This window comes from Delphinapterus leucas, chromosome 11, assembly GCF_059928025.1.
Source record: "Delphinapterus leucas isolate spDelLeu-1000000601 "Yukka" chromosome 11, BTC_Dleu_Yukka2, whole genome shotgun sequence".
Taxonomy (NCBI): domain Eukaryota; kingdom Metazoa; phylum Chordata; class Mammalia; order Artiodactyla; family Monodontidae; genus Delphinapterus; species Delphinapterus leucas.
In genome coordinates this window covers 52,282,235-52,349,070 of record NC_143139.1, presented here as the reverse complement: position 1 = coordinate 52,349,070, position 66,836 = coordinate 52,282,235, and the positions used below count along the sequence as shown (strand labels likewise).

The window sequence follows — 66,836 nt, the reverse complement described above, 5'->3', positions numbered from 1 at the left end:
TGCCACATCATCAGGTTTCAGAGTACACATCCTAACAACACTTGGTAATTAGTTATCTACATCATGTAGCCTTTCATAGTGGTCATAGTTCCTCTTGTTCTTGTACTGAATTTATTTCATTGTTCTTAACTTTTTAAGATTTTAATCTGATGTCTTGATAATGAAAGCAATAACAAGTCTGTATATGAAAATATCCAGCATATTTAGGTCTAAAGGTACTAGTAATTTTTCAGATCAAATGGCCTCAGGGCTTATTCTGAGCATTAGTCTCTCATCACATCATCTTTCTTGAATTTTTGCCTTTTTTTCCTCTATGATGATGCTTGGTATTTTCTTCCTATATTCGTGATTGCTTCTTCTGTTTTCCTAACTGACTCTTCCTCTGGCCTGTACTATGCACCCACAGGCTGAATTCTTGGATCTTTTTATTCCAGATGTTGGAGATTTCATATAATCTCATTTTCATCTATTATCTCTATGTGGACTACACTCATATATATATATTATTTTGCATGTGTCTTTTTAAAAATTTTTTTTTATTTTTTATACAGCAGGTTCTTATTAGTTATCCATTTTATACATATTAGTGTATATATGTCAATTCCAATCTCCCAATTCATCACACCACCACCCCCGCTGCTTTCCCCCTTTGGTGTCCATATGTTTGTTCTCTACATCTGTGTCTCAATTTCTGCCCTGAAAACCGCACACTAATATTTGTGTCTTCAGCCCTAGCCCACCCTGCAGACTCCCTTCTCACTCCTGTCTCCAGTCTTTATTTATTTCATTTAAGTTTTTTGCTTTCATCTCAAATCAACATGCCCCAAACTGACCATTTTCTGAAAAATCAACTCCTTGTTTCTGGTGACATGGCCAAGGGAACTCTTAGTAATTTTCATTAATTGATTGATATATTCAAAAGAATTTCTGAGCAACTGCTGTGTCAGACATTGTGCTAGGTGCTATATTCGATAAGTCACAAAATTTTTTCTTCTGTAATGTCTCTCATAAGTGTCTGAGTCTTTTCCAATATGTCTTTACTAGTTATTTCATGTTTGTGTTTTTTTTGGTTGTTGTTGTTGTTGTTTTGCGGTGTGTGGGCCCCTCACTGTTGTGGCCTCTCCCGTTGCGAAGCACAGGCTCCGGACGCACAGGCTCAGCGGCCATGGCTCACGGGCCCAGCCGTTCCGCGGCATGTGGGATCTTCCCAGACCGGGGCACGAACCCGTGTCCCCTGAATCGGCACGCAGACTCTCAACCACTGCGCCACCAGGGAGGCCAATGTTTGTGTTTTTTGAGTATGTCTTGCCTGGTGAACCCATACTTATCCACTGAGACCAGTTGAGAAGTCACCACCTCTGTGTTGTAAATTGACTTGTGTAATACCAAAATATGTGCTTAAATCCTAACCCTTGGTACCTCTAAATGTGACCATAATTGGAAACAAATTCTTTGCAGGTGCAATCAAATTAAGATGGGGTCATACTGGATGAGGGTGGGCCTTAATCCAGTGACTGGTGTCCTTATAAGAAGAGGGAGATTTAGACATAGAGACACAGAAGGTAGAAGGCCTAGTGCCACTGGAGAGACATAGAACAGATTCTAAGAGCTTCTAGAAGGAACTGACCCCGCTGACACCTGGATTTCTGACTTGTGGCCTCCAGAGCTGTGAGAAAAGAAACATCTATTGTTTTAAACCCCAGTTTGTGGTAATTTGTTACAGCAGCCCTAGCAAACTAAAACACTCTGTGAGGCTGTTTATAACCTCCGCAAAGTTAATCATTCCTTTTTTGGTTCTATAACACTCAGTACTTATTTCCATCATCACTTTTTGTTGTTGTTTTTATTTCCCCGTGGGCTTGTTGAGGGTTGGAGTGTAGTGGGACCGCCCTAGTCATCTTTGGGTACCTTGCATACTGCTTGGCACAGGGTAATTACTCAACAACTGTCTAACAAATGAAAAAAGTGATGATTTTGCCTCTAGCCAACAATAATTACAGCTATCATTTACTGAGCACTTTCTCTGTACTGGGCGCTGTGTCAGTACTTTACATACTGTGTTCCAACTACGATATGCTGATACCAACTGAGTGTATTACAGGTGAATCGAATTCTAATACTCACTGCTGGAGTTAGCATGGACCCCACAAGTTAAGGTCAAAGGCTTTCATTTCTGACACTAACTACCCAGAGTTAATACAGGTCCTTCAAGTTAAGCGCTCAGTCCCCCATGACTAACTCCACTTCAGATGCCAGCTGCAAGTCTTAGGTATCCCAAATCTACCTGTATTTCTGCCTATTTGACTACACATTTGAGAGTTCCCGGAATCCAGCCCCCACCAATTTGATAATTCACTAGAACAACTCACAGAACTCAGGAAAACACTATACTTATGATGACCATTTTATTATGAAGGACGCAAATGAATAGCAAGATGAAGAGGTAAACAGCACAACAAGGTCTAGAAGGGTCCTGAGCTTCCTCGTCCCCTCCAGGTGTACCATCCTCCCAGGACACGGATGCTTTCCTCAACCAACAAGCGCCCAGAGCCTCACTGTTTCAGAGATTTTATCTAGGATTTTGTTACATAAGCATGATCGATTAAATCATCGACCACTTGATTGAGTTCCAGATCTAGGAGGGTGTGGCTGAAAGTTCCAACCCTCTCATCACAAGCTTGGTCTTTCTGGCTTGGCCAGTCCCTTCCTTGTAACTATCTCAAGGCGCACCTAAGTCACCTCATGAATTAGCATAAATTCAGATACGGAGGAAAGGGGTTCTTTGTGAATAACAAAAGATACTCTGATCACTCCAGAAATTCCAAGGTTTTTTGAAGCTCTGTGCCAGGAACCGAGAACAAAAACAAAATACATTTTTTATTATACCACACATATGTATTCACATGAGGGCTCCTTGAAGTAGGTATCTGTGCCATCTGCATCTTACAGACGAGGAAATTGAGGCTTAACCTCAAAACTGTGTTGCCTCTCTAGCCTAGCTTTCTCCCAATCCATTTTATTTCCAAATTAAGCTACATTAAACAGAGATTTCATCACATTACTTCCTTAGTGACTCTCTGTTACATAATAAAGGCCTACTATTCAAGTTTCTCTAAAGTCTGTTTCATGGTGGTTGTGTCCATTTCTACCTCTGGCCATGCTTAATGCCTGCTTTTCCTCCCTCCTTCTAACATTCTCCCCATTCCTTAATAACTCTCAAATCCTACCTATTTAGATTCAGTGAGGGTGAGATAGTAGAGCACCTGCTATCACAGAGTTAAGTGCTTTACACATGTTGTCTCCAATGTTACATATGTTACTACTCCAGCAAACCCATAGTTTAGATGTTCTGATTCTTAGTTTACAGTAGAAAAAAATCCAGGCCTGGAGATATAAGCTTGGGTGCTTGAAAGTTAGTGAGTGATTGAGCTAGGATTCAGACTCAAATTTATTTAGCTCTAAAAGCCCATGCTCTTTTTCGGTAATTCATGAGATTTGTAAACCTCTACTGCTCTGGTCCCTAAACTTGAGCTGTAGATAAAACTCTAAAGATAAAAAAAAATTTTAAGATAGTAGCAGCTTAAGTCTCTACTTCCTTCAATGTTGAATGCAGATTATTATCTAAAAGCCAAAAAAAAAAAGGTTTTCAAGTCAATCTAGGAATAGGATAGAATTATTATAGTCTGGGAATAATCTAGAAGAGATTTTAGCCTGTAGTTGGTAGAACAAACATATTAAATGAAAAGGAGGGGAGAAAGAAGAAGAGACAGTAAGAAAGAAGAGGAAAGATGCAGGAAGAGGAGAGATGCAGATAGGTCTTTAAAACCACTGAAATTTGTTTAGATTAGTGACTTTATTTACAGAGCACTCTGTATGAAATTTCAGCTTTAAAGGAATAGAGGAGGGAATTCCCTGGTGATAACAGTGGTTAGAGCTCTGTGCTCTCACTGCTGAAGGCTGGTGTTCAATCCCTGGTCGGGGAACTAGATCTCACAAGCCGTGTGGCCAAAAAAAAAACAAAAACAAAAACAAAACAAAAAAAAAACGCAACGACAACAAATAAACTTGTTCTTGAAAATATAAGCTTAAAAAAAATAGAGGATACTGAGTTATTGGATTCCATATCTGCAATTAAGTGCTTTATTGTCATAAGGTAACTTTCTTATCTAAACTGAGAGGGAGCAAATAACTTTTGTCACTTTTAAAAACACAATTTAAAAATTTTAGTACAATACACAAAACAGTACACAAACCCTCAGTATAAACAGCTTGCTACATTATCACAAGTAAACATATGTAATCAGCCATCCCAGAAGTCCTTCTAAGTGCCTTCTCCCAGTTCTCATCCCTTCTTACTCCCCAAAGATAATTTCCTGATGTCTAAGACCACAGGTTAATTTTGCTTGCTTTTAAAAAATTAATTAATTAATTAATTAATGTTTGGCTGCATTGGGTCTTTGTTGCTGCGTGCGGGCTTCTCACTGTGGTGGCTTCTCTTGTTGCGGAGCACAGGCTCTAGGCGTGCGGGCTCAGCAGTTGTGGCTCGTGGGCTCTAGAGCTCAGGCTCACTAGTTGTGGTGCACAGGCCTAGTTGCTCCATGGCATGTGGGATCTTCCCAGACCAGGGCTCGAACCCGTGTCCCCTGCATTGACAGGTGGATTCTTAACCACTGCACCACCAGGGAAGTCCCCTTTTGCTTGCTTTTTAACTTTACACAGAATCTCATAGTGCATATTCTTTGGTTTCTTTTGCTTAACATAAGGTTTGTGAAGTTCATTCATGTTGTATATAGTAGTAATTTGTTCATTTTCATTGTAGAAACTATGCAAGTATATAAATATACCACAATTTTTTAATCCATTTTACCAACAGTGGTCAGTTAGGTTGTTTCTAGTTTTTGGCTATTATGAATAAGGCTGCTATGTGTATTCTTGGTCATCTTTTACAAATATATGCATGCATTTCTGTTGAGCATATACTCCATGTAGGAGTGGAATTGCTGAGTCATAGGCCTTGTTGTGTATGTTCAGCTTTGGTGGATATTGGCAAACAATTTTCCAAAGGGCTTTCTCCATATACAGTCGCACTAGCAGAGCCAGCTACACGATGTGTGGAACCCGGTGCAAAATAAACATGGGGGGCCCCTTGTTTAAAAGGCAGGGAGAAGTCCCATTAAATGTACTAAAACAGAAGGCTTTTTTGTTTCTTTTGCAGTCTCTTGACTTGCCACGATTTTTTTTTTCTTATAAATTTATTTATTTATTTTTGGCTGTGTTGGGTCTTTGTTGCTGCATGAGGGCTTCTCACTGCGGTGGCTTCTCTTGCTGCGGTGCACGGCCTCTAGGCGCGCGGGCTCAGTAGTTGTGGCACACAGGCTTAGTTGCTCCGTGGCATGTGGGATCTTCCCTGACCGGGGATCGAACCCATGTCCCCTGCATTGGCAGGTGGATTCTCAACCACTGTGCCACCAGGGAAGCCTGCCGTGATTTTTTAACTTGCTATTTAATGTCATTTTAAGTAAAGAAAAAAATATCATTTAAAGTTATTAGCACAGATTTTACCATTGATCTTTATATTGTGCAATGCCAGTTTTAAATGCAAACTCATGTGTGGAATCATCAAAATTACATAATTTGTATTTCATAACTTGTGCATGCTTATGTATTTCATTCTTACTTCAACTGTGGAAAAGCTGCATGAAATTAACTCAAAATGTTTTTATTTCATTTCCTGATATGTGCACAATCTACCAACACTCTCTACCTTCAGCTTCCGGATAAGGATGGACTAAAGGGAAAACAAACTATAGTTGTGCTATCTCTCTTTCCTTCTATATCTTCGTTTATAGTGTAAGTGGTTGGCTAATGCTGGGAAGTAACACAAATTTTAAAAGTTATGATAGGATTCCTTGGTCATTCATGTTTCTTAGAACACGATTCTTTCTGCAAAGTAAGTTCTGGTTGGTAAGGAAAGCTTGGCCTCTTTCAGCTGCCTGCACCCTCCCTCCCTTTCTCTTTACTAAGCTGCAGATGTAACGCATTTATCTTGTACTGTTTTGTTTTGCTTTTGCTTTTTTTTTTTTTTGGCCATGCCGTGAGGCTTGTGGGGTCTTAGTTCCCCTACCAGGGATTGAACCGGGACCTCGGCAGTGAGTGCACAGAGTCCTAACCACTGGACCGCCAGGGAATTTCATCTTGTACTGGTTTCAATCTAGCCTAACTCCCATGCATTACAGGTCTAATAGAATTCTGCACTAATGGGGCTGCCTGAATGCTAAATGCAAATGGTTGGCATGGAAGAGTGTACACACTTATATATTGTGTGTAACTCTTCTGCTCATGCTCCATTGTGCTTTCACTTATAAAACACAAGTTCAAAGGAAAAATTATGAAGAATTGCAAAATGGCGACAGTTGAACATTAAGTCAAATGCAAGGTCCTTCTGAAAGCAGGGCCCTATGCAACTGTACAGGTTACATGCCTATGAAGCCAGCTCTAGTTTAAGAGTTCCAGTTAATCCACAACCTTTTCAACACTTGGTATTGTCAACCTCTTAACTTTAGTCATTTGGTGAATGTGTAGAGATATCTCACTGTGGCACTGATCTGCATTTCTTTGAACATTGAGGGTAAGCATCTTTTTATATGTTTATTAGTCATTTAGTGTGTGTGTGTGTGTGAGTGTGATGCCTGTTTGCCTTTTTTCTGTTGGCTGCCTGTCTCTCTTCTTTTCTTGATTTGTAACAATTGTTTTTATATTCTGGAAAGAAGCATTATGTACATTACATGGGTAGCAAATATCTTCCTCTGTTCTGTGACTTGCTTTTACTCTCTTATAGTGTATTTTGATTACTAGAAGTTCCTCATTTTAATATAGTTTAGTTTGTCAATCTTCTCCTTTGGGGTTAACTGCTAGTTTGTATCTGGTTTCAGAAATCTTTTCTTTCCTCCAAATCATATTTTCCTATATATCATCTTCTCAAAGTTTTACTGTTTTGTCTTTCACATTTATATCCACAATCCATCTGAAATTTACTTTTTGTAAATGGTAGGAGGTAGGAGATCAAACTTTGCTGATGGTGCTTTTAGTCAATAAGACAATGGGTTTGGACTTTCCTGGTGGCACAGTGGTTAAGAATCCGCCTGCCAATTCAGGGGACACGGGTTTGAGCCCTGGTCCAGGAAGAACCCACATGCTGCAGAGCAGCTAAGCTCGTCTGCCACAACTACTGAGCCTGCGCTCTAGAGCCTGTGAGCCACAATTATGGAGCCCACAAGCTACAACTACTGAAGCCTGCGTGCCTAGAACCCATGCTCCGCAACAGGAGAAGCCACCGCAATAAGCCTGTGCACTTTAACGAAAAGTAGCCCCCGCTCACCACAACTAGAGAAAAGCCGGAGCACAGCGACAAAGACCCAACACAGCCAAAAATAAAAATAAAATAAAATAAAATATATAAAATTTTAAAAAAAAGCAAAAGAGTATGACCTTAAAAAAAAAAAAAGATGGTGGGTTCCCAGGACAACTCTGGTTAATTCTATATAATAAATCCTATTATGACTTTATATTAAAATGAGTAATGTGTTTTTGAAATGCCTGTAAAATCATAAAAGGTAAGGTTTTTTTGCTTGTCTTTATGGAAATGAGGTTAGTTCTTTTTTTGTTGTTTTATTTATTTTATTTAATTAATTTATTTTTGGCTGCATTGCTGTGCATGGGCTTTCTTCTAGTTGTGGTGAGTGGGGGCTACTCTTCTCTGAGGTGCGCAGGCTTCTCATTGCAGTGGCTTCTCTTGTGGAGCACGGGCTCTAGGCACACGGGCTTCAGTAGTTGTGGCACGTGGGCTCAGTAGTTGTGGCGCATGGGCTTAGTTGCTCTGCGGCATGTGGGATCTTCCCAGAGCAGGGCTCGAACCTGTGTCCCCGGCATTGGCAGGCGGATTCTTAACCACTGCACCACCAGGGAAGCCCTGAGTTTAGTTCTTTAGACAAAAGCTTCCAATAACATCAAGTTTAAGGATTTGGTTTCAGAATAGACCATTCCACAGCTATTCCGAGTTCTACTTGCTAAGTCTTTTGAGTGCTTTGGTTTAAGTGAGGATGGCAAATGTGGGTGTATCAAAGTAAATGCGTCATAAAAATTCCAAGGGATCCTGGGATGATATTACTCTGTGTATATCTACACCTCATCTCTGTACTGAAATGACAGCAATACCATGAATATTCACTCTGATCCATCGTGTTTGCCACCATCATTTCTTTTATTAGTACAGCAACATCCCTTCTTCCCTGGCTGTGGTCATGACTCTACAATGTATTCTACATTTGGCAGACAGTGATCTGGCCTTTATTCAGCCTCATACTTTGCCATCTGTGCCCTACTCATACTGAGCTTTGCTCTCTGCTCCCCGCCGCTTTGCAGATGTTGGTCCCTTGAGAACCTACCTACATCACTCCACTCTTTCCTGGTTGGCTGCGACTTGTCTTCCAGGATTAAACATTATCTCATTAAGAAAGCCTGGTTTATAGAAAGTGCTCAGTAATTTTAGGGATTGTTATTATTAAAAATAGTGCAAATAAAATCAACTATACTTCAATAAAAATAATGTAATTAAAAGTGTCTCCCTAATGTGATTATGGACAGAGTATATGAATGAGATGGGTATTTGTTGAAAGGAAGGATGAATGGAACTTCGCTTTTATCACTTTTAGCAACTCACCAGGTCAGAAGATTGAAGAAGCTTGTGGGGGAAAATCTGAGAAAACCTTCACTTCAGATGACGCCGAGAATGTAACTCGTTTTCTCTCCCACCTTCATCTGAAGCCATCTCCTTTTTCTCAGCCTAACTGAAGTTTTGAGGCGAGATCATCGATTAGTTGGGGCTTGGCTCGGCCGCAGCCGCTCGGCTAGTTGGGGCTGGACCGCTTCCTCCGGAAGTGGCTTGGAAGCCGTTGTGCTGCTGTTGTCTCTCCTCTGAAAGGTACTTGGGTGTGCCGTTCTGACATGGCGGACCGTGACCCCCGCTACCCCTGCTCCTCCATCGAGGACGACTTCAACTATGGCAGCTGCGTGGCCTCCGCCAGCGTGCACATCCGAATGGGTACGTCGCCGGGCCCGTCTCGGCCGCCCCTAGTCGGTCCCGCCGCGCCGCCGGCCTCTGAGGCGAGCATCCTCACCGGCCGGGCTCGGGGGAGAGCGCGGGTGTCCTGGGGTTCAGAGGGCAGCCTTCCCTTCTTCTGCCAGCCCCGCCGGCTCGGAGGAAGAGCGCTCTCCCTCCGCAGGGGCTCAGCGGGAGAGGAGGTGGTTCCCCAGCTGTGCGCTCAGAAACCTGAACCCATCGTGCCTTAAACCCTGTCTTCGGTGGGGAAGGGGACAGTTGAAAACCTCAGTAGCCTGAATTTGGCATCTTTCAGTTAAGAGAAACCTGGGGTTATTTTTTCGGTTAAAATAAGTTTATTATGTTATCATCGTGACATATACGTGAATGGAGTTATCTGCTTGGATGTTTTTGGTTTAGGGGGTGTGAACTTGTTTCCAGGTTCCAATGTTCTTGTCGTTTTTGCTGGATTGTAAGAACTGTGAGGGCAGGGACCGTATCTATCTCGTTTATTGTTTTCTCTCTGCAGGACCTAAAACTCAACATAGGTGTGAGGATTATTGAGGCATTTGCTGGAAATGGAAGTTTCCTAGGTCAATCAAAATGCTATGCTAGTTATAAGTTATTATGCAATATCCCGCGGGTAGAAATTATTTTGAATTTAAAATGCTCAGCTTCATGTAAGTGGAATTCATTGTCCGCTCTAGTTCAGCCAATTGATCACAGAAACTGCAGCAGATTTTCATCCTATCCGGCAGCTGGAACTTGTTCTGGGAGAGGACTTATGAAGCGCTCATGCGCTAAGAATCTTGATCTGTATTTCTGGAAGTGAATTTTGGATCTATTTTGGCAATAGAACTCAGTTTTTTTAATAAAAATTTTTTAAAATTGTGATACATACTACATTAAAAATTTATCATCTTAACCATTTTTAAGTGTACAGTTCAGTGTGTAGTGTTAAATATATTCACATTGTTATGCAACAAATCACCAGAACTTTTTCATCTTGCAAAACTGAAACTCTGTACCCATCAAACAACTTGCCACTTTCCCCTCTCCCAAGCCCCACCACTCTACTTTTTTGTTTATGAATTTGACCACTCTAGATAACTTCATATAAGTGGAATCATCAGTATTCGTCTTTTTGTGACTAGTGTATTTCAATTAGCATATTTTCAGGGTGTGTTCATTTTATAGCATGCGTCAGAGTTTCCTTTTTAAGGCTGAATAATTTTCCATTGTATTATTTGTATATCAGGAAAATACAATTTTCCATTGTATTACTTCTATTATGGCACCCTCACCAACACTGAGATCATCAAACTTTTTAGTATCTGGCAATCTGGTAGATCAGGGGTTGGCAAACATTTTCTACAAAGGGCCAAATGGTAAATATTTTCAGATTTGTGGGTTCTGAGGACACTGTGTCACAGCTCTGCCATCGTGGTGCAAGAGCAGCCATAGAGGACACACACATGACAGTGTGACTGTGCCCAGTAACGCCTACAAGGTCAGGTGATGTGCTGGGTTTCGCCCTTAGCTGTAGTTTACTGACTCTTGTTGTGTTACTGACTCTGTAGTTTACTGACTCTTGTTATCTTGTTTTAATCTACATTTCTTTAGCTAGGTGAGTGAAGGTGAGCGTTTTTCTTTGTTTATGCAACTTTATTGGGCTCCCTACCAATATTAGGGATATAGCAGTAACCAGATAATATTTCAGTTCTCTAGAGCTGTTATTTGGGTGGAGGAGTAGGGGAGATAGACCCTAAAGAGTCAAGCAAACAAATAGACTACTAACAGTGATAAGTTCTCTGAAGAAAAGGAACAGTGATGGAGTAGACTCCAGGGTCTAGAATAGCAGCAATTTTAGTTCAGGAATGGCCAGGAAAAGAACTTGTAAAGGAGATGGCCGTTGTGTTGTACTGGAAGGAGCTAGCCAGGTGTATTCGTTGTCTATTGCTTTATTAAAAATTACCCCAAATTTTAGACGCTTAAAACAACACATAGTTATTACCTCACACAGTTTCTGAGAGTCAGGAATCTGGGAGAGGTTTAGCTAGGTGGCTGTGGCGCAGGGTGTCTCATGAGAGTCCACTCAAGGTGTGGGCTGGGACTGCAATCAGCTAAGGCTTGACTAGTCTGGAGGGTCCGCTTCCTGGAAACCTCATTCATGCAGATGTTGACAGAGGCCTTAGTTCTTTGCCACATGACATTTCCATAGGCTGCATGAGTGTCCTGGGCATGGTGGCTGGCTTCCTCGAGAGCAAGCAATCCGTGAGAGACCATCGAGGAAGCTACAGTGTCTTTTATGACCTAGTCAGGGCAGTCCCACACACCATCACATCTTCCTTATTGTATTTATTAGAAGCAAGTTCCTAAGTCCAGTCCACATTCAAGGGGAGGGTATTTAGGCTCCACCTTTTGAAGATGTGTCAAAGAACTTACAGGCATATTTATTTCCCTCTGGCTACAAATTATTTTTCTTTCTTCCACATGCAAGCTAAGACCCTCTAAAAGTCTTATCCTATTATAACATCAGCTCAAAGTTCAGAATCTTGTTATCTAAAGGTATGGATGAGGCTCTTTGGCTATGGTTCCTTAAGTATAGCTCGTATGAGTACATTTCCTCTCAGACTCTGTGGAACTAAAGAATTTTTTAATTACCTGTATCCACACACCCAACATCCGAAGGTAAGACAAGCATAATTTGGTGGTATTTTTGCCAATAAAATTCTTCATAAAACTTTGTGGGTCTCCTGTGATTCTTACTGAGGTTCACTCCATTAGATAAAAGCCACACCCAAATGTCTTAGAGTGAGTTTTGGCTGAGATGATGAATGACTTGTTTCCTCAAGCCTCTCAGAAGCCCTGTTGTTTGAATGATTTTTTCTGAGGTACAATGTTGGATATTTGTGAGGTTCGTTTTGTTTTGTTTTCTTTTTGGCCGCACCACGTGGCGTGCGGGATCTTAGTTCCCTGACCAGGGCTGGAACTCATGCCCCCTGCAGTGGAAGCGCAGAGTCTTAACCACTGGACCTCCAGGTAAGTCCCTCTGTGAGGTTCTAACAAAGGATTTTATCATCACATGCTGTGTCATCTCTTGCATTTAGTATGAGCGGCAAGAAGGCAGCAAGTGCATGCTCTGTCTGGAAATCTCCTTACTTTGATCACCACTTCATTAGGCACATCTTCTACTTTCCATGTTCCCACAGGTGCCAGTGTTGCTAAATTTTTTGCCAGTACGTAACAAGGATTCTGTTTCCTCCAGTTTCCATAAGATTTTCCTCTCTTTACGTCCTTACCCACAGCCTCTGTAAAGGCGTCATCCTTCTATAGTTTCTTCAAGGCTCTTTGAGCTTTTACCTCAAAGACCTACCCACTTCTACCCACTACCTGGTTCCAAAGCCTCTTCCATATTTTAGGTTTTTGGTACAGCAGCATTCCACTTCCAGGTACCAAAATCTGTATTAGTCTTTATTGCTGTGTAACAAATTACCACAAAATTTAGTGGCTTGAATAAATGTTTATTATCAGTTTCTAAGAGCCAGGTAGCTGAGAGATTCTAGCTCAGGATTTGTCATAGGTGTAGTCAGGATGCTGGCTGAGGCTGCAGTCATCTGAAGTCCTGACTGGTGGTGAAGGATACACTTGCAGGAAGGCACACTCACATCACTATTAGCAGAAGGCTTCAGTTTCTCACTTGCTGTTGGCAGGAGACCTCACTTTCTCATGGATCTTTCCAGAGGGCTGCTTGAGGTTTCTCACAGCATTGGCAGCTGGCTTCTCCTACAGTGTTCATTCTCAGTGGGGACAGCCTCCAGGAGGGTGAAAATTGGTTCCTGAGGTGGAGAGCAAAAAATCTCAGGTATTTCAATGGTTTGTAGCCTTCCAAAGAGTTGTGATACATAAACATATGTACAGTATATTTGTGGCATTAAAATTTTTTTTTTAATTTGGCCATGCCACGTGGCTTTGGGGATCCTAGTTCCCTGACCAGGGATTGAACCTGGGCCCTCAGCAGTGAAAGTGTGGAGTCCTCACCACTGGACCACCAGGGAAGTCCCTGTGGCATTAAAATTTTATTGGAGGGCTATTAGGATAAAAACGTTCAGAAGGCTTCTTAGATAGGCAATTAAAAAAAAAGGTTGATAAACACTGCTCTAGAGCAAGTGATCTAAGAAAGAGCAAGTAGGTAGCCATATTGCCTTAAAAATTTTTTTGTTGAGGTATAGTTGACAGGTGTTGCCTTTTATGACTTAGAAATAATACACACTGCCACTTCTGCCTTATTCTTTTTGTTAGAAGTGAGTCACTTGAAGGGAGTGTCAAAAGTTAAACCATCATTTCATGTAAAGAATGATAAGGGCATTTCAGGCAGAGGAAACAGCAAGGGCAAAGGCCCAGAAACAGGAAGGATTTGGCATGTTTGGGGAGCAGAAAGGTGGCTAGTGAGGGTAATGCATGGTGAGGAAAAGGAAGAGTAGTATATGAGATGAGTTTAGAGAGGTTCCATATCATGTAGGGCCTGTAGGCCCCATAAAATCTTCAAAGTTTTATTCTAAGTTTAAGGGAAGCCATTAAAAGTAGTTAAGCAGGGAGTCACGTGATATGGATTACTTTACAAAAAGATTGCTGACAGCTGTGGAGAATGGGTTGGGACTACAGGTGGGACCAGTGAAAGCACAGAGACCAATTAGAAGGCTGCTTTAATAGTCCAGGACTGACTGGAGAGGCTGACTGGAGAGGCTGCAGGAGACCAGACGTGGTCAACTTTGCAGGTGGAAGCTATGGTAGTTGTTGATGGATTGGGAAAAGGGAGGGGAATGAGAGATGACTCCTACATTTTTGGCTTGGGGGATGTTGGTGCTGGTTACAGATTGGGTAGAAATGAAGAGTTCCTGGTTTAGCCTGTTAAGTTTGAGTAGAAAGGGGAGAAGTAGAAGGGGAGAAATTAGGACTCAAAAAAAAAAAAAAAAAAGAAATTGAAAGATTGTTGTTTGGCTTGTTTTCTTTTCATACCAGATCTTTTATTTTTCCCTGTGAGCTGCGTATGTATATCTTTTGCCACTTTTTATGTTAGTTATTCAAAATGGGTATCAGGTGTTACTTTTTGTGAGATTTAAGTTCTCATTTTTAAAGAGTATAGAAAAGCTGTGATTTAGAGTATCTGCATAAGGATTATTTTTATGATGAATTTATTGGCTTAGCATAGGTTTCCTTTTTTTTTTTTGATTTATTTTTGGCTGCGTTGGGTCTTCGTTGCTGCGTGTGGGCTTTCTCTAGTTGCGGCGAGTGGGGGCTACTCTTCGTTGCGGCGCGCGGGCTTCTCGTTGCGGTGACTTCTCTTGTTGCGGAGCACGGGCTCTAGGTGCACGGGATTCAGTAGTTGTGGCTCGCGGGCCCTAGAGCGCAGGCTCAGTAGTTGTGGCTCCCGGGCCCTAGAGCGTGAGCTCAGTAGTTGTGGCACACGGGCTTAGTTGCTCCGCGGCATGTGGGATCTTCCCGGACCAGGGCTTGAACCCGTGTCCCCTGCATTGGCAGGCGGATTCTTAACCACTGTGCCACCAGCGAAGCCCCCTGCATAGGTTTCTTTAAAATGTTTTTCTATTACAAAAGTAATAAATATTTATTGGTGATATATTAAAAAAACACAGATTAGCAAAGAACTGAACATGGAAATCACCCTCAGTCATACTGCCCAGAGAAAACCATTATTAACACCTTCACTTGTATTCTTCCAGTCTTTTATCACATATGCACTTGTGCACACGCACATATACAAATAAACATTAAACACACTGTTTTGACTGTAGAACAGGTCCATAAAATGTTAAGGATTAACATTGACTTTCACTGCTTAACTGAGAATATATATTATGTGCAATGGGTTTGAGTTACGTAAGGTACATTGTAGGGTATCAGAAGTAAAGAATATGATCTTTTTACAGTCCAGAAAATCCCTTGGGGGAATAATGGTTTGACCTTTGGTTTAGAGTTAAATTTGCGGAAACATAGCCCAAATAACATTGTCTATGGCAGATTCTTTGCTTTTGTGAAAAAGGCAGAAACGACTTCCCAAAGCTTGCAGACATCAGGGCCTTTTTAAGAAAGTAAGTTGTAGATCGGTTGTGGAGATGAACACTATTTATCTCCTTATCTCCTTTTTGTTCAAGATTACCTCTGCCTAGGCCAAAGTAGGACTGATTCTCACTGTGATTGTGAGCCACTGGTTACAATATACGTTCATTAAAACCTGTTTAAGACAGGAAAAACTCACTATGTTTTGGAAAGGGTGCCAGAAGGAAACACTGATTAAGATTTAATTGCGGGGTCTTTAAGAATTAAATCTTTAGTATTTATGAAAATTCCCTTATTCTTATGAAATATTTATTTTATTATTCGATATTTGGCAGACATGCCGTCAAAGCACTTCATCATTCCTTGAGGAACCAGGTCTTTGGTAGGAATTTTTTTCAAAGAGAACATTTATCATATTTGCCTTGTCATGAGAGTCAAGAGACACTATCACATCTTTTGTTGGGTAAAAGTCATTCAATAGTGTTTTTCTTGCCTAAGAACAATGTTCTATAGAAGTTATGTGGCTCCATTATTGTTTCGGAATAAGACCTTTTCCCTGACTGGCAAGATTCACTTTTCATTAATTCAATATAAGTTTATTTAAAAGCATATAAAATTTAATGAGTATTTATTCTGTGCCAACTCCTTGGCTGGGTGCTAGGAGTATAAAAATTAATATTATTATCCTATTATTAGGGAGCTTTTTAGTCTTTACAGTCTAATAGTGAAAGACAATTAGACTTTTCACTATAAAATAAAGTGACTAGAAGTATATTTAGGGTCCCTTGGGAACATGAGGAGGAACATTTAATTCAGACTGGGGAACTGAGAAAGGCTGAATTTTTTTTTTTTTAACATTTATTTATTTATTTGTTTGGCTGTATCGGGTCTTAGTTGCGGCCTGCGGGATCTTTTAGTTGCGGCATGCAGGCTCTTAAATGTGGCATGCCAGATCTAGTTCCCTGACCAGGGATCGAACACAGGCCCCCTGCAGTGGGAGTGCCGAGTCTTAACCAATGGACCACTAGGGAAGTCCCGAGAAAGGGTGAATCTTGAAAGATGATTAGCAGTTTGTTAAGGAGAGGTGAGAACTGTTGTTAATGTTTTATTTCTGAAGCTGGTGGTGAGTTGGATGTTCACTGTATCATTTATGTCATCTGTAGCTCAGAAGACGTTAATAAGTATTTTTAGATCATTAGGCCTTGGAGTTGATGTTTGGAGTTGATATATGGATGTCGGTAATATTTTGAAAGTAAGAATTTCTTATATAGAAACTAGAGGTAAAGGTACTAGAAGTGAGAAATAAAAATAGGTGAGTGAAAGTAAGTTTAAATATTGTTTGCCTTTTATGGAGAAATTCATTTTGGGGAAGCATTTGTATTGCTTGGAAAATAAGATTTCTTTTTTAATTTTATATCTAACCATATGCTTTCTATTCCTGCTTTTCAGTTTCAACATAGCTTTGTTCTTTAAAATGTTCTGTTTTTAATCTTTTGCTTTGTTGTATGTTTTACAAATATGCATTTAATGTTTTCTTTTTATTTTGATGAAAACATTTGTATTCTGGCCCATTAACTTAATTTTTTTTAAGCTCATGCTTCCTGGAGGATAGTTATCACTTAAAATTTTTGAATTTTGGGGGAGGCGGTTTTTTGTTTTTAGTTTTAGTTACAGATTGCATTATTTGGATTAAGATTTAAAAAAGAATTCATATAACAAGTTAATGTTTCTAAGAAGAAATTTGATCTTGCTGTTCTCTGATAAATGCTTAAGAAAATAGTCATGTGTAACTTTTTTCTCTTTCAGGCTTTCTAAGAAAAGTCTACAGCATCCTTTCTCTGCAAGTTCTCTTAACTACAGTGACATCCACGTTTTTTTTATACTTTGATTCTATACGGACATTTGTTCATGAAAGGTAAGGTAATGACATGGTTCTGAATCATTTTCAGCCGTTGCATATCACTGAAAGGGCATAATATGAGCAAAGTTAGTTTTTTTTTTTTCTATTAACTTTTAAGGTTAGAACGTAAAAAAGGTTCATTATTAGCTCTTGTAAATAAGTTTTGATAAGGAAAATGTTCTACAATATGGTATTTACCTGTAAACCTTTTAGCTTAATTTCATAGGGTTAAGTCCTCATTTCCTGGAATAGTGTTAAGAATTTTTAACTGTGTATACAGTTTTTCTAAGTCTTAGTTTTTTGTGTGTTTATTAGACTTATGCCCTGTCCCCAAAGCCCAAGACAGTGCTTGAAAAGTAAAGGTACTTAAAAAACGTTTAACTTACCTTAGTGTTGGTTCACAATTAGGAAAATTTCACTGAAAAGTTTTCACAGGAGTTCCGTATGATTCATCCCTAATTTGTTTAAGATCTGACCTCCAAAATAATTATTTCCACGGCTAAAAGTAATATACGTTCTTTATATTAAAGGAAAGGAAAAGTAGAGAATGAATATTTTCTTAGAAGTAGATAATTTCTATTTTCCCTTTACGAAAGGGGAATCTTGAACTATTAGTTTGCTATTTGGAGTAAAGTTCTTTAATTTAAATTACAGCTATATAGTAAATACCCTTAAAAAAGTAGTTAGGTATAAAATTGGTTTATTATTTAATAGTTTTTATGTATTATATTTTAGTTTAAAAAAGCAGTATGCTAATTGCAAAAATTATTCAAGTATGTTAGAAGTTCATGAAGTAAAAAGGCTAAGTCTTCCCCATTCATTGTGGGGAAGATTCTTCTTTTTTTTTAAATTAATTTATTTTTATTTATTTATTTTTGGCTGCATTGGGTCTTTGTTGCTGCTCACGGACTTTCTCTAGTTGCGACGCATGGGGGCTACTCTTTGTTGCAGTGTGTGGGCTTCTCATTGCAGTGGCTTCTCTTGCGGAGCATGCGGGATTCAGTAATTGTGGCACGTGGGCTCAGTAGTTGTGGCTCACAGGCTCTAGAGCGCAGGCTCAGTAGTTGTGGTACATGGGCTTATTGCTCTGAGGCATGTGGGATCTTTCCGGACCAGGGCTCAAACCTGTGTCCCCTGCATTGAAAGGCAGATTCTTAACCACTGTGCCACCAGGGAAGTCCCTGTGGGGAAGATTCTTTGTCTTCCTGCTCCTCCCCATCTCACAGTCCTCAAATTTTCCCCATGGAAAAATAATTTCTTTTGACAGTTTGGTGTAGATCCTTTCAGATTTTTTTTTCCTGTACTTTCACAAATACATAGACAAATTTTATTAAATTGGATAAAACTATAGTATTTTTAAACTTGAGAATGATTTAATTTTTTGTCTTTCAGTCCTGCCTTAATTTTGGTGTGTGCCCTTGGATCTTTGGGTTTGATTTTAGCCTTGACTTTAAACAGACATAAGCATCCCCTTAACCTGTACCTGCTTTTTGGATTTGTGAGTACTTTGACAATATCTGTTCCTTTAACATTTATTCCTGAGTTTTAAATTTATTTATTTACTTGAATGCATATACATGTGTTATAGTAACAGAACAAAATTAATGAGTTTTTTTAAAAAATTCAAGGCTTTACCTTTATGATAATCTTCTATCAGATAAAATCTAACTAGAGTAAGCATATAAAACAAAGATATGTAATTAAGGGGAAAGAGAAGCTAGAGGATGAAGCTCAATATCCCTAACTCTTATTTAGGATATGAGTTTAGCTACTTCTGACATGGCTTAAACAATGACAGAATAACAATGGCTTAAACAAGATGGTTTACTTCTCTTTCATATAAAAATCTGAGTGACTGTTTAGGGAAGTTCTCAGGGGCCCATTCATCTGCTGTGGTTCAGACATTTCTAAAGTGTTGCATGGTATAAGATAGCTCACCACCATATCTACGTTCTATCCATTTATTTCAAAAAATGAAAAGAGAAAGGAGAGAGCAAGCCTTTTTGCTTTTTGAAGTTGTATGCCTCTCTGCTCACATTCTGTTGACTAGAATATAGTCTTGTGACCAGATCTAGCTGCAAGGGAGGCTAAAAAATGTAATGATTAATCTGAACAGTTGTGTGTTGAGGCAAAAATTCTGTTACTAAGGAAGAAAGAAAAAAAGAATATTCAGAGACAGTTTAAGACTCTGCCACACCAAAGTACTACTTAAATATTTTATTCTTCCTGTGTTTATTTGTGTGAGGTAGTGAGGTTTTTATAAATGTGCATGTGATTTGCAGTTTCATTTTTATTTACATTATAGTGAGTGAGAAAAATAGAATTTTCCATATTACTTTTAGAATCTTCCTGTTACAGATATGAAAAATCTAGTTGAGTTCAAGGAGTAATGGGATCACAGTTAGAATCTAAATATTCTCACAGGAGTTCCCTGGCGATCCAGTCGTTAGGATGTGGCGCTTTCACTGCTGTGGCCTGGGTTCAGTCCCTGGTCAGGGAACTAAGATCCTGCAAGTTGTGCTGCACAGCCAAAAAAAAAAGGAATTCTGAATATTCTCACTTAATACATTGAGGTCTCATTTTCATTATGGTGGGCTTATTATCTGTCCCATATACTTCACAAGGCTGCTCTGAAGCTAAAATGAGATCATGCATATGGAATCACATTGAACTCCTGGAAATTAGAACATGTACATAACATAGTATAAATTTTACATGCATCTATGTAATTTCAATTTCTTTTTCTTAGACACTGTTGGAAGCTCTGACTGTGGCCTTCGTTGGTAAGCCATAATTATGCTTCCATATGTTACAGTAACTTTTTTATGTTGGTAAATGTTTTGGATAAAAACGTGTTTGGGGCTAAAGCTTACCATCATGGAATGTCATATTAAAAAATATGGCATAGGATGAAGAATTCCTAAAATATAAGCAAAAATTAAATGTTTATGTAGTTAACTGAGTTTAGAGGAAGTGGAAAAGAATTAGGAAGACAATAGGAATAAGAACAGTAATCATTTTGTTTATCCATTTGTGAAAATAAGACAACCATAGCTAATCTTTTCCCTTATTTAAAGGGAGCTTAGAAGAATTGATAACATGTTTGGAGCCATGTACTTTCATCACATAAGCTCAGTATCTCAAATTGTCTGCATTGAACTGTACTTTATTATTATATCCTCATATTTCATCAAATGGCACTACAAGAAACAGTGTTCATTTCTGTTTTGTATTTTGTGTTAAATATATATTTAAAAGGAAGTATCTGTTATAGTTACTTGATGTACTCTATGTAATGCCTCAAGTAAAAAGTTTTGTGATTTATTAACAATAAAAATTCTGATTAACTCAGAATGATTAATCTGGCATACTAAAAAGATCAGAATTGACTGTTACTCTCAATAACAGTAAATTGTTGATCCTTATTGTTAATATATTTATCTCTTCCTATTTTGTCATTACTATTCTTAACTTTTTTATGCCAGTTTTATTGAATCTATTTTTTGGTAATTCATCTCTTCCTTTTATAAAAGAATCAGAATATAAATAAATAATAATAACAACTAAAAAAATAGGGTTGAAATTTCTCAGCATAGAAAGGAAGTATTATTAATATTTACTTATTATTAGTGTTATTATCTATTAATGTTACTATTAATGTTATTATCAAGTCCATCTCTGTCTTTTGTAAGGGATGTAGGAGAGAGATTTATTTCAGGGTTATTGGAATCCACCTAATCTTACACTGAAATTTCTAATGAGAAGCAAAAGTGATTTCATGGTTTACCTTTTCTTTGTTCATCCTCCTAACCCTGTAATGGCATAAGTAGAGAAAGTCCAATTAGTTAGCATTTAGGAATAGAAAGAACTGAATAATTAATCCCCTCAAATTAAAAATTACTTAAATGGTTTTGGGTTCAAAGTACGTAATTTCCTTTAAAGAGGTTATAATTTAGTATTCTGTTAAAATGTTAAGCAGTTGTATTACAGTAGCCATAGTCAATCCAGATGGTCATTCTAAAACTTCAGAAGGGAATTCGTTATATATTCAGTAAACCCCCAATAATGTACTCCAAGATAATGCAGATTTGGATATAAAGCAATTAGTGGTTGGTTTCTGTTCCCTATGGTGTTGGTAAACGGCAGACAGCCCCAATATTTTTCTTGCCTAGGAATTCCCAGCCAGCCACAGGACCCAGAACCATCCCTACTGATATATATATATTTTTTTTAACTTTTTATTTTATATTGGAGTATAGTTGATTAACAATGTTGTGTTAGTTTCAGGTGTACAACAAAGTGATTCAATTATACATATACATGTATCTATTCTTTTTCAAATTCTTTTCCCCATTAGGTTGTTATAGAATATCCTATTGATATTTAAGCCAGAGTTGACAGTCACCACTGTCAACTATGGTGATAAACTGCAGTGGGGACAGAAATGGGTGAGAATCATTTCACCATATCCCCCAAACTCCTAAACCAACTAGCTGTGTAATATCTCTCTAGTCATTTCTTTAACTTCATAATAACATGACCCCTTATGTTGTATATTTTGGAGCCTGTTTATTGCACTATGGGTGTGGTTTTACTGTACCAGTATTGAAGACTGAATAAGGAATCTTTCCATAATTGTTTTTATTAGCAATTAGTACAGGACAAAATAAGGCATTTCTGTTATATGACAGAAAAAAAACTTTTTTTTTACATCCTCCCATACACTAATATTTCTTTTTTTAAAAAAATTGAAGTATAGTTGATTTATAATATTTTATTAGTTTCAAGTGTACAAAGAAACCAATACTTTTTTTTTTTAACATCTTTATTGGGGTATAATTGCTTTACAATGGTGTGTTAGTTTCTGCTTTATAACAGAGTGAATCAGCTATACATATACATATATCCCCATATCTCCTCCCTCTTGCGTCTCCCTCCCACCTTCCCTATTCCACCCCTCTGGGTGGTCACAAAGCACGAGCTGATCTCCCTGTGCTATGTGGCTGCTTCCCACTAGAAAAAAACTTTTATATTGAGTATGTTTGTATGTATTTTAAATCAGTGTTTTGTAATTTTACAGTTACTTTCTATGATGTGTATATTGTTCTGCAAGCTTTTATACTGACTACTGCAGTATTTCTTGGCTTGACTGTATGTACTCTACAATCTAAGAGAGATTTCAGCAAATTTGGAGCAGGGTAAGTTATATATATCATGGTTATGATAGATAAGTATATTTAGTATTACCTAGTTTTGAGAGAAGTTCTATACTGTTAGCTTTGGATACTTTAAAAATGGAGGGTAATGAGAGGTCATCCCTTTGAGTACTAGGGCCAGGCCCTACTCTCCCAGAGCATGCTAGGAGATGGAAAGTGGCTTTGAGTCTTTTGCTTCCCCCGTATTGAAAGGGAAGTGAATGCGAAAAAATTTAAGCCTTCTAGAGAGGCTAGGCTTGCATGCTTTATAAATGGTATGAAATTTACCTAAATTATTTAGATCTTTGTCTTAGCATAACTGTTACCAAATGTTACCTCTACATCTTTGTGGCAAAAGCAAGGTAATTGTGATCCAGGAGTCTGCATGAACTTTAAAATCTTTTTGATCCATCTAAATTAACCTGTATCATTCTTCAAACTAATTAATATAGGGAATGATCCTTTTTATACTAGGATAATGGTACTGTATTGCCCTCACCTTGGTAAGAATGCATAGACTCTTTCCTAAGTTCACAATGGCCTTCTGTTGGCACATAATCACTCAAACATTTTCTGTTCTTTTTCCGGTTACAACACTAAAAATTTACAAGTGGTCTGGTTTTACAAAACTTTCTTTCCTCCCCCTTTTTTTCTGGTAATCCAGATTACCAGAAGTCTCTTGGGGGTAAAATATAGTTGGTCAGCCAACACTGACAATTGTGCAGGATGCTTATAGTTGTATTAGAATGGAGTTTGATTTAGGGAGAGGCAACATGTTTTTTTTTCTTTCCTGTCTTATATGTATGTTGGGGGGGGTGTTTTTTATATATTTGTATGTTATATATGATTTATGATGTATATGTGGTTTCTCTCTGCTTCTTCCCATCCCAATCTCCATATGTACCCCTTCCTCCCATCCACTCTACTATAGACTCTAGAACTCCTTATATATCTTCCTTATATTTTAGCCTCTTCAGAATAAATTCTTTCTTCTTCCTTATCTCAGCTGAAACTCGATTCCTCCCTGAGAACACTGTTCTCTAGCTGCTCATTCCCCCACACCCTATGTTGTTTGGGATGGGGGGTTAGTATTGAAAACTGCTTCAGTCCCCTAATGCTCCTTTCATTGTTCCTCAGCATGCTGGACATTCATTGCTTTAAGGTTTATGCTGTCTGGCTATATGCTTCATACTCTTGCTCATTACTGTTACTCATTCCCTTTTTGGTCAAGCCTCCCTCATGCTTTAAAGACGTTAGCATCAAACTGCATTTTAGGCCCATCCATCACCTTAGCTTCTTGATATCTCTGGACCTCTATCTACTTCGGCAGCTTTCATCTTCCTGCCGTGTCCACATCATAGACGTCACATCATAGTGATTGTCATCACTAGGGGTTGTTTCATTGCTGAAATCTTAAATATCAGTGTCTCATTTTCTTTCTTCACCTTCTGTCCTCTATTTCTTTCATTTCTTTACTCCCACAACACCTGTCTCCTGTGCTGTTATAAACCACTCTTCATCTCAGACCTAAGAGTCACATGTCTTCTACTTAACATCCATGAAATTCTGCCAGACTAACTTACTAGCTTACAAGTAGGTAAAATTTCAGTTGCTTTACAGTTCTTAATACCACCTTCCCCATACTCCTTGGTGCAGAAGCTTTGGAGTTTCCCTAGGGTTTAAGTATGAAAAAGCAGGTCCTGAGTCCTTTTCAATCCTGAAGGATCTATATGGTGAGGTGGCAAGATACATCAGTCTAACTTAGGTATACCAGATGTATCCAAGAAATTCTGTGGCCATTCCAGCAAGAAAACTGAGAGCTGGAATCTCACCATGCCCTTGATTCACCAAAGTGGATTATAATACTATGTATGTTTAATTTCTGATTTAATTCTGTTGTTAAAGAACATATTTTATATGATTTCAGTCTTTTGGCATTTATTGAGATTCATTTTATGATATCTTGGTAAATGTTCTTTGTGTACTAGAGGAGAATGTATATTTTGCTGTTGTTAGATGAGTGTTTAATAAATGTCAATTAGGTCAAGTTGCTTGATAGCATTATTCAAGTCTTCTGCAGGCTTACTAATTTTCTGCCTGCTTATTCTATCAGTTAATGCGAAAGTGGTGTTGAAATCTCCAACTACAAGTATGGCTTGGTTTGTTTCTCCTATTAATTCTGTACGTTTTGCTTCATGTTATTTGAAGCTCTGTTTTTATATGCATAAATATTCAGGATTGTATGTCCTCTTGATGATCCCCTTATCATCATGAAGGGGTTATCTCTGGTAATATTCTTGCCCTAAAATCTACTTTGTTAAGATAGCCACCCCAGCTTTCTATTGATTGTGTTAGCATGGTATATCTTTTTCCATCCTTTTATATTTAGCTTATTTGTGTCTTTAGAGTTAAAATCGTTTTCTCGTAGGCAGCATATGGTTGGATCTTACTTTTTGTCCAATCTGATCATCTCTGCTATTAATTGGCTTGTTTAGACCATTTATATTTAATGTGATTTTTGATATGGTTGGACTTAAGCCTACTCTGTTGCCACTTGTTTTCTTTCTGTTTGTCCTATCCTTTGTTACTTTGTTTCTTTTCTCCTCTTTTTCTTTTGGATTATTTAATTCCATTTATCTCCTTTATTAGTTATTAGCTGTAGTTCTTTTAAATAGAGGTTGCTTTAGGTTTTACAGTATACATCTTTAAATTATCGTAGTCTGCCTTCAAGAATATACCATTTCATGTGCAGTATACTTAGGTTGCTTCTCTTCTGCCTTTGTGCTGTTGTTGCCATAACTTTGTTCCACATATGTTATAAACCTCATGATACATTATTATTATTTTTGCTCTTTTATTTTTAACTCTTTAAGAGATTTAAAATATAGACAAAGCCTTTTATATTCACCCACATATTTACTGTTTCTGTTGTTCTCCATTTCTTTGTGTAGATCCAAATTTCCGTCTAATATTTTTCTGTCTGAGGGATTTCCTTTTAACATTTCTTATAGTGCTGGTCTGTTAGTGTCAGCTTTTGTGTGTCTGCAAAAAAATCTTCATTTTACTTTTGTTTTTGAGAGTAATTTTTGCTGGTGCAGAATTCTAGGTTTGGGCTTTTTCTTACTTTCAGTACTCTAAAGATGTCACTCCACTGTATTCTGGCTTGTGTAGTTCTGACAAGAAGTCTGCTTTTTTATCTGTGCCTCTACATAATATGTCTTTTATCCCCTAGCTACCTTTAACATTTTCTTCGTAATTTTCAGTAATATGATTAACATTTTCAGTAATCTGATTATGATATTCCTTGGTGTGTTTTTCTCACATTTCTTCTGCTTCTTGGATCTGTCAGTGTTAAGTTTTAATCAAATTTGGAACATTTTTGGCCATTATTTCTTCAAACATTTTTAAGTTCCCCTTCTTTCTCCTCTCTGTTGAGACTCCAACTACATATTTGCTAATCTTCTTGATGTTGTCCCACAGTTCACTGGCACTCTGTTCATTTTTTTTTTTCTAGTCTTTTTTTCTCTGATTCATTCTGGTTAGTGTCTGTTGCTGTTTTCAAGTTCAATAATCTTCTTCAATGTCTAAACTGTTGTTAATCCCAATCACTCTAATGGATATGCATGTTCACAGAATAATTTGTTATTGTTATTTGGTTAAAAAATGCAATTTTGTTTCATTTGTTCATTTATAGATTTTCTAGAAGTTTTATAGCTCTAGAAGAATTAAAATACTTCTAATGATTTTTAGCTTATGTCGATATTTATGTTCCAATTGAAAACTTTAAAAATGATACTCTTAACTAGTTTTGTACACCATAAAAACAAATGTTGAATAGATAGCTGTTCTTTCCATTTCTGGGTGTTCTATAGTATTCATTGCACAGTAAAGAATTCTTACATTTCAATTATCAGGCAAATATCAGGACAGATTTATTTCTTCAGAAAATGTTGAGTGGGTTTACAAAGTTTTTTGGTTAGGAACAATATTCTAAATTATTAATATTTTGTTTTTATAGACTATTTGCTACTTTGTGGATTTTGTGCTTGTCAGGAATCTTGAAGGTAAGTTGTTTTAGGATGGTAACTTGAAATATAAATAATCTCAAAAAGCTATAAGAAGCATCTTATGGTCAGACACTTGGTTATAATTATCTGAGAACATTTGTATGTAGAATGAATTTAAAATGATATTTTAAAAAATCAAGGTCTTATGCCAATATTATTGATGGAAAGGAAGATGAATGAACAAATGAGTTAAATTACATAGAAAGAGGCCCTCACTTGTAATTGCTAACCTTCAAGTGGCACATGTAATTCTGAATAAGAAATATATTTTAAATTATTTATATTTGGAATGCTACCGCTCAAAGTCAGGTGGGTAATTTAATAAAAGGAGGATATCCATTGGTTCATCCATTCACCCTTTCATACAACAGTAGTGGACCTGCCTTGCCTTTTTCTACTTTTAACATTTGTATTCAAAGTTGTACAGAATTATTAAATACATAGGTAGAATATATAACTTAAGAGCAAGTAACTTAAGTATTCTTAATGCTGTTTTTAAATATAAAATTATTATTTTAATCTCTTGCCTATAGGTATTTTTTTACAGTGAGACAGTGGAGTTGGTCTTGGCTGCTGTAGGAGCCCTTCTTTTCTGTGGATTCATCATCTATGACACACACTCCTTGATGCATAGGCTGTCACCTGAAGAGTATGTATTAGCTGCCATCAGCCTCTACTTGGATATCATCAATCTATTCTTGCACCTGTTGCGGGTTTTGGAAGCAGTTAATAAAAAGTGATTGAAAGCAGTGTATAGAAACTGATTCATTAAGTAATAAAGTTTGAGATATAACTAACTATTAAATACTTTTAAAATTTTATTTGTATGCCATGTACTATATTATAAAGTATAAATCTCCTTTTACTAGGAGATTTTAATCTTATTTAGAAAGGAAAAAGTATAAAAGATAAATTCCAGAGAATTATTCAGTATTAAAATTATATTAAAATGTTAATGACATTTCATTATTAAATGATATATTAAAAATTAAAATTCTGCTTGACAGATATTTTGATATAAAATATTATTAGTTTTTTAAAGTATAGGTTTCATTGAAAACTTATAGCAGTATACCAGTGACCAATGAAACTTCGGCGAATTCCTGACTGCATTAGTTTGCTAGGGTGTCATAACAAAGTACCAAAGCACCAAAGAGTGCGTGGCTTAAACAGAAATTTATTTTATTACAGTTTTGGAGGTTAGAAGTCTGAGGTCAAGGTTGTCAGCAGGGTTGGTTTCTTCTGAGGCCTCTCTCTTGGCAGGTAGATGGTCATCTCCATCTTCACGTGGACTTCTCTCTGTACTTGTCTGTGTCCAAATTTCCTCTTCTTATAAGGACACCAGTCATATTGGATTAGGGCCCATCCTAATGACCTCATTTTACTTTAATTACCTCTTTATAAAGATTCTATCTCCAAATACAGTCACATTCTGAGGTACTAGGAGTTAGGACTTTGCAGTGCTCCTAATGTTTGTGTCCCCCCAAATAATTTGTTGAAACCTGATGCCCACTTGTGATGGTATGAGGAGGTAGGGCTTTTGGGGTGTGCTTATTAGGTCATGAGGATGGAGTTTTCATGAATGGGATTAGTGCTCTTATAAAAGAGACCCCACAGAGATCCCTTACTCTTTCTGCCACATGAGGTGACGGCGAAAAGACACAGTCTATGAACCAGGAAGAGGGCCTTTAAACTAGACACCGAATATGCCTGCTAAACTTCCCAGCCTCTAGAACTGTGAGAAATAAATTTCTGTTGTTTATAAACCACCCAGTCTCTAGTGTTTTGTTTTGGCTGCCCGAATAGACTGAGACAGACTTCATCATATGAATTTTCAGGGGATGCAACTCAGCACATAACACTAAGCATTAAACTATTAAACTGAAATAAATTAGTAGTATATAGCTTTAGCCTTTGGTGAGTTTCAGATGTAAATTTGACTCCATCACTATCAATTAATTTTTGAATACCCAGTTGCATAATGCTATACTCAAGTTTAACATAGCATCATAGGTAAGAGAATTTAAATTGGAATCCTTACTAGGCAACTTACTGGTGATGTGACCTTTGGCAAGTTACTTACTCTTCCTTACTTACGTCTTTTACCTTATCTTTATAATGGGAATAATAACACCTACTTTATTGGCTGTTATAAGGATTAAATGAGATGGATATATCATATAAACTAAGTGCTTATTAATGTCAGCTGCTGTTATTAATTAATGTTATTGTTGGTCCAAAGGGAGAATGTACTGAATTGTGACTAGAGACCATAAATAAGCAAATGGAGATTTGACATTTAAAAAATATAAAACAATACCATTTTTCATCCAGTAAATTATTCTTTGGTTTGCGAAATGTAGTTTCTTTAATAAAAATCGTATAGACATGTAATTAATTTTTTTTAATGACAGGTAAACTTTTAAAAATTTATCTTTCTGATATGACAAATGTTGTAATTTCTAAGAGTGTAAAGAGATCACAAGACCAAGAAGTTTGACAACCACTGGTGTATTTATTATGTTTTGTAAATCGACCATAGTTATTCATACATTCTTCTGTTAATGAATTTTATATGGTTCCTCCTTTTTTACTGTCACAATCAGTACTGCCATGTGTACATCCCTGTGTGTATCCCAGTGTGCATAGATATGAGAGTTTGCATAGGTAGGGAATATACCTAGGAGCAGAATTGCTGAATACAAGGGCATATGCAACCTCAATTTTTTACAGCAAGTAAAGGTGAAAATACCTAGACTCCACAAATAATAAAAAAGGGGAATTAGCAGGGCTTGGACAGAGTGACAGGTAACTGTAAAATGTACCAAGTGCAGCCAGGGAGGTAGGAGGAAAACAGGGAAGAGCAGTATCTGAGAACTGTTTTTATTGAATATAATTTGGGGAAAGAAGTGCAGTGGGCCCTGTCTGCCTGCCTTCATTTCTTTTCTGCAGACCTCACACCTGGCTTTTATCCACTTGATCCACTTCTGGGGATTAGTGGTGTCAGCAGCCAGTTGTGGGCCTTTTTGGAGCAGCAGCTGGGAAGTTCTTGTTGTTTGTTCATCTTTAAAGCTTTGTTTTGAAGTCCCTGTCACCTAGTGCCTGGGCAGCTTGGAGTCACCATCTGAATCCCGTTCATCTTCCTAGTCCTTACTAAGGGATTATTCAAATCAGGAATTCCATGGGCGAGGCCTGACTGTAGAGGCCCCATTAGCTGGTGCCAGTAGTGTAGCGTGGCTTTGAGATGGGAAACCGTTCTGCTTCCTATCAGGTATTCAGTGTGACCCACTGTGCCTCCTGTCCCACAGGCTCCTCCTAGCTCTGTGATGGAGCTGAAGCAATGTCCAGTTTGACCCTTAAGCTTTATCCTACCATCAGGGGTTAAAGTTTCTTGAAGACAGTAGTTTAATTCCCATCATCTTTGTATACCCAGCATAGTGCCTATCACAGAATGCATACTCAAGTGTGTGAATGAGGGAATGAATTAAGGATATTTAAATATAGCAAGGCCATTTAACTATTCTGTTAGAACTGCTTTTATATAAACTGGTGAGGAACATGTTCAAAAAGGTTTTTTTCTCAATAATGCAATCTAGGATTCAGCCTTTTAAAATTATGAATTTGGCATATATTTATGCCATATATATTTATATTTGGCATAAATATATGCCGAATTTGGCATATATTTATGCCAGAATTATGGCATATATTTAACACTATGACATTTTCATAATAGATAAACTTTTTTCTCTTTTTCGGTGCCAAGTATCTATTCAAAAGTCTTGGCCTGGTATGTTAAGCAAGATGCAGTCAATTTGGACTATCTGAAAGTGAGCTTTCTCTGATTTAAAATGCAATGTAAACATGTATTTTTGGGAAAAGTGGCCAGATCTAACATATAGTTCACTTTAAAATAGAAATTCACTTGCTGTATAGGAACTTCTTAATCTCTAAAGAAAGCAGGTTTTTCAACCATGTTTTTTTTTTTTAAATATACTGCATGTTATGAGCTTTTTCCAGCCTCTGTTTAAAAAAACAAAAAACAAAAACAACTTGCTGTAGTCTGAGTTTATTAATTTCCACATGATGCATGGTTTCTTCAAGGACACAAATTTAAAGAAAAAAGGGACCCATAAATTGTCTCAGAATGAACTCTTTTACTAGTAACCAGACAGGAGTTTACTAGGCCATGATTAAAGACAATTCATTTACTGGTTTTTGGTGTATGTTGTAAATCTCTAGAAAATACTGCTTACAAATAGTCCCGTGCATGCTTGAATTTATTATGTGAAAATGATGTGAGCGGCCATTTGTTGAGCTCTTATATCCCCTACCTAGGATTATTAGGTTGTATTAGCTTCATTCTATAGATAAGGAAATCCAGGCTCTGAGACAGTACTCATATCACTCACAAGGAAGTGTTAGAACCATAAATACCATAGACCTGTACGGTTCCAAAGCCAGTGATATTAGGAGCATATGTAAAATAATAACAAAAAGAACTGGTGTTGTTTGTGATCAGCGTGACCGTCACCGAAGCCGAGTGTCCTAGGCTAAGTATTGTGTCTGGTGTACATTAGTGATTAGCCAGTAAACACTGATTGAACTGAATTAGTTTGATCATTTTACCCTTTGAACTTGTCTTCGGATGAGAAAGGGGTTTTTGTTTCTGGTAACAGCTTTGAGGTATAACGGATATACAATGAATTGCACATACTTAAAGGATACAATTTGACAAGTTTTGATATATGTGTACAACCGTGAGACCACCACCGGGGATGGGGAAATTTAAGGGCTGCAAATAAAGATCTTACTTCGGCTTCTAGAGGAACACGCGACGTGGTGAATGTGTGCGAATGGGGAGGTCTGACGTGAATCTAGAGGTCGGCTCTGAGCTCCCTACCTGACGGCAGGGTCATCTGGCGGTTCTCCCTCCTTGGGTTAGTCTCGGGGCTACCCCGCTCACGCTCGGGACGCAGGCCTAGCTGGTGTACGACCCTCGACCCGGCTTCTCCTCCGCATTTCCCTAATCCGACTTCAGAACCTATCTGGGAGGAGCCCAGCTCCCAGGTCAGCACTCGCACCCAAGGCAAGAAGCGCGTCAGCCCGGGACCCCGCCTCTCGAGGCCTTCCGTGGCGTTTTGGCGAGCAGCGAGCAGCGCGCCGCCCGGGGGGCGGGGTCAGTAGAACGGGTTGCCGGGAAGGCGGAAGTGCGGGGTCTTCCGGTCGGCGTGAGCAGCGTGCGGTGTTTGAGTTTCTGGGTTTTCTCAGGTGAGTTCTTTTTACCAACCGGCTCCAGTGGGGTGTGGGACTTGAGACTCGATTCCGCCGCCCGTGGAAAGAGCTCAAGCCTCGTCCCTCTCTGGCAAGCTTAAGCTCGGGCCAGAGACGCAGGCCTCCTCTAGAACGAGGGTCTCCCGTTGTCTTGGTGCTCCTGGTGGGGCTTCCCGGTGCTCTGTGGGAAGTGGAGTCCTCCTTAGTGGTTCAGCCCCGCTGAGGGCTGTGTACCGCAACCCTTCTCTCCCAGCCCCTCGCAGGGCTTGCGTTGTTGTACACACGGGACAGAGTGAGTTTGTGATTGCTGCCGTCCAGAAATGTTACTCCACCAGTCGTCCGTTTAACAAATGTTTGCTTAAACTTTACTGTGTGCACAGTGCTACGCACTGGGGGATCCAGTAGCGAACAAGACCTATTTATCCCTTGCCTTCGTGGAGCCCACGGGCCACCGGGAATGACAGAAAATAAACTTAAGAATTTTAGATTGTAACACGTATTAAACAGGAAAGAAAAGGATGAGGTGGTAGAGAATAAAAGGTGAGCTTACAGGAGTCAGAAAAGCTGTCTCTGAGGTACTGAAGTGAAGGATCAGTTCCCAGGCAAAGGGACGGCAAATGTAAAGATACTGAAGTCAACGTCATTTGGACATTTTTCTTTTTCTTTTTTTTTTTTTTCAAAATAATGTCTTAGTGACTAACTGCCTATTGATGTGTAATTAACACAACAAACTGCACATATTTAAAGTGTGTAAGATATATCCATGTATACTCACACACAAACATAAATCTGTCAGCACAGTCAAGATGATGTTATAAGTCATTCCCACGAGCTTCCCTCTAAACTTTTTATAATCCCTATAAACTGTCCCTCGGTTGTCATTGATTGGACTTTCTTAAGATGTAATTGGTGCTTGAGGATGGAGTGAAGCATGAGATAAGAGTTAAAGGAGGCAGGGGCCAGGTCACAAATACCCTTGTAGATCTTGAATATGTGAGTTGGAAAATCATTAATTCCAAGAAAGACAGTGTCTGCTCTTTAAGTTTTTAAAAGCTCACGTTGACTACCTTCTAGGGGATGGGCTGGGACTGAGGGGTTGAGGGAAAGCAAGAGTAGAAATAGACAAGTTTAAAATAGCTAGATTGATTTGAGGGGGTGGATAATGAGGAAAATTGGGGTGGGTGGAGTTGCCTGTAGGTTTGGGGGAAATCAGGATTCAGTTAAAAGATAAAATATTTTGTGATTTTTAAGTTGTTGCATAAATGTAAGGTGATGGCACTCTGCATTTTGGGGGAAATTAAATTTCTGCATCTTGTATGAAAACTACAGGAGCTTTCAGAATTGGCTTGACTCACAGTGTGCCAGTGGCCACGGGGAGTTTGGTTTGGTGTTCTTAATTGTTATTTAGTGGCTGTGTATGCCACGTTGATCCTCACATAATTTGCACATTATGCCATCATAAATCATGAACGGTGAAGAGTTTACTTTCCAGTTGTTCATGTTCTGCAGAGATGCCTTTTGACCTGGTTTTCCAAGGATTTGTTTTTTTGTTTGATGGTAAATAGTTGCTTTTGAAAATGTAATTTTTTAGCATTCCAGCTAAAATATGGCTAAAAGTTTACGGAGTAAGTGGAAAAGGAAGATGCGTGCTGAAAAGAGAAAAAAGAATGCCCCAAAGGAGCTCAGCAGACTTAAAAGTATTCTTAAAGTAGATGGTGATGTTTTAATGAAAGACGTTCAAGAGATAGCAACTGTGGTAGAACCCAAACATTGTCAAGAGAAAACACAATGTGTGGTGAAAGATGAAACAGGTGAGTTCATGTGTTTCATTTAAAAAAAAGTTATATCAACTTCCTTTTGTGACTTTTTCCCTTTTTCACTGTTTTCGATTCTTTCTCACACTTGCTTCCCTACAAACGTCCTGCCATGCCCACATAATTCTTTGGAGGTGCTACTAGAGATTCTATGCTAAGCTATTTTAAAGCCACCTCATGGAGTAGGTATGTTTTGGATTATTCAGAGTGAGCCTTTTGTGCTTATACAGTAGCCTAAGTGTCTCAGAAATAGACAGTACTACAGGGGTAGACAAACCTAGACACACTCTCGTTGGAAGGATACACAGGAGTCAAGAACTAGGCAGGATAGAAGGTCGTCTTTCTTCATTTTACCCTTTGCAAGATCTAGGTTCCATTCTGAGAGTCCTCTGCCCTTATATTATTATCCTAAAGATTAGTTTCCCTGTATTTGATTTTGACAGATTCTAGGTATGTCTGTTTTAATATAGTCTAAAGTTGGAAGCTGTATATAATGTGTATAATAGTCATTATCCTCAATCCCTCTTCCGTTTATCCCCCACCTGTAAACCATTAGCACATCATCTTGACTATCTCCAAAATACATTAGGAATCTACCCATTTTTCTCCTACTTTCATGCTTTCACTTTAATGACAATTATCTCTTGCCTGAACCACAGTAGTAGCCATTTTACCTCTCTCTTCAGCTTTTGCTCATTTCTGATTCATTTTTGACATATCACCCAGTATGATCTTTTAGGATATAAATCAATTATGTCATTCCCATGCTTAAATCACCTCATTATATTTCCATGTGCTTACCACAGCCTGCCTGGTCCTACTTAATCTCGTTCCAGTACTTCTCTTTAAAAAGGCTGTAACCACAAGCTGAAGTTTGCTTTGTCCTTCTCCCCTCAACAGAACATTGAGAACTCCATGAGAGCAAGCAGCTTATTTGGACCACTGTATCCCCAGAACCTAGAACAGCACCTAAAATAATCATTCAGTGACCAGTTATTGAAGGGCTAATGTATATCAGGCTCTATTCTAGGAACTGAGGCAACAATGATGAATAACAGAAATGGCCCCCATCCTAGTGGGATTTACATCACATTGGAGGAGGCAGAAAGTAAACCAGATAAATGAACTAATACAATATAATGTCAGGTAGCAGAGTCCACAGAAAGCCTGTATACCCTGGTAAGTTCCCAGAGAGGGACATTATGGACATGTCCTTCACAATAGATAAGGTTGGTGATAGATGGACCACAGCATGGCTGTGCTGAGCTTCCTGCTAAGTCTTCTGTTACAAGAGCTGGATACCTGAGTGTGACCTGGATAAAAAAGTGTGGCAGCCCCAGGATATCCAGGTCTGTTCTGTCATGAAGCTTGCTGCTTACTGCTGTTCCTCTTCCAAGTACTCTTCATTGGAAGTGGCCAGTCATTCCTAATAGTTTATTTTCTTCTAAGTCCTGTCCATTAGAAGCGTGGGTGCACTTTTTATTGACACAACAATTTTATTTAGCTCAAGAAAGCACCTAATCTGAGGAGTGTTCTCATAACTCGCGTGTTTTCAGGACCATAAACTTACCCCTAATGCGGTAATTCAAACCCATATCTCCTAAATGTTTCCTATTTAACTTTCACTGTTGCAAAGGACAATCATAACAATGTTCTCTTTTTTTAAAATTTATTTCTTATTGAAGTGTAGTTGAATTACAGTGTTATATTAATTACTGCTGTGCAGCAGAGTGACTCAGTTATACATATATATATATTCTTTTTCATGTTCTTTTCCATTATGGTCTATCACAGGATACTGAATATAGTTCCCTGTGCTCTACAGTAGGACCTTGTTGTTTATCCATTCTATATATACCAGTTTGCATCTGCTAATCCTAAACTCTGACTCCTACCCTCTCCCACTCCCCTCCTCCTTGGCAACCACCAGTCTTTGTCCCTGATTCTGTTTCATAGATAGGTTCATTTGTGTCATATTTTAGATTCCACATATAAGTGATATCATATGGTATTTGTCTTTCTCTTTCTGACGTACTTCACTTAATATGATAATCTATGGTTGCATCCGTGTTGCCACAAATGGCATTATTTCATTCTGAGTAGTAGTCTATATACGTACCACATCTTCTTTATCCATTCATCTGTCGATGGACATTTACGTTGTTTCCATGTCTTGGCTATTGTGAATAGTGCTGCTGCAAACATAGTGGTGCATGTATCTTTTTGAGTTACAGTTTTGTCTGGATATATGCCCAGGAGTGGGATTGCTGGATCAAATGGTAATTCTATTTTTAGTTTTCTGAGGAACCTCCATACTGTTTTCCACAGTGGCCGCACCAACTTACATTCCCACCAGCAGTGTAGGAGGGTTCCCTTTTCTTTATACCCTCTCCAGCATTTGTTATTTGTAGACTTTTTAATGATGGCCATTCTGACTGGTGTGAGGTGATACCTCATTGTAGTTTTGATTTGCATTTCTCTAATAATTAGCGACGTTGAGCATCTTTGCATGTGCCTATCGGCCATCTGTATTTCTTCTTTGGAGAAATGCCTCTTTAGGTCTTCTGCCCATTTTTTGACTGGGCTGCATAACAGCATTCTTTAGAAAGTTTCTTAGTGACTAAATAGATGATGTCCCTACTTCCTCACAGATACTTTTTATGTCTTTCATGGTTGTGGGAACACATGGCATCATGTGTATGATTCTACTGAATGTGCTGTAAGGAGTTTTTTGAGTGTTAGTCAAAGATCATTGCACAAATAAAGGAATTTTTTTTTTTTTTTGCTTTTGTAGTTTCATGCCACTTTTAAGTTCAGTGTCCTCATTGCATTAATTTGCTTTTTCATGGGGTTGCATTCATGAGTATTAATAGTTTTTCCATTTTTTAATTCAGATGACATGAAAATGGAGACTGATATTAAGAGAAACAAAAAGACTCTTCTAGACCAGCATGGGCAGTACCCCGTATGGATGAACCAGAGGCAAAGAAAAAGGCTGAAAGCAAAGCGAGAGAAAAAGAAAGGAAAAAGCAAAGCAAAAGCCATCAAGGCAGCGAAGGGTTTGGCTTGGTAGACCCTTAAAAACTTGAAAAATGCCACATGGAACAGGTCTTTGATTAGAATGTATACATTGATTTCAGCTTCCACCAAATGGAAACTTTGTTTCCAGTTTTTAACTTGGCCTTTTTCTTCAATTCAAGCCCAACTGTAACCCCTCAAATTTGTCTTGGTAACTTGAATAAAATATTTTCTTTGATGAATGAAAGCTACGCTGATATTTTAATTGAATGCTATCCAATATGCAGGGATTATCAGACATCAGAATTCTCTCGAGTATTAATGTGGTTGTAATCATTCAGTCTTAGGAAAGATGAAACATAATATTATACTGACAAATTTGAGCTAACTCAAATTTAAAGTAAATTATATATCATGTGAAAATATGTCAGTGGATCGTATAAGCAGTACTTGTTTGGAGTTGTGATTTTGTATAATTCAGAATAAAAGATACTCTGTCTAGATCTTGAAGATCTGTTCTTTCATATATCCTTAAGGTTTCCTAGTAGTAGAGAAGACCAGATTCTTCAGTTAAATTTTTTAAAAACTTAAAATTTTTAGGTGGAATATTGACATGTGAAAATTATCATGCTCCATCTTTTAGGAGATTAGAACATCCTGGGAACTAGTTTAATGTGCTTCAGTTTTTATATTATTCTCAGAGTATGATTCTCAGAATTAGCTTTTCTGGATGTGTGGTGAAAAAAATATATTACATGGTCATTAAGTTTGGGAAATGCTACATACTTGAAGATTCAAAAACAATATTAGCTTAATACAGGCATATCTCGGAGATACTGCACATTCAGTTCCAGACCACTGCAATAAAGTGGACTACATGAGTTTTTGGTTTCCTAGTGCATGTAAAATTTACATTTACACTATTCTGTAGTCTGTTTTACAATAACATTGCATGTAAAAAAACGATATACATACCTTAATTAAAAAATAATGCTGTTGGAAAAATGTGCTGATAGACTTATTTGACAGAATGTTGCCACAAACCTTCAAGTTGTAAAAAAAAAAAAAAAAATGCAGTATGTGCAAAGCGCAATAAAATGAAGTATGCCTATATAGTCATACAGAGATCTAGCAGACTTTTCCAGGTGCTAGGGACCCAGTGAACAAGACGAGGTGTCTGCCCTCACGGGTATGTACTCAGAAGGGGCTGTTAGCTTCAGAGAAAACCAAGTTAAAAATGAGACCTAGGCCTTTCTCACCTTCTGAGATGGCCCACACTCTGTGGAGTGTGTTTCTCTCTAAATAAATCCACTTCTTACCTAAAAAAAAAAAACAACAAAAAATGAGAGCTAGTGGAATAAGGTGACTTAGGCATCAGGTCACAAATTTTGTACTGGGCACACAGCTACGCTGGGACACAGTATAGAGATAGATAGGACAGGACCCAAATCTTTTAGGAGATTTGAAACTGAAATTTAATGCTAGTAAAATCTTAGGATTATTTTATATAATAGGCTTTTGTGAATCTATTCAGTGGTTAGTTCACCAAAAAGTTAGTGGATTATTTTTAAATACTTAAGGAAGCTAACAGAAGATGTGAGTTGGAAAGTTCAAGAAAGTTCATGGCCTTTTTTTGCCTTTTGGTATAATTTTGAACAGAGTTTGTGAGGAAAAGGCAAATACATAAATGTTTATTCATGAAATAAAAATTTGCTAACATTATCTAATTAAGCCATGATGATATCAGCCTAAATATACCAGCTGTTTCCTTTTTTTTTCCCATCATAGGAATTGTCTACATCAGTGATGTTACACACTTAGTGCATATTTAAAATTTGGCAGCATTGTTACGTATGTTTTTTCTGGATTTTTGAGGTCAGAAGCCAGTACCAGGGATATCATGTTTTCTGAGGCTGATAATCTCCAATTTGACTCCAATGGTAGATAGTAGCTTTGAGCTTTCATCCAGGGCCTTTCAGTGATGTTAGTCTGGTCACTTAAGGTTGTCTAGTCATGAAGTTTGTACAGTCAGAATTTAACTTAAAAGTTAACAAAATCAGAGTATCACTATCAAAAAACGTATTTGAGAAACATGTTCTCAAGTGTCCTATGTCCTCTGGCAAGTTGGCTGTGAAAGAGAAATTGTCTTGCATAGCTTGTGACGGGGACCTCTACGGTCACTGAGTTCCTGAATTGTGTGGCCAGCAGGATTCTTCCTACCTCCAAATTGTAGCGGGAAATTTAGACTAGCATTCCAGAATGAGTGCAACGTACGATCACCTCTTTGTTGCTTTTTTCCTGGAGGTTATAAATTGAGAAGTATAGCATAGTCCTTTAATCTCTTAAATGATTAGCTTCATAAAATTTGTCATCTCTTTATTTGACTGATATTTTCCAGTGAATTCTGTAAAACCACCAGATGGGGCTCAAGCTAAGCACCAGATCATTTTTTGGAATTATACTGAGTGGGCTGAATCACATTAGGGATTGAATGTGACATTTTATTTTTGTTTTTTAAGAAACTAAATTTAAAATATCATCTAAGGATAATCAAAACTGCTTTCATTTATTGGTTGCTTTGCATATCAGGCTTTGTTCTAAATTATTTAATCCTAAACTCTTCAATTGAAGTATTAACTCATTTAATCCTCCCAGCAATCCTTTGAGTTTGGTATTGATATTATCTCTCTATACACCAGGGGAAACGGAGGCACACAGGCCATATAGCTGGGATTCAAAGTCAGACAGTCAAGCTCCAGAGCCTATGCTCTTGCAGTGCCATTCTGCCTCTCAAGGGTGTGCAAACTCTTGCTAAGTAAAAAAGGTAGTTTTAGGGTAGAATACTTATTTTTGGTTCAATCTGTTCGGGGGGCTCAGGATCAGGTGAAGAGCTGGTTTCAGTAGAGAAATGATTTATTGACCCCTTCTCAAATCTCTAGGCCTAAACCAGGCTGGAGTTCCTTTGGTAGCATGCCCTTAGAATGGGCTGATCCCACCCTAAAGGTATAGCCCAGATTCAGTGGTACCCAAGCTACTAATCAGAGAAGGAATGTGAACTGCCATTGACACTCTAAAGTAGAATCTAGTGGTTTTGACTACATGTTTTTTTCTAATGTCACGTTTTAGATACATTTTCCTCCTACTAGTTCACATGCTGCCTAAATATGCAGCAGAATATATGCTTATGAGGAAATCTGAATATTTTCAAAATTTGGATCAATATATCTGGGATATGATTTTTAGGAGTTGGAGAAAAAAAAGTAACTGGCTATAAATGACTTGATTTAAATATCTGAAATGGACTGGTGTTGATGGTGAGGGTAGTGGTGTGCAGGAGTAGTGAAGTGCTAGCCACGAAATAGAATAAATAGAAATCTAAAGAGACCTCAGGGAATTCCCGAATTTATAAATACTACAATTGAGATGCAGATGGTGGGCTGTTGACTAAGATTACTAGCTAAGCAACTAACTTCTGATGCCACCTGGCAGAGTGATTCACATTTATGCTATAGTCAAAAAATACAAAGCTTTTCCCCTGTATTTGCCGGAATGTAAAAACACCATTGCAGCAGGCACATGCCAGTTTAACAAGGAAATGTTCGGGGGGAATAGGGAACTGTTAAATACTCATGCCAGGTTAAGGCCACTCTGTTGTTCCCAGGACCCCATCAGGCAGCAGGAGGGCCAGGGCGAGGTTTGTGCCTGCTTACAAAAACCCTTAAACTTTACACAGTTGAATGCCAAGAGTCTTTCGCACCTATTTTAGAATAGGAGAAGAATAGGATGCGGTGTCAAATAGGACTCATTTGCTAGAATACTAGTGATAACACCAACATTTAGAGAATGCTTACTGTGTTAAATGCTTTACCTGTATTATTTCATTTAATCCCTAAAACAATACTGTGGGGTCAGTACTCTTATTATCTCTATTTGCAGAGGAGGAAACAGCTTTGAAGAGGTAAGTAAAGTTGCCTAAAGCTGTGCAATTATTAAGTAGTGGGCAAAGCTGTCCCAGAGTGTAGAATGAATGTCTCTGAAGGGTTTGATTGAATCTAAGGAAGAACCTTCTAACTAAGATGATTGTTGGGAGGTGGAACAAGCAGCTTGGGAGGATATCCTGTCAAGCTAAGACTGGCCAGCCACTTGTTTGGAATGTGGCAGAATGGACTCAAATATTGTACTTGGAATTTCAGTAGAAAGCTGGTGAAGTACTTTCCAGCTTAGAAGGGCCTTGCAGGAAGTTGTCACTTTGAAATGTGTTGTGCTTACTTTGCCCTTAGATAGTTTTTTGGCACCCCACGATTGCAGACTTAAGTATCTTTTTGGTGGAAGTAACAAAATCTGAAATCTTAAATTTGTTAATGTCGTTAAGTCTGGTATTCATTCCACGAAGTTCCACTTTAAAGTATGGAAAAACGTTATGAACATCTGCTTTAAACAATGAATGGGGTGAAGTCCTTTGCATTTTAATTTAAAAACGGCATAGTTTTATAATACATTAAGTTTATAATATGCAGAGTGTGTTTAATTTCCTAAAGCGATGACTTGTCTTGGCATTATGCTGTCTTACGAAACACTTTCTCATTCTCACATTGTCTTTATAGTTTTCAATATCAGCAAAGCCTTTAAATAGTCTTAGTTGGGTGTTGTGTATCACTGTACAGTAACTGCTAGTACATATGGTATTTCTGATCCGTGTAATAAAGTACATTTGTCATGTATCTTGTGATCTACATACCTTTCAGCTGTTACTTCATAAATCTGTTCCATCAGAGAACTGCTTTGTACAGCAGTGGTTCAAGCTGCTTCTAATAAACTAATATTTTGTGTCTTTTATATGTAATCAACGGGGAGTATTATAGACTTGTGCCTCTGTGGAGAAACATTCCACTAAACTTCTTTTCTCTTGACAATAATGGGGGAAAAAAATAGCTTGGGAAGATCACAGATGTTCAAGAAAATATGTTGTTTGCTCTTAAAAGTCAACTGAAGATCTTTTGTATTGCTCCAGGTTTTTTGTTTGTTTGTTTGTTTTTATTTATTTTTTTAATGCTTTAGAGAAGAAACAGTTTGAGATATGTGATGGGAGCACGGGGAGATAGGATTACAAATTTCAGTGGAGACCCACATTGGGTGCTGTTTTTCAAAATTCTAAAAAGCTTCATCTTGCTCACACAAAGGGGTGATATTCTGAGCAGAGTGGTAGGTAGTTGGCCAAAGACTGGTCATTCCTACGTGCTTTCCTACTCAGACATAAGCGTTCTGCTCTAGGTTTAGTCTTTGTTCTGTCCCAAACTTCAAACTAATATTGTCTTCACAAGAGCATAGGTATTTACTAACGCAGGCAGTCCCTTGAGTAATTGGATAGGGGCTATTGTCTTTCTCCAGCTGTAGAAATTTGCTCAGTGGGTAAGCTCTCCACAGACTAGGCAATGGGTTATTGATAACTGTGTAGTAAAATATTCATGGAAAATGCTTAAGGAAGCTGTAGGCCATGGGTGAAATTGGTATGGTTGTCCTTTATAAGCCTGTGAATCTTTAAGAAGAGTTGCCATAAAGAGAATGGGAATCGGCTGTTCCGAATCTCCACTGACGAAATGGGTTTTAACTGTAGCAGAAGGGATTTGAGTTAAATGTAAAGAAGAACTTCCTGAATGTGAGTGTTATTTGAAGCCAGGTATGGGTTGAGAAGAGGTGTTGAATTGTCTCTGGAAGAGAGAGAGAGCGCTAGAGAAAGAAATGAAAGGGGGCGGAGAGTGGGAGACCCCCACTTGAGATGATTTAAATGTAATTCTGCCCAATGGTTATGAGTCCTTTATTCTCTTTTCTCACACTCACATCTCAGGTTTTGAGGTTTAAAAGGTCAGACCTAAAGAGTATACTTTAGTCATTAGAACTAAAGTGCCAGAGGACCCCTAGGTCCGGAGGTTCTTTTGGTGTAATTCTTAATTGAAATGAAATGCTAAGTTGTGACCGACCAGTGGATGAGAAAATTGACTCAGGGTTGATTTTCCACCCTTGTCATTAAAGACCAGTGTACACACTGAGCTCACAGTGCCAGAGAGGAATTTGACATTGAGCAATTTCTGGAAAGGCAAGTGGTTGGTAGGCTGTGACCACTTAGGCTTGGGATGGGTTAGAGGGCTGGGGGAAGGGTACAGCTGCCACGTTGCTGCTTGGGCATGTGCCTACTAAATATTTTTTCCAGGAATACTCCAGCAGGACCAGAGGGTTGCAGATCAAACTTGGCGCTTTAAATTCCAGAGAGCAGAGACTGAGAGGACAGGGTAAGTTTACCCTTTCCTTTTTTTTTTTTTCCTGGCTGTCACCACCCTGTCGTGTCCCCATTTGGTACTCTTTTGCACCTCCCTCTTCTTTGCTTTCCTTCAGTCTGTTTTTCTTGCATATAACTGAAAGAAAAAAAAATTTTTTTTAATAAAAACTTAAAGCTGCGAGTTAAACATTATTTACTTCTTAGGGAAAAAAAAAAAATCCCACCAAGTTTAGTTGTAAGTGCTTTTGTTTATAAATGACCCCTGGCATTTTTCTTTGTGGTCCAGTGACAATAGCTCAAATAGATTTCCCACTTCTGTGGTGTTTTTCCTCACCAGTTTGTCTTTCTCTCTTCCTCTGCATTTTCCTCTTTTTTTTTTTTTTACTTTTTACTTATTTATTTATTATTTGGCTGCATTGGGTCTTCATTGCTGCACGCGGGCTTTCTCTAGTTGCTGTGAGTGGGAGCTACTCTCCGTTGCGGTGCACGGGCTTCTCACTGCGGTGGCTTCTCTAGTTGTGGAGCACGGGTTCTGGAGCGCAGGCTCAGTAGTTGTGGCACATGGGCTTAGTTGCTTCGCGGCATGTGGGATCTTCCTGGACCAGGGCTCGAACCTGTGTCCCCTGCATTGGCAGGTGGATTCTTAACCACTGCACCACCGAGGAAGTCCCTCTTGTTGTTCTTAATAGTTTTACCACCTATGCATGAATCCCTAAATACCATAACTTTGTTTTGTCTATTATTTTTTTTATTATTTAAAAAAATTTTTTTAAATTTATTTTTGGCTGCGTTGGGTCTTCGCTGCTGCTCATGGGCTTCCTCTAGTTGCGGTGAGCAGGGGCTACTCTTCGTCGCAGCGCGTGGGCTTCTCATTGCGGTGGCTTCTCTTGTTGCGGAACACAGGCTCTAGGCCCGCGGGCTTCAGTAGTTGTGGCACATGGGCTCAGTAGTTGTGGTTTGCAGGCTCTAGAGTGCAGGCTCAGTAGCTGTGGCGCACGTGCTTAATTGCTCCAAGGCATGTGGGATCTTCCCAGACCAGGGACGCAACCTGTGACCCATGCATTGGCAGGCAGATTCTTAACCACTTCGCCACCAGGGAAGTCCTGCATTTTCCTCTTTTAAAAAAAATTTTTTCTTCACTGGCCTCTTTTTCTGTGTGGATATTACTTCAATTTCCTCCTTAGGCTCAAATCACTATCCTTCTTGCATTCTCTCTCTCCCCTCTCATCTCAGTTTTTCCACTTACTATGTTTTTCTTCCTCTTCGTTTTCACCCTCATCTTCTAACCGGATGCATAAATAGAAGATATGCTTTACAACAGGGGCAGGCCAATTGGCTGGTCATCTGGTTTTGCAAATAAAGTTTTATTGGAACGTAGCCAGGCCCACTCATTCATGTATTTTCTATGACTGCTTTTGTGCAACAGAGGCAGAGTTGAATACTTATGAATGAGACCCTCCTCTGGCCTGAAAATCCCAAAATATTTACTATCTGGCCTTTTAATATATTAAAAAAAATTTTTTTTGGCCTTTTAAGAAAGAGTTTGCTGAATCCTGCTTTAAAATATTTTCTGTATTTATTAATGAAGGCTTTTTGTTCCTTATCTGGAAATTCAGGTGAGTTGGATCTGTTTTATGTCTCCCTACTTAGTGAAATTGAGTTGCATTTTATATTTGCAAATTTCCCCAAATTTCTCACTTAAAGGCAGTGGTATCCAAAAGAAAAAAGACAAGCTTACCGTCCTGACTATCAAAGCTAAGTGAGTAATGGTGGTCGTTTGTGGTGTGTGTGTCTGTGTGTTTAGATGTCTTCCCCACCTTCCACCTCCTACTGGGCTCTTTTTAGTCTTTGGGGGGAAAAAAAAAGATAATTCCATTGTAAAGCTCTTCAAAAATCTTGCAGCCAACTTTTCCTTTAAGTCTATGAACCATTTTTGGAAATGTTAAATGCTGGAGAAAGGACTCTTAATTTAATATGGCACCTAGAATACTGACACATAAAAGCATTTCAATGTAGTTTTATTTGGTGGGTGGTCTATTTGAAGATGTTTCACACAAATACCCTTACAGATTGGTTTCATTAACATGAAATTAATATGAACTAAAATAATCATAAGACTTAAGGCTGAAAAGTGTTTTAGAGATGACCTATTTTAACCCTGCGCTTTTCAACAGATGAGGAAACTGTTGACGTCCCACCTTCGCCGAGATATTAGGAGTTCATGACCCAGTTCAGAGACCATGTCTCTTTACTCTCAGGCCAATCTTTTTCTAAACCATAAGGCAGTGACAACTGGCCACACAAATGTAACATTCTGACTAATGTCAAGATTAATTCTATTCTTTTCCTTTCTATAAAAAGAGGGGCTGCGGACTTCCCTTGTGGTCCAGTGGGTAAGACTCCATGTTCCCAATGCAGGGGGCCTGGGTTCGATCCCTGGTCAGGGAACTAGATCCCACATGCCACAACTAAGAAGTCTGCATGTCGCAACTAAGAGGTCCACATGCCACAACTAAAAGTTCCCACATGCCGCAACTAAGACCCAGCACAACCAAAATAAATAAATAAATATAAAAAAAAAAAAAAAAAAAAAGAGGGGCTGCTAAATGAAGCGATGGTATGTGATTAGTCTTTTCTGCAGCTCTATTCCTGCTGTGGTTAATAACCAAACCTTTCCCATTGGTGGCTGTGCCTCTTTACCTCACAGGCAGTGTAGTATCTTTTAGTTAAAATGAAACAACACAGTAACAAACTTCTCCTCTTGCCCTGTGCCCCCATAAAAGGCTGGATTTTTGTTTGTTTGTTTCTACTCTCTTCTAATTCACCCTGTGTAGTTATCGATTTCTTTTTATATTTTATTATTTTTTCTCATAAAGGTAATACGTGTAATGTTGTAGAAAACCTAGGAAAGTCTAAATGAAATACAATCATTCATAATCCAGCCACCCAGAGATTATGTATATGTGTCTATATTTTCATAACTGTCTCAATACTGTACAGTTTTATATTCTGTTTTCTTAACTTTACATCGTGAGGATTTTCCCCACGCCACTGAAAATCTTTTGAAACATTCCCTCATATTCTGTCTCGTGGGTAAACTACATTTTCTTGTTTGCCTGTGTTTGGACATTTAAATTTTTTACAAAATATTTTTGTGTGTGTGATTAAAATACTTCCCTGTAATATTAATGGCCTTACTAATCCTTATCTGAAATTCTTGTAGAAGAGTTTTAGAAGAGAATGAACTTTTCTTAAAAAGACTCCTGATCCATATTGCCAACTCACTTTCCTGAAAGGCTGAAACAATTAATAATCCTTCCCTGGAGCATGTGACTGCCTGTCTGGGGCACACTGGAGGGGCTGTAAATTAAGCTTTTAAAACATTCCTTTCAATATGTCACTCTCCAGCTAGGAAACTTCCCATGGCTGCAAGATCAGATCTAAGCTTCTTAGTGTGTACGCTCTTCCATTTCTTCACTTCCAGCTAATTTCTCAACAACCGCAATCTGGCATCTGCCCCCATCTGGCTGGAGGCATCGAGGAAACAGCCCTAGACTAGACTAAGTGTCAGGAAACTAGGGTTCAAATCCCAGCCCTGCCACTTAGTAGTATGTGACCTTGGGCAAGTAACTTAATTTCTTTAAGCCTGTTTCCTCAGGCTTTAAAATGGAAATAAAAAAACAGACCTTGATTTTGGGGGCTCCCATGAGATAATAGAGGTAAGAAATATTTTTAATCTGTGGAACACTGTCAACGTTAGGGGGTGTATTGTTATTGAGACTGCTCTTGGGGTAGCGTGGTAACCACCAAATATTTCTGATCCTCGTAGGCTCGTGGGAGAATTTTACTTCCCCACCCCTTGCATTGGAATGTGGCCACGTGACTGACTTCCGCCAATGAGATAGGAGTGGAAGTGACACATGCATTTGCATGCAAAATCTTACGAGCTAGGCCTTAGTCAGCTACTCTCCCATTCTCTCTCCTGTGCTAAGGGCAATGCTGCAGGTGGTTGCTGCCCAGGTCCTGAAGGAAGAACATCAGTGTGGAGAGGAATTCCCTGCCACCCAGTGATGGGCATGTATCTTGAGCAAGACTTTGTTTTCTAAAGCCTAAGGTTTGGGGTGGTTTGTTACTGCACTCTCACCTAGTGGTACAAGCCTACTCTTGGTGTGTCTTTCTGTGTAGTCCTTGGTATGACTGAAATTTTTGAAACCCTCTTTTCCTTTGACTTGGTGCCACTCACACTCTTGGTATTTTCCTCCATCTCTAACAAATCCTCAGTCTCCATTGTATTCTCTTCCTTTTCCACTCAAATATGCACATAAGATGAGTATCTGACTTCCTCTCCTTTCGTTATATGCTTACCTTCGTCAACTTAGTTCACTCTGACAGCTTTAAATATTATGTCTTTCTTAGCCCTGTATGTTTGAAAAAGGTTTCCAGTTTGAGGATTACTGGTCTACCCTTTTTCTTACACCTTGAGGGCAGGGACCCTAAACTGGAATCAGATGGCCAGCTGACTCTTCCACTCGTCTACCTGCCAGAGACCTAACCTCTCTATGCCTCTGTTTCTGCATATGTAACATGGGGTTAATTGTAGTTCCTACTTCACAGGTGGTTGTGAGGATTAAACAAGAAAATATATGTAAAACACTTCCTGCCTACCTAGGACACAGTAAGTTTACTATAAATGGTGGTGGTTGTTTGGTTGTTACACATCTTTTCTCTCCTTCACTCCCCAAGTTCTATCTCCAGTTTCTGGTAAGATATGCTTAGAAGTAGAAGACCCATAAGAAGTGTTTGTTTTAGTTCTAACATCACACTGATGGCTGATAATAGGAGTGAAAAATTGGTACCCTTGCCCTGAAGATGCTTTGAGCAGTGTTTACTTTTTTTTTTTTAAGGAAAAGTCCCAAATCAAAAGAGCTTTTATTGAATCTTTAATATATCACAAATGAGTCTGAAGAATCATCTGGTATCTTTCTGTTTCTGTAGCCAGACCACTCGGATCTTGTTCATCAGCCTACTGAACTGTTCCTTTTTCAGAAACATAGATACCATCCAAAAATTTTCTGATGTCCTTGTTTTTAACTGTTGTGGCTTGCTAAATCAAAGCAGCTGAATTTTTTTTTAAACATCTTTATTGGAGGATAATTGCTTTACAATGTTGTTTTAGTTTCTGCCGTATAACAAAGTGAATCAGCTATATGTATACATATATCCCCATATCCCCTCCCTCTTGCGTCTCCCTCCCACCCTCCCTACCCCACCCCTCTAGGTGGTCACAAAACACTGAGCTGATCTCCCCGTGCGATGCAGCAAGCAGCTGAATTTGACACAAGTTTAATATCATTTCCTTCAAGAATCAACTCATCTTTCTGGGCTTGAGATACTGAACAAGCAACGCCTGGCCTCATCTGAACCCTGTGGGTGTATTTTTCACCCCCAAAATTTCAGATTTCAACAAGAGAACCATTCTCCTGAATAACAACGTTGATGGGGAAGTGCGCATACACAGACCTCATCTGTAACGGAAGCCCATTGTAACACCCTTGATCATGTTCTATACATGACTACAGATAGCGTCAACAGTTGCCAGTTCCTTTCTATTTCCCTACGTTTGTCAGCTTGAAGCCTCTTCTTTTTCTTTCCAAGGAGACTGAGTTCTACACTGATGTGATTGAAGCCCCATTGCAGGGTGCCTCTGGGGCCCTTCACAATAACCGCGTGTCCCTTTGGAGTAACGTGGACATTTTTTGGAATGTCGACAGTCTGATTGTTGAGAATGGTCTTCATTCTTGCAGCAGATGCGGCAAAGAGCTCCTTTTTTAAAATTGAATATTGCCTTTAGGTGGGTCAGGCACTTCTAAGTTCTCACAGTAATCCCTACACCCTGTTGTTTTCTACACAGTTACCTGACTGACCCTGGGAGGAAATCAGCTTTCCGCAAGCCTGCTCTACCTACACTCACTCATCTTTCCCTTATGTACTCCGGGCCTATCACTGCCAGGCACCCTGGCTTCCACTGGCTTTTCCCCTGAGAACATCTTTTTTTATGATAAAATACACATAGTATAAAATGTACCATTTAATCTGTTTTTAAGTGTACAATTCAGTGGTATTAAGTACATCCACAATGTGGTGCAACCATCACCATTATCCATTTCCAGAAATTTTCCATTACCTGAAACAGAAACTCTGTCCCAGTTAAACAATAACTCCCCATTCCACCCTCCTCTCAGCCTCCAGTAACCACTGTTTGACTTTCTGTCTCTGTGAATTTGCCTATTCTAAGTATACCTCGTACAAGTGGAATTATACAGTGTTCATCCTTCTGTGTCTGGCTTCTTTCACTTAGCTTATTTTTTTCAAGGTTGTGGCATGCGTCAGGATTTCATTCATTTTAATGGCTGAATAATATTCTATTGTATGGATATACCACGTATTGTTTATCCATTCATCTATTGATGGACATTTAGGTTGTTCTGCTGAGAATATCTTGAAGCTCACGGTGCTGGCTCATCCAAGTTCTTCAATCTCAGACAAACTTCCCTTCTTGAAACTCCTTTGTACTCTTTGTCTGCCTCAAAGTCATATACTGAGTGATGAAAATATTGGGGAAGGAGGTCGGGAAGGAGCAGAGGAAGAGGTCCCAGACCATGTAAATGTGATGGTGATAGATCTTTAATTTCTTTTTGCAAACAAATGTATGATTTTAAAAAATACTCTTAGTTAACAATTATAATGCTGTAGGTTTCACATGTTTTTTTTTTGGTAGCTGATTTCTTGTGTTTTTCAATGCGTTTTGACTGCTACAGATAGCTTTTGTTGTTGTTGTTTGGAAAGTTGGTGGTAGGAGATACCCGGAGCCCCTCAAAGCTGTACTTATGCTGACTTGTGACACCTATTATTTTGTTTGGGATATAACTTCTGAATTTGGGAGGGTTGCATATCTCATGTCTTTGGCACAGTATATTAAGTTTCTCCAGGGAAGAGACCATTCTATGGTTTGGTGTATCCAGATAAAAAAGCTTATATTTCTTAAAGAACTTGATGCATACTTGGCACTCCTTAAATCGTTTCCTTTTACTTCCTGTTTCTTTTAGCAACATCAACACAATATCATGCAGCTAGTAGGCATGTTGTAGTTTACTATTTACTCCATAGCTTGATTCATCTATGGAGTCTAGCTTTCCAGAGTGCCTGCTTTTTTAAATAAAAATTGACACTAGAATATTTGAAATATTCATCTTCCCTCATAACCACAAACATTCTAATTAGAATACATTCAGTACTGATCTTGAGCTATAATACAAAGTTATCCATTTATATCAGCACTGAGTGAAAAAAAATTTCAGGGGCAGAGGATGAAGTTTTTCCTTGCCTTCTCTGTGAGCTGTGCTAGTTTGCATCCCTGGTTTATATAGTAAAATATTTTAGTGCTTATTATAGCATCTTAACTCCCTGAGATTTACCAAGGACAAATGTGATCTTAATATTGTATTGTATTTCATTTCACAGGTTTGTTTCATAACCTCAATAGTTATTTCTATTTGCAATTCTGTTTCCTTTCTAAATGTGTTAATAAAATGCTTGCACTAGGATTGGCTTGATGCCAGAATTCAATATGGTCATTCTTCAAGTAAGTGATAAAACTCGTGACAGTGTAGCACTTAGAGATCTTTGGATGCATCCTAACTATACAAGTGGGGAAACTCTTAGTTCCTTATAGAGTTAAATTAAGGTCAGACCTGGTTTCCGACATGAAGTTCAGATGTATTGGCAGATCCCCATGCTTGCATTTATTATACTGTAATTTGGGGCTTAAAGAGTTATATCCAGTCCATCCCCAACATCTGGATAGTGTTTATAACGATCACATTTGATCCTAATGTAATTTTGTTGGGGAATTCACTAGAATTCCTCTGTTGGCTACATTACAACTGAACATGAGATCTACTAAAATATTACCCCAAACTAGTGTATATCTACAGAGAATATAAATATAGATAGATTTCATCCCCCATCCAACCCCCCTGCCACTAAGGCATCATGATCATCTAGCGGGGCTTCCTTGTCTCCATTGATAAAAATGGGGGTGATGCTTTAACAGCAGCCAACATTCATCAAGCGTTTTGAACCTTGAAAAGCAGAGCAAGCACAAAAATCTTTCAAGGGTGATTACTGTACATGTGCAACCACAATGGCAGCATCATAGACTCAACAGACAGGGATGACATGAGCTTGTTGGTGATTTTTTCCTTTCATTTTCATTTTGATTTAGATGCAATTCCTTACTGTTAGGAAAACATCACTTGGAAAGTAGAGCCAAAGGATTGGTTTTAACCACCCTCCCCCATCAGTGGAAGCCCCAAATGAATCAAGTTGAACCTTTTAAAGGCTATTAAGGGAGTCTTTAATTATGTGAGGGGGACACGGGGGAGGGCACAGGGGAAGTTTGGCAATGCAGTTTTAGGACCTCCCAGCCCTGCCAGCAGGGAGATTATTAGCATATTTCACATAATTTGTGCGCAACCATATACTCTTCCCATGAAATAATTTTAACATTCAAAAAGAGGTAGATGAGAAAAGAAAAAGACAGATAGGGAAGGACAGAGGCTGCAGCAGTCTTTAGAGAGGGAAAATTATTTCATTAAATCTAAATAGCATATGCTTTTCTGATGCATAGCATATGCAAGTCTATGCAAATTATTTAATAGCAGTGCACTCAGAGTAATTTCCATTTCCTCCCTTGCTTGTGACGGGAATATTCCTTTTAATCAGATTAGATGACATCCTCTGCAAACTTTTGGGGGTTTCAACTTAATTTACCATGCTAAGTAGTTAGGGTAATTTGAAGTAAAGCAATCAGTGGGCTGAAATGAAGCCAAACCTCATTTCTGTCTTTGCGATGCGGAGCTGGCCAGCTGCGTGAGCCCCACAGGACTTCTTTCCCCTCCTCTCCTCGCCCTGCTCCCCAGCACCCGAGACCTCAGCAGAGTTACTAGTGGCCAGTTCCTTGTTTTGATGGCACCTAGTCAGATCTGTTTTGCATCCACAGAGCTTGCATACGATGCTGTATTCCATTGGCTCTCGATGACGGTCACAATTTATGGTGCTGCCTCAAGCAATGATGGAAAGATGAATTCACACTCCTTAAAAACTTTTTCACCTGGGGAGGTCATGGACCCCTGAAGGGGTCTTTAAAATGATCTGAAGGGGCCCTGCAGATATTCCCAGTCTAGAGTTTCTGGAAAAAGGGAGCAACATTCAGTCCAGTACCATGGATGGGCAAGAAAAGTCTTTGCAGGGAAGAATTCATGCGAACCCACACCTAAAGGTGACAGCCACTTATCAATGGTGCCTGTGCTGCATGAGTAGTGCCTTGGCAAAACTATGAAGCTTGTTTTGAGCTGTTGCTCACAGTTGTGTGGGCTTTGTGTCTCACGATTCCAGGGGGTGCCATTGTCTTGTAGTCAATGGGAGAATCTGGACAGTTGATACCTACACTTGTCCAGCAGATGGCAGTAAAGGGTCTTTTTTAAATTTTTTAATTTCTTTTTTTTTTTTTTGGCTGCTTTGGTTCTTCGTTGCTGTGCGCGGCTTTCTCTAGTTGCAGGGAGCAGGGACTACTCTTCGTTGCGGTGGCGCAGGCGTCTCGTTGCGGTGGCTTCTGTTGTTGCAGAGCACAGGCTCTAGGCGCGGGCTTCAGTAGTTGTGGCTCGCAGGCTCTAGAGCGCAGGCTCAGTAGTTGTGGCGCACGGGCTTAGTTGCTCCGCAGCATGTGAGATCTTCCCGGACCAGGGCTTGAACCTGTGTCCCCTGCATTGGCAGGCGGATTCTTAACCACTGCGCCACCAGGGAAGCCCCCAGTAAAAGATCTTAAGGATAAAATTACTTTTAAAATTGTATCAACTAACAGCTTGAACTTCAGGACCAGAGGCTGCTCGACCTTCCCTTTCACCAGTCCTCTGTTTTATGGATGGTGGTGTTTGGGTAAGGGAAAGATTTTAATTGCTTAAACTAATTCCCTGCAAAGTGTTAGCAGATGAGGTTTAAGAATCATCTATGCCAAGGCTGCCAGGGATTTACTAGCCACTGGGATATAAAAGATAAATTTCATGGTGAAATTTCATGTACCAAGACAAGTAGTAAAAGTTCCTTTCCCTCTTTTTTCTTCAAATCCACCTTTCCCTCATGGTAATGCCTCAACTGGGATCTTGATTTTGAGGCAACCAAGATTTGCTCCCTGTGGCATAGTGAGGCGTTTCTCCTTAAAGTCTTGTTTACAACCTTTGGATGTGGCAGAGATGGAAAAGAACAGGCTGCAATCAATTAACTCTTTAAAAATGATTAAGGACGTCATATAACCAAAGCAAGTCCCTTCCTACATGCAGGGAGGAATTCGGGCTTAGGGTTTTCTGAGTGCCTGCTGCGTTTTTCCATTCCTTGTTTTCGTTAATCCCGAGGCAACCCTAAAGTAGTTATCATCTCCCCCATGTCACAGAGAAGAGAACTTCAGGGAAGTTAAGGGACCCACAGGAAGTCTCTCAGTTAGCATGTGTATTCAAATCTTAACCTGGCTTACCCCAAAGCTCAACCTTGTGTCCGTAGAGCACTCTACCACATGACTACTAAAAAGGGGACTGAGGAAGACTTCTTTGTGATTCTTTTGCCTTTTTGTTGAATGGGTAAAACATATGCATGATAAATTCAGACGCAGGAACAAATAGGTTTCTGTCCTTCCATTCCTCCTCCTCTGGCCACACTCCCTTTACCCACCACAGGCAAAGTTTCCTATGTGTCCTTTCAGAAAAAGTTTGTGCTTTTATAAAGATATACATATATATTCTTCTTTCCCCTCATGTAAATGGTAGCACACTACACACAGTGTTGCATCTGTCTTTTTTCACTTAATGTATCCTGGAGGTGAGCTAAATAATTCTTTTTAACAGCGGCTGAGTTGGGAATACTTTCCATTGTATGTTTGTGCCGTAATTTTATTTAGCTTAAATTGATTTATTTAACTGATGTATTCAATATTTATTTAACTGAGATTGATGAACCCAACAGAGATTATATTGTCGAATGACTATATTCCTGTCAATGTAGCCAGCCTTTAGAAATATCTTCATGAACAAATGCCTCAAAACTGGAATAAGCAGGGACTTCCCTGGTGGTCCAGTGGTTAAAACTTTGCCTTCCAATGGACGGGGTGCGGGTTCAATCTCTGGTGGGGGAGCTAGGATCCCACATGCCTTGCGGCCAAAAAACCAAACCATAAAAGAGAAGCAATATTGTAACAAATTCAATAGAGACTTAAAAAAAAAAACAAACTGGAATAAGCATACGGCCTCCCAGAGTCACTTAATAGTAGGTACATTTTTGAAGAAAATTATTTTGTGTTTTAAAAATATATTATCATTTCTAACATGTGCCTACACACATGTACACACACACACACACATACACATACACAGCCGCCACCTGAACTAGATTGAAAAGTTACCTAAGAAAGATACTAAGGATGTTTAAGAAAAGTTAGCAGTGCTTACAGGATCCTTATGCCCCTTTTACGGTAATTGAACAATGAAACGTAGTCTGTGATCTGTCTAAACCTCAACTCTCTTTCTTTGGAGTAGGATGACACGCATCAGTAAGAAAAAAGTAGGAACAGATCAGCCTTCCAGGAGAGAAAGAGAAGGAGTAATAATAAAAGAAGGAATTCTAAAATTTCTGAAGATAAAGAAGGAAATTCCTTTCTAATCCAATCTAACTTCAGTCTCTTTGGATAGGAAGAATTCTTTCTGGGCTGAGGTGAATACTGGTTGGCTTTCTATGTTGACACTTTATTAAGATGAACTACAACTTTATTTTTTTAAAATTTATTTATTTATTATTTATTTTTGGCTGTGTTGGATCTTCGTTTCTGTGCGAGGGCTTTCTCCAGTTGCAGCGAGCAGGGGCCACTCTTCATCGCGGTGCGCGGGCCTCTCACTATCGCGGCCTCTCGTTGTGGAGCACAGGCTCCAGACGCGCAGGCTCAGTAGTTGTGGCTCACGGGCCCAGTTGCTCCGCGGCATGTGGAATCCTCCCAGACCAGGGCTCAAACCCGTGTCCCCTGCATCCGCAGGCAGACTCTCAACCACTGCGCCACAAGGGAAGCCCGAACTACAACTTTAAAAGTGCTTAAGAGTTCCCCAAAAGGTGGAATTTATCTCTCGTTAACTTTGTGTGCTCCCCAGAAGTTACAGGGAGCTTGTTTCAAAGAGAGAGAGAGAACACAGCAGTTATTTTCCCCATATCCATCTATATTTAAGGTCAGGCCCTGTCTAGGGATTTCCAGTATATCAGTGAAATATCTGTGATGATGAGACTTTCAAATATTCTACATAGTTTCATTTTTCCTCTATCTTAGTTTTTCTATTCAAATGACAAATCAACCAAGTTATCTATTGAGTATTAATATTTATCCAATATTTCCAGTATGGTACTTTGATTTCCACATTTGTGCTATTAATCAAATTTTGCCCTATGTCCAGACACACCTGTTTCTTTTTTTTTTTTTAACATCTTTATTGGAGTATAATTTCTTTACAGTGGTGTGTTAGTTTCTGCTTTATAACAAAGTGAATCAGTTATACATATACATGTGTCCCCATATCTCTTCCCTCCTGCATCTCCCTACCTACCACCCTCCCTATCCCACCCCTCTAGGTGGTCACAAAGCACAGAGCTGATCTCCCTATGCTATGCGGCTGCTTCCCACTAGCGATCTATTTTACGTTTGGTAGTGTATATATGTCCACGCCACTCTCTTACTTTGTCCCAGCTTACCCTTCCCCCTCCCCGTATCCTCAAGTCCATTCTCTAGTAGGTCTGCATCTTTATTACCATCTTGCCCCTAGGTTCTTCATGACCACTTTTTTTTTTTTTTTAGGTTCCATATATATGTGTTAGCATACGGTATTTGCTTTTCTCTTCCTGACTTACTTCACTCTGTATGACAGACTCTAGGTCCATCCACCTCACTACAAATAACTCAGTTTCGTTCCTTTTTATGGCTGAGTAATATTCCATTGTATATATGTGCCACATCTTCTTTATCCATTCATCTGTTGATGGACACTTCAGTTGCTTTCATGTCCTGGCTATTGTAAATAGAGCTGCAATGAACATTTTGGTACATGACTCCTTTTGAATGATGGTTTTCTCAGGGTATATGCCCAGTAGTGGGATTGCTGGGTCATATGGTAGTTCTATTTGTAGTTTTTTAAGGAACCTCCATACTGTTCTCCATAGTGGCTGTATCAATTTACATTCCCACCAACAGTGCAAGAGGGTTCCCTTTTCTCCACACCCTCTCCAGCATTTATTGTTTGTAGATTTTTTGATGATGGCCATTCTGACCGGTGTGAGGTGATACCTCATTGTAGTTTTGATTTGCATTTCTCTAATGATTAGTGATGTTGAGCATCCTTTCATGTGTCTGTTGGCAATCTGTATATCTTCTTTGGAGAAATGTCTATTTAGGTCTTCTGCCCATTTTTGGATTGGGTTGTTTGTTTTTTTGTTATTGAGCTGCATGAGCTGCTTGTAAATTTTGGAGATTAATCCTTTGTCAGTTGCTTCATTTGCAAATATTTTCTCCCATTCTGAGGGTTGTCTTTTCACCTTGTTTATGGTTTCCTTTGCTGTGAAAAAGTTTTAAGTTTAATTAGGTCCCATTTGTTTATTTTTATTTCCATTTCTCTAGGAGATGGGTCAAAAAGGATCTTGCTGTGATTTATGTCACAGAGTGTTCTGCCTATGTTTTCCTCTAAGAGTTTGATGGTGTCTGGCCTTACATTTAGGTCTTTAATCCATTTTGAGTTTATTTTTGTGTATGGTGTTAGGGAGTGTTCTAATTTCATTCTTTTACATGTAGCTGTCCAGTCTTCCCAGCACCACTTACTGAAGAGGCTGTCTTTTCTCCACTGTATATTCTTGCCTCCTTTATCAAAGATAAGGTGACCATATGTGCATGGGTTTATCTCTGGGCGTTCTATCCTGTTCCATTGACCTATATTTCTGTTTCTGTGCCAGTATCACACTGTCTTAATTACTGTAGCTTTGTAGTATAGTCTGAAGTCAGGGAGCCTGATTCCTCCACCTCCATTTTTCTTTCTCAAGATTGCTTTGGCTATTTGGGGTCTTTGGTGTTTCCATACAAATTGTGAAATTTTTTGTTCTAGTTCTGTGAAAAATGCCAGTGGTAGTTTGATAGGGATTGCATTGAATCTGTAGATTGCTGTGGGTAGTAGAGTCATTTTCACAATGTTTATTTTTCCAATCCAAGAACTTGGTATATCTCTCCATCTATATGTATCATCTTTAATTTCTTTCATCACTGTATTATAATTTTCTGCATACAGGTCTTTTGTCTCTTTAGGTAGGTCTATTCCTAGATATTTTATTCTTTTTGTTTCAATGGTAAATAGGAGTGTTTTCTTAATTTCACTTTCAGATTTTTCATCATTAGTGTATAGGAATGCCAGAAATTTCTGTGCATTAATTTTGTATCCTGCTACTTTACCAAATCATTGATTAGCTCTAGTAGTTTCCTGGTAGCATCCTTAGGATTCTCTATGTATAGTATCATGTCATCTGCAAACAGTGACAGCTTGAATTTGAATTCCTTTTATTTCTTTTTCTTCTCTGATTTCTGTGGCTAAAACTTCCAAAACTATGTTGAATAATAGTGGTAAGAGTGGGCAACCTTGTCTTGTTCCTGATCTTAGTGGAAATGGTTTCAGTTTTTCACCATTGAGGACGATTTTGGCTGTGAGTTTGTCATATATGGCCTTTATTATGTTTAGGAAAGTTCCCTCTATGCCTACTTTCTGCAGGGTTTTTTTTTTTTATCATAAATGAGTGTTGAATTTTGTCAGAAGCTTTCTCTGCATCTATTGAGATGATCATATGGTTTTTCTCCTTCAATTTGTTTATATGGTTTATCACACTGATTGATTTGCGTATATTAAAGAATCCTTGCATTCCTGGAATAAACCCCACTTGATCATGGTGCATGATCCTTTTAATGTGCTGTTGGATTCTGTTTGCTAGTATTTTGTTGAGGATTTTTGCATCTATGTTCATCAGTGATATTGGCCTCTAGTTTTCTTTCTTTGTGACATCCTTGTCTGGTTTTGGTATCAAGGTGATGGTGACCTCGTAGAATGAGTTTGGGAGTGTTCCTCCCTCTGCTATATTTTGGATGAGTTTGAGAAGGATAGGTGTTAGGTCTTCTCTAAATGTTTGATAGAATTCGCCTGTGAAGCCATCTGGTCCTGGGCTTTTGTTTGTTGGAAGATTTTTAATCACAGTTTCAATTTCAGTGGTTGTGATTGGTCTGTTCATATTTTCTGTTTCTTCCTGATTCAGTCTTAGCAGGTTGTACATTTCTAAGAATTTGTCCATTTCTTCCAGGTTGTCCATTTTATTGGCATAGTGCTTGTAGTAATCTCTCATGATTTTTTGTATTTCTGCAGTGTCAGTTGTTACTTCTCCTTTTTCATTTCTAATTCTATTGATTTGAGTCTTCTCTGTTTTTTTCTTGATGGCTAATGGTTTATCAATTTTGTTTATCTTCTCAAAGAACCAGCTTTTTGTTTTATTGATCTTTGCTCTCATTTCCTTCATTTCTTTTTCATTTATTTCTGATCTGATCTTTATGATTTCTTTCCTTCTGGTAACTTTAGGGTTTTTTTGTTCTTCTTTCTGTCATTGTTTTAGGTGCAAGTTTAGGTTGTTTATTCGAGATGTTTCCTGTTTCTTAAGGTAGGATTGTGTTGCTATAAACTTCCCTCTTAGAACTGCTTTTGCTGCATCCCATAGATTTTGGGTCGTCGTGTCTCCATTGTCATTTGTTTCTAGGTATTTTTTTATTTCCCCTTTGATTTCTTCAGTGATCACTTCGTTATTAAGTAGTGTATTATTTAGCCTCCATGTGTTTGTATTTTTTACAGCTCTTTTCCTGTAACTGATATCTAGTCTCATAGCGTTGTGGTTGGAAAAGATACTTGATACAATTTCAATTTTCTTAAATTTACCAAGGCTTGATTTGTGACCCAAGATATGATCTATCCTGGAGAATGTTCCATGTGCACTTGAGAAAAATGAGTATTCTGCTGTTTTTGGATGGAATGTCCTATAAATATCAATGAAGTCCATCTTGTTTAATGTATCATTTAAAGCTTGCATTTCCTTATTTATTTTCATTTTGCATGATCTGTCCATTGGTGAAAGTGGGGTGTTAAAGTCCCCTACTATGAATGTGTTACTGTTGATTTCCCCTTTTATGGCTGTTAGTATTTGCCTTATGTATTGAGGTGCTCCTATGTTGGGTGCATAAATATTTACAATTGTTATATCTTCTTCTTGGATCGATCCCTTGTTCATTATGTAGTGTCCTTCTTCGTCCCTTCTAATATTCTTTATTTTAAAGTCTATTTTGTCTGATATGAGAATTGCTACTCCAGCTTTCTTTTGGTTTCCATTTGCATGAAATACCTTTTTCCATCCCCTTACTTTCAGTCTGTATGTGTCTCTAGGTCTGAAGTGGGTCTCTTGTAAGCAGTGTATATACAGGTCTTGTTTTTGTAACCATTCAGCTAATCTGTGTCTTTTGGTGGGAGCATTTAGTCCATTTACATTTAAGGTAATTATCGATATGTATGTTCCTATTCCCATTTTCTTAATTGTTTTCGGTTCATTATTGTAGGTCTTTTCCTTCTCTTGTGTTTCCTGCCTAGAGAAGTTCCTTTAGCGTTTGTTTTCAAGCTGGTTTGGTGGTGCTGAACTCTCTCAGCTTTTGCTTGTCTGTAAAGATTTTAATTTCTCCATCAAATCTGAATGAGATCCTTGCTGGGTAGAGTAATTTTGGTTGCAGGTTTTTCTCCTTCATCACTTTAAGTATGTCCTGCCAGTTCCTTCTGGCTTGCAGAGTTTCTGCTGAAAGATCAGCTGTTAACCTTATGGGGATTCCCTTGTGTGTTATTTGTTGTTTTTCCCTTGCTGCTTTTAATATGTTTTCTTTGTATTTAATTTTTGACAGTTTGATTAATATGTGTCTTGGCGTGTTTCTCCTTGGATTTATCCTGTATGGGACTCTCTGTGCTTCCTGGACTTGATTAACTATTTCCTTTCCCATATTAGGGAAGGTTTTAACTATAATCTCTTCAAATATTTTCTCAGTCCCTTTCTTTTTCTCTTCTTCTTCTGGAACCCCTATAATTCGAATGTTGGTGCATTTAATGTTGTCCCAGAGGTCTCTGAGACTGTCCTCAGCTCTTTTCATTCTTTTTTCTTTATTGTGGTCTGCAGTAGTTATTTCCACTATTTTATCTTCCAGGTCACTTATCTGTTCTTCTGCCTCAGTTATCCTGCTATTGATCCCATCTAGAGTATTTTTAATTTCATTTATTGTGTTGCTCATCATTGTTTGTTTCATCTTTAGTTCTTTTAGGTCCTTGTTAAATGTTTCTTGCATTTTGTCTCTTCTATTTCCAAGATTTTGGATCATCTGTACTATCATTATTCTGAATTCTTTTTCAGGTAGACTGCCTATTTCCTCTTCATTTGTTAGGTCTGGTGGGGTTTTACCTTGCTCCTTCATCTGCTGTGTGTTTTTCTGTCTTCTCATTTTGCTTATCTTACTGTGTTTGGGGTCTCCTTTTTGCAGGCTGCAGGTTCGTAGTTCCCGTTGTTTTTGGTGTCTGTCCCCAGTGGCTAAGGTTGGTTCAGTGGGTTGTGTAGGCTTCCTGGTGGAGGTGACTAGTGCCTGTGTTCCAGTGGATGAGGCTGGATCTTGTCTTTCTGGTGGGCAGTTCCACGTTTGGTGGTGTGTTTTGGGGTGTCTGTGGACTTATTATGATTTTAGGCGCCTCTCTGCTAATGGGTGGGGTTGTGTTCCTGTCTTGCTAGTTGTTTGGTATAGGATGTCCAGCACTGTAGCTTGCTGGTCGTTGAGTGAAGCTGGGTGCTGGTGTTGAGATGGAGATCTCTGGGAGATTTTCACCGTTTGATATTATGTGGAGCTGGGAGGTCTCTTGTGGACCAGTGTCCTGAAGTTGGCTCTCCCACCTCAGAGGCACAGCACTGACTCCTGGCTGCAGCTCCAAGAGCCTTTCCTCCACACGGCTCCTTAATTTGGGATGATTGGTTGTCTATTCATGTATTCCACAGATGCAGGGTACATCAAGTTGATTGTGGAGCTTTAATCCGCTGCTTCTGAGGCTGCTGGGAGAGAGTTCCCTTTCTCTTCTTTGTTCTCACAGCTCCCAGGGGCTCAGCTTTGGATTTGGCCCCAACTCTGCGTGTAGGTCGCCTGAGGGCGTCTGTTCTTCGCTCAGACAGGACGGGGTTAAAGGAGCCGCTGATTCTGGGGCTCTGTCTCACTCAGGCCGGGGGGAGGGAGGGGCACGGAGTGTGGGGTGAGCCTGCGGCGGCAGAGGCCGGCATGACGTTGCACCAGCCTGAGACGCGCCGTGCGTTCTCTCGGGTAAGTTGTCCCTGGATCCAGGGACCCTGGCAGTGGCGGGCTGCAGAGCCTCCCCATTAGGCGGGTGTGGATAGTGACCTGTGCTCGCACACAGGCTTCTTGGTGGCAGCAGCAGCAGCCTTAGCGTCTGATGCCTGTCTCTGGGGTCCGCGCTTTTAGCCGCGGCTTGCGTCCGTCTCTGGAGCTCCTATAAGCAGCGCTGTTAATCCCCTCTCGTCGCGCACCAGGAAACAAAGAGGGAAGAAAAAGTCTCTTGCCTCTTCGGCAGGTCCAGACTTTCCCTGGACTCCCTCCCGGCTAGCCGTGGCGCACTAAGCCCCTGCAGGCTGTGTTCACGCCGCCAACCCCAGGCCTCTCCAGGCGCTCCGACTGAAGCCCCAGCCTCAACTCCCAGCCCCGCCCGCCCCGGCGGGTGAGCAGACAAGCCTCTCGGGCTAGTGAGTGCCGGTCGGCCGTGATCCTCTGTGCGGGAATCTCTCCCCGCTTTGCCCTCCGCACCTCTGTGGCTGTGCTCTCCTCCGGGGCTCTGAAGCTTCCACCCTCCGCCACCCGCAGTCTCCGGCCGCGAAGGGGCTTCCTAGTGTGTGGAAACCTTTCCTCCTTCACAGCTCCCTCCCACTGGTGCCGGTCCCGTCCCTATCCTTTTGTCTCTGTTTATTCTTTTTTCTTTTGCCCTACCCAGGTACGTGGGGGGGGGGGGGGTTCTTGCCTTTTGGGAGGCCTGAGGTCTTCTGCCAGCGTTCAGTAGGTGTTCTGTAGGAGTTGTTCCACGTGTAGATGTATTTATGGTGTATCTGTGAGGAGGAAGGTGATCTCCGCGTCTTACTCTTCCGCCATCTTCCCGGAAGCTCCCCGGTTGAATTTTTCTTTTAATATTTTTTATTTGACAGACTTCAAACTTAAAGTTGCAAGAAAGGTTAAAAGAAATGTATATTCTTCACCCAGAGACCCCATTTAAATTTTGCCAGTTTTTCCAGTGGCACCTTAAAGAATCTGATCCAAGGTCACACGTTGCACTCAGTTGTGTTTTCATCAGTCTCTTTATGCTGGAACATGTCTTCAGTCTTTTCATGACATTGACATTTTTGAAAATTATACACCTGTCATTCTGTAGACTGTCCCTCTATTTGTGTTTTTCTGATGTTTTCTCATGATTAGACCCCAGGATGCATTTTTAGCTATGATATCATGGATGCTGTGTTCCCTTTATTGTATCTGGCATGTGGTGTCTGTCCTGTGAGTGGTGGTATTCAGTTTGACTTTTTTTTTTTTAGAAGATGTTGGGGGTAGGAGTTTATTAATTAATTAATTTTTGCTGTGTTGGGCCTTTGTTTCTGTGCGAGGGCTTTCTCTAGTTGTGGCAAGCGGGGGCCACTCTTCATTGCTGTGTGTGGGCCTCTCACTATCGCGGCCTCTCTTGTTGCGGAGCACAGGCTCCAGACGCACAGGCTCAGTAGTTGTGGCTCACGGGTCTAGTTGCTCCGCAGCATGTGGGATCCTCCCAGACCAGGGCTCGAACCCGTGTCCCCTGCATTAGCAGGCAGATTCTCAACCACTGCGCCACCAGGGAAGCCCCAACTTTGACTTCTTGATTAAGATTGTAGTGTGTGCCTTGTCTCTCCGTTGTAAAATTATTTTCCCCCTGGTATTAATAAGTACTTTTTGGGGAGATACTTTGAGACTATATTCCTCACTCCACTTCCACCCACTAGTTTTGGCATCCATTGATGTTTCTTGCAAGAGTTAATAATTACTATGGTGATTGCCACTATGGTGGTTTTCTAGATCCATCATTCTTTCTGTATTTATTGGCTGGCTTTCTACTTTAAGGAAAAGCTTTCTATTCTCTTCATTTATTCATTCATATCAGTGAGGACTCATGAATTCCTACTTACCAAATGGATCATAATCCATTACTGTCATTATTTATTTTGAGGCTCAAATTGTCCCAGATTTGGACAGTGAGAGCCACTTCAAACTGGTTTTGAATCCATGTCTTCCAGATCTGAAGTTTCTCCAGATAAAGGAAAAAATAAATGCAAAATTAGAAAGGCAATGAAGTAGGGATAGTGCATGGCATAGTTAAGTATTCAGGCTTTGAAATTACCTATTATTGGTTAAAATCCTGGCTTCATCTTGCCTTAGTTGAATGCTATTGGGCAAGTTGTCTGCCTTGCTGTGCCCTCATTTACTCATTTATAAAGTGGAGATGATAAGATTTATGTTACTAGGTTGTAAGAATTAAAAACATAATGCGTTGTATATAAAAAAATGTGATGCAGTGCCTGGTACGCAATTAGTATATAATAGGTGGTAGCTACTATAAATAATTATGAGCCACATTCTCCTCATCTTTATAATGGGGACAAAAACATATCTCACAGAATCATGAAAGATTAGATGAGCAGTGTGTGTAAAACCATCTAGCACATGTAAGTATTTTTAAAAGTAAGCATTATTATTAATATTATTATTCTCTGAGCTTTCATTTCCTCATCTTTAAAGGGGCAACACTATCCATGTCACAGATTTGTTGTGAAGATTAAATGAAATTACATACGTAAAACTCCCAGCCCAGTGCCCAGGACTTAGAATGTGCACCGTAAATAGGAAGTATTGTTGTTGTCGGAAAGCAGGTTTAAGAACATCTGGAGAAGTTACAATGGGAAAATACCACTTCACCTGAGGAAAATCATGCATGCTCTGTGTGTGTGTGTTGTGTATGTGTTGTATGTGTGTTGTGTATGTGTGTTGTGTGTGTCACGTATCTGTGTGTGTTGTGTATGTATGTATGTGTTGTGTGTGTTGTGTGTGTGTTGTGTGTGTGTTGTGTATGTATGTGTTATCTGTGTGTTGTGTATGCATGTGTTGTGTACGTGTGTGTATGTATCTGTGTGTGTTGTGTGTGTATGTGTGTGTTTTTGTTGTGTATGTGGTGTGTGTGTTGTGTATGTGTGTTGTATGTTGTATTGTGTGTTGTGTATGTTGTGTGTGTTTTATTGTGTGTGTTGTGTGTGTTGTGTATGTGTGTGCTGTGTGTGTTGTGTTGTGTGTTGTGTATGTATGTGTGTTGTCTTGTGTGTATGTGTGTGTTGTGTATGTGTGTGTTGTGTATGTATGTGTGTGTTGTCTGTGTATGTGTGTGCATGTATGTGTGTGTTGTGTATGTATGTGTGTGTTGTCTGTGTTGTGTGTATGTTGTGTGTGTTGTGTATGTGCGTGTTGTCTCTGTGTTGTGTATGTGTGTGTGCTGTGTATGTGTCTTGTGTGTGTGTTGTGTATGTGTGTTGTCTGTGTGTGTATGTGTGTGTGTTGTGTATGTATGTGTGTTGTGTTGTGTATGTGTGTGTTGTGTGTGTTGTGTGTGTGTTGTATTGTGTGTTGTGTATGTGTGTGTTGTCTGTGTGTGTCTGTGTTGTGTGTCTGTGTGTATGCGTGTGTGTTGCATATCTGTGTGTGTGTGTTGTGTATGTTATGTGGGTGTTGTGTATGTATGTGTGTTGTGTGTGTGTATGTATGTGTTGTGTATGTGTGTGTGTGTGTGTGTATTGTGTGTGTGTGAAGCCAATGACTATAGCTTACCACTCAGAGTTCGAGTCTCTTTTTTTCCTGAATCACTGCTTGCTCCTTTGGGCTGGAGCAGAAGGCATACTTAAATGTAATTGGTTTGGTCAAGTGCAGTGGTTTAGAGATGCACTCACATTCCCTAATCTCATTTTTATCCACTTTCCTCTAACAGGGATTCTAATCGGCCTCCCCACTGATTTACTTCACTTCCTGTAATAAACGAGCACTCAGAAGTGACATTAAAGATGTGGAGGCAGTCACTGAGGGATCAGCACCTCAGCTGAAATGGATACAAGGCTATTTTTAAGCATAAAATCAACAGATCAGCATTAATGTTTGTAAATTAATAAGTCCTGCCTTCGTTTCCATTTTCATTTCAAAACAAATCGCATTCAGCAGGTCTGCAGCCAATCAAGTCAAATGCCAAATTAGGTTTATCCTTCATAACTAAGACCGATAACATCGGACATTGAAGTCTCAAAAAAACAGGTAACTAGTGCTTGGAAAACCTTGCCAAGTGGTCGTCTCAGAGAGAGGTTGAAAGTGGCTTGATGCCAGCCTAGCACTATCCCTCCTCATTCATTCAAAATAAATGCCAAAGGCGTTTCATAATCAAGTATTTTACAAAAATGAAGTAGAGTCAGTTCCAGGCTTTAAACACAGCTGGGTGGCGCTGAAGCTGAAATAGTCCAACAAGAATCCCAAACCATTTGGTTTGGTGTGCCAGATACTGTCAGTCAACACGCTACACGGATTGTTTCAATTAATCCTCACAGCGATATTGGGTGGCAAATACTATTATCTCAATTTTTGGACAAGGGATCTGAGGTAAAGAAACTACTTAGCTAAGGTCGCAGGACAGCGGCTCAGTGAGGATTCACACGGAGGCAGTCTGACCCTGGAGTTCAAGCTCTTATCCTCCTCTAAATACCAGAGGGATTAGAGTTTTGTTATTACTGCTCTTTCGTTTTTGATACTTCTATTTGATTATGAAGCTGTTGGTTGCGCTAGGAATTCACTTCGAGCCGAGTAATGACCTCAGAGGATGCTGGATCATGATTGCTTCTGCATCCTCTCTGCACGCAGACTGCCTCCTGTGGCTGGATGCTCGGTCCCGTTTCTCAGACTAGCCCAACAGCAGCCTGAAGCGCAGGGAGGCTGCCCAAGCGTTTATTTCATGATCAAAAAGCTGCGGCCAAGTACCTATTTGTTTTGTTTCTGTGACTTTTCTCCAACAGTGATATCTAGCTATGTGACTTCCGCTTAGTTATTTAACCTCCCCAGCCCTCTATTTTGGAATCTGTACTCTGAAGTGTTGGATGAGATGTTCTGTAATATTCCTTCCATCTCGGACCTGATGAGTTTCTAAACGGCTGAGTAACTAGGTTATTATCTGTGTTCCTCAGCCTCTCCAGGGATCCATCGCCCACTACCCTTCGTTGACTCTTTCATTCCCCCTACCGCCTCATAATTTTGTCCTCCCTTTTCCTCTTTTTCTATCCTTTCTCTCTTGCTTTTTTTCCTTTTTCCTTTCTCACCTTTCTTGTGCTGTATTCCCTCCTGCTTCCTCTCCCCACCTTTCCTTCCTCCCTCCTTAGATTTCCTGTCTCTGCCCCCTTACTGCCTTGTCTTCTCTCACCCGCTCCATTCCCCTCTCTCTTTTCTGTACCTCTCTTTTCTCTGAATGTTCCCTTCTCTCCTTCTCTTCCTCACCGTTTTCTTTTTCTTTCTTTCATTGAATTCAACACACCATATTTTCCTTTTGCTGCACTGTTTAGATACATGTAGATCCTTGGAAAATAATAGGATTGATCAAAGGAAAATCAGAATGTGTGGTACATTTCTTTCACAAAAGAGGCGTGAACACTTGGGATAGCTGGGAGTTTGGGAGCTGAAAATATATTATCTCAGTTTCTCTGTGATGAAAGATAATCTCTTCACTGCCCTTGCAAATATGATTGTGGTTCTTATTCAATAGAAGCTATTTTTCTTGGGTGTGCCATGTTTTCGG

General features: G+C 39.3%; 2 protein-coding genes and 1 pseudogene across 4 annotated transcripts; 2 read left to right on the top strand and 1 right to left on the bottom strand.

The window, feature by feature from the left end:
- Positions 1-8,790: 8,790 nt before the first annotated feature.
- Positions 8,791-28,845, top strand: TMBIM4 (transmembrane BAX inhibitor motif containing 4). Of its 2 annotated transcripts, XM_089919994.1 has the most exons (8): positions 8,926-9,100; positions 12,070-12,139; positions 16,982-17,090; positions 18,468-18,573; positions 19,825-19,858; positions 22,156-22,273; positions 26,289-26,334; positions 26,871-28,845. In XM_089919994.1, exons 1-8 carry the CDS (start codon positions 9,059-9,061, stop codon positions 27,075-27,077), a joined length of 732 nt encoding a protein of 243 aa, XP_089776120.1. In that variant the 5' UTR covers positions 8,926-9,058; the 3' UTR covers positions 27,078-28,845. The 2 variants fall into 2 exon arrangements, with proteins under 2 accessions (XP_030618887.1, XP_089776120.1); XM_030763027.2 differs by lacking the exon at positions 12,070-12,139 and having other exon boundaries at positions 8,791-9,100.
- Positions 28,846-31,516: 2,671 nt separating this feature from the next.
- LLPH (LLP homolog, long-term synaptic facilitation factor) lies at positions 31,517-36,953 on the top strand. 2 transcript variants are annotated; one of them, XM_022571608.3, is made up of 3 exons: positions 31,517-31,608; positions 33,203-33,422; positions 36,320-36,953. In XM_022571608.3, exons 2-3 carry the CDS (start codon positions 33,218-33,220, stop codon positions 36,496-36,498), a joined length of 384 nt encoding a protein of 127 aa, XP_022427316.2. In that variant the 5' UTR covers positions 31,517-31,608; positions 33,203-33,217; the 3' UTR covers positions 36,499-36,953. The 2 variants fall into 2 exon arrangements, with proteins under 2 accessions (XP_022427316.2, XP_089776122.1); XM_089919996.1 differs by lacking the exon at positions 31,517-31,608 and having other exon boundaries at positions 31,630-33,422.
- A 9,328-nt stretch (positions 36,954-46,281) lies between these two features.
- LOC149748025 (large ribosomal subunit protein uL6 pseudogene) lies at positions 46,282-49,080 on the bottom strand (annotated as a pseudogene).
- Between the last annotated feature and the right edge of the window lie 17,756 nt (positions 49,081-66,836).

Bases quoted from the DNA above. Each gene is read 5' to 3' on its own strand.
- LLPH (XM_022571608.3), top strand. From the start codon at position 33,218: ATGGCTAAAAGTTTACGGAGTAAGTGGAAAAGGAAGATGCGTGCTGAA. The intron at 33,423-36,319 runs GTGAGTTCATGT...TTTTTAATTCAG, and splicing joins TGTGGTGAAAGATGAAACAG to ATGACATGAAAATGGAGACT.
- TMBIM4 (XM_089919994.1), top strand. From the start codon at position 9,059: ATGGCAGCTGCGTGGCCTCCGCCAGCGTGCACATCCGAATGG. The intron at 12,140-16,981 runs GTAAGTCCCTCT...TTTCTCTTTCAG, and splicing joins CTTAACCACTGGACCTCCAG to GCTTTCTAAGAAAAGTCTAC. The intron at 19,859-22,155 runs GTAAGCCATAAT...GTAATTTTACAG, and splicing joins TCTGACTGTGGCCTTCGTTG to TTACTTTCTATGATGTGTAT.